Below are 72,089 nucleotides of genomic sequence, written 5' to 3' on the forward strand. Positions count from 1 at the left end.
AATTATCCCGGGAAAATGGACAGCAGTTATTGGGGACCCACTGACTGCCACACAGATCCAAGCTAATAATGGACAATACTGTCTGTGTGCACAATCTGTTAGTCTTACCATGTAGTGTTCTAACCTGCCCCTGCCTATTTATACATGACCTTACTTACATACCTTGCCCTTGCCTAATGTAGTTATCCATTTACCATTTGCTATAAAACTTACCCATCCTTCATTATGTTACATGCCTAAAATGTCCCGAACTCACCTGACTTGTCTTCCGTTACCTATCTCATCATCTCTTACCTACCTAACTTTACCTAACAAAACATAATATACTAAGCATCCTAATGAGCCTAATTAAACCTACCTACCTCTCTCTGGCAGAGGTTTGTCAGGCTTATCACGGAGGCTGCCTTACTCGTCCTGGCCACTTCTGCCTACCGATCTTAACTACCTTGATTACATAATTACAACTGGATATTACTTCTCCTTTGATGGAAATTCTAGCATTCAGAGTGTCTAATCCGCAAGGAAAAACGAGAACCTTAAGGAAAGAAAGAGATTAACTTAGACGAAGGTTTGTGGGCGGATAAATTTCTTAAAACTCTTGAGAAGTTCAAGGAATTTAAGTATGAAAGCATAATGCAGAATTATTTAGCTGATTAATTTCAAGCAGGTGATTATGATAAAAAATTGTGAGAAGTACAATTATTTAGCTTATTCAGAAACCGTCGCATTAGAAAGTGTTTACGTCCAAGATGTGAATTATGTGGTATGGGGTGAGAAATTCTGGTGTAGTATAAACTTATCTGCACTGCACATTTATCTCAAGGTCGAAAGAAAAAACATTTTCCACAATAGACGAATCCTGCAAGTGTCTGGACGGGTAAAGTGTTTCAGCTCCTGCGAGGAGCTGGAAATCATAAAACGTTCTTGTGTGTAAACTAATAAACTTTTCGAAACGCGGAAGGTCTAGGTCGGAGCCAAACTGTTCTGTTCTCACTTTATTTACAATTTCCATATCATACTATAATTCATCCACTCAGTCCGATGTGTTTTTTTTTTTTTCTTACTGCCTTCAGACGGCATTCTTAACTTAGGACAGATTATTTCAACCTCTTCAGGAGTGTATGTCACTCCAAGGTTGAAAATAATTGTATAGGTGTTCCATAAATTCAGTAAAACCGTCAACTGGTATCAAACACAAAAATGAAAAACTACGCCACCACACACACACACACACACACACACACACACACACACACACACACACACACACACACACACATAGGTAGGCAAAAAACATTATCTCTCAGTTTAGGGAAAGGTGGCCGATAAATATGTTAAGAAACTTTTCCTCCCCGTCAAAGCATTTTTGTCCCGTATGCTTGGGTAATCATAATTATTTCCTCCCTCTACTCTACTAAACAATTTTCAAGTTCTCCATCTGTAACAGAGTGAATTAAAATATCATTTAAGTTTCAGAAATTTATACTCTGAAAAAGCGATTCTCCAGCAGAACACCAGACGACGTTCCAACTTGACAGCAGGAAAGATATTGCGCTCAGAAATTCCACATGAATGCACAGAATATTCCCCATTCTTTATTGCGTATCCACTGCCAGTTCTCAGGCGTTACCTATATATATATATATATATATATATATATATATATATATATATTGAAGTTAAAAGTTCCAATAGTCTGCGATGTACTTCCTATACACTCGAACAAAACACGAGCCAATCTCAAATATAGCATACAACTCAATTATGCAAACATTAGTTTGTGCTTCTATGATATATTTGTATATATCTGTCTGTCTGTCTGACTATCGTTCTATATGATACAACGTTATTCTAAAAGTTTAGAATAATATCATAGTCTGAGTGAGAGGAAGCTTCAAAACTACTTTCTTGACAAGGGAAATATCAAATCAGTTAGTAGGTGTAAATTATTATGCTATCGATATTTCCTACCTAAGGTTAAAAGAGATTAAAGAGAGTGCTCTGAGCTAAAGTGAGGACAAGGAAGGTAAAAACAAGACGAGGAAGAAAAGAAAAAATATACAATATTGAGAAGAAGATATTGTCACATGGAAAATAAAAAAAAATGAAAAGCAAGGAGGGACACAATGGAAAAGAGGGGAAAGTGATGAAATGTGAGAAGAATGCAAAAGTTTAAGAAGTGGTTAGTAGAGAGAGGAGAGGAATGTGTACGTGAGACAAAGAGAGCGGGAGAGCGTTGGCAGTTGTAAGGAAGACGTAAAATGACAAAAAAATGCATGGAGGGGAGAGGAAAGACAATGAGAAAACAAGGAAGCTTAACTGACGGACTAATAGAGAGGAGGGAGAGGGAGATGGGTATAAGGGAGTGTGAGGGTGAATGAGGGTAGTGATCTAGTGGTAAGGAAGGTGTAAAAGGAAGAAAGGAATGGCAAGACGGGGAAACAATGCTGGAATGTGAGAATATGGAAGTATAAGTCAATGGAGTGATAACAGGCGGGAGAGTTTGAGGAAAGACGGGAAACGAGAGGGAGGGATAAAGTTCTGTATTAGCCTTGTTGGAAGTATGACAGGATGGGTGTAGGGGCAGGGGAGAATACATGAAAGGGATGGGAGAGGGTGTGGTATGGTTAGTGGTAATGGCGGTGAGACAACAGCTGAGGCATGAAGTGTAGGGAAGGAAAGAATGGATTGGGTGAAGCAATGGAGGTACGCGAATGGTGAGAAACGAGAGTGGGGGAGTATGAAAGAGTGACGAAGAATTGGTAGGAGGAATAATAGACAGGTTGAGGGCAGGTGAAAGGACAGGGTGATGAGAAGGATGAAGATGGAAGCGAATAGGAAAGTGGGAAACGAGGACAAAGTGAGACAAGGATGTGAAAGCACTTATCATGGAATAATGAACTTAAAGTACAGCACCATACATAGTTGTCCTTGCTAAAGTCAAACAAATAATGCCGAAATCAAGAGTAACGCATGACAAATTGCGATGTAAGACGTTTCTTAGATAGGAGGAATCACAAAAGGAAAAAGGAATTACTGGAAAAAATAAAAAAACAGAATGAGGAATACTACGTCAGAATTTACTAGGTGTGTATCCATATCTGAATCATTCCGTATGAGGGTCACTGTAATACGGGATCACCTAGGAAAAAGGGTGATGTCCAGACGTTACCCCTCTTCATGCAAACCAAGTAGGAATCAAGAAGAGATGTCTTAAGTATGAACAAAGCATATGCAACTCTAATAGTTGCCATGGCTATCTTTACCCGCGCCAACGAAGCTGGAGGGAGTTATGTATTTACATGCTTGTCTGTCTGTCTGTCTGCTTTTCCAGAGGAAATCTCCAAAATTTGTCAATGAATATTAATGAAATTTGGTGGAAGGGTGGGCCTTGGGCCAAGAAAGAATTGATTAAAATATGGGGCGGATCAGGATCCGAATCCGGATCCTATTTATATCTTCAGAAGTTCTCAATTAATTTCAAAATTTTCTGGAAGGGTTAGTCATGGGTCAAGGAACAACTGATTAAATTTTGTGGCGAATCAGCATCCCATGTATTCCACATAATATCTCCACAGATCCGGATCCGAATCCTTTTTAATGGCAATGGCATTGGCGGAGGTATATGCTCTCTGAGTACTTTCTAATTTTGTATTTAAATTTGTATATATTATCGGTAGAACTGACAGGCGCGAACAAACTGAAAGTAAAAGGGTAATACTACCAGCACCCACTATAAATGTTCCCCTCAGTTGTATCCAAGCCAAGGATCACGGCAACACAGATCGAAAGACTTTAAGTCCTAGAAACGCAACATATCAGGTCGTTTCGACATGAACGTGTCACAATTTCGATATTCATTTAGCCAAATTCGTCAAACAGGGATATCTTTCCTGGTTAAAACCCTTTACTTCACATATAACAACTTTCTTATCCTCATTAGTTCAGTAATTTTATTAACCCTCCGTTGGTGCAGCTCAAAATTTATCACCGTTAGTGCAGTGGGGTATGATATACCCCAGGCTCTTTTTGGTATTATTCTCACTTGTTTTTAACAACTTGTTGTTTGCACAATATATTTAAAAGAGATAACCATTTTATTATACGCACTGGACAAGAAAGAAAAATAATTTTCACAAGAAATTGTGAAATTTATTTCATAATTATACTTCTCATGTACTGAATACACAGACTAACATACTCTCATGTGTTTTATCACAATCTGACATATTTTCATTGGCACAGCAACACTTTCCAATGTGCTTTCTTCACAGGTCAACCTACTCAATGTAATTTGCAAAACGAAAATATAATGATTCATAAATAACCATGTAAAGGTACTTACAAGTATATACTGTATATATATATATATATATATATATATATATTTATATATACTCTCTCTCTCTCTCTCTCTACCTCTCTCTCTCTCTCTCTCTCTCTCTCTCTCTCTCTCTCTCTCTCTCTCTCTCTCTCTCTATATATATATATATATATATTTAGAGAGAGAGAGAGAGAGATGCAAAGGTAGATAGAAAGATTGATAGATACGCGCGCGCGCTTGCATTAAACAAAACATAATAGCCGTTGTCGACTTGCAGGCGCTGGTGAAATAAATTATTAATAATATTACTGAACTAATGAGGATAAGAAAGTTGTTTTATGTGAAGTAAAGGGTTTTAACCAGGAAAGATATCCCTGTTTGACGAATTTGGCTAAATGAATATCGAAATTGTGACACGTTCATGTCGAAACGACCTGATATGTTGCGTTTCTAGGACTTAAAGTCTTTCGATCTGTGTTGCCGTGATCCTTGGCTTGGAAACAACTGAGGGGAACATTTATAGTGGGTGCTGGTAGTATTACCCTTTTACTTTCAGTTTGTTCGCGCCTGTCAGTTCTACCGATAATATATCTTTCTATCTATCTATCTATCTATATACCTAGGCTGCTTCCCCCAAGGAAAGGGAGGTAGCCGAGACAGGACGACTCACTCTCCATTTACTCATCCATTCAAACACATTTATTCGCATCTTAGCCCCAAAGGGGAGAACGGACAGATCCTCACTGCATCACAACGCACAAGGGTCAACTGCCCTTAATAATATATACAATATATACAAATTTAAATACAAAATTAGAAAGTACTCAGAGAGCATATACCTCAGCCAATGCTATTGTCATTAAAAAGGATTCAGATCCGGATCTGTGGAGATATTATGTGGAATACATGGGATGCGGATCTGCGGCAAAAAATAATTAGTTGTCCCTTGACCCATGACTCATCCGTCCACAAAATTTTGAAATTTTCATTGAGAACTTTTGGAGATACAAAATAATATGATCCGAATTCGGATCCTGATCCCTCCCAAATTTCAATCAATTCTTTCTTGGCCCATGGCCCACCCATCCACCAAATTTCATTGAAATTCATTGACAAAATTTGGATATTTCCTCTGGACAAGCAGACAGACAGACAGACCAAAATGTATTTTTTTTTTTTTTTTTAAATGTTTCCGACTCGGGGCATAGGCTTCACAGCCTGCTACCAAGGCCCAGTAGTCCTACATGCCATTCACCTCTTCATGTCACCACTTCGGCGCTAACACCCACCGCCCATATTGAATACATGCTAGGGCTGTCTCATACAGATCTGGTGTGGTGGTATTAGCGGGGGTATTTTTACGACATGTCGGCGGGTCTTCTGGTAGATCAGCAAAGTCTGATTTAGTGAAATTCAAATCCTTAAACTGTTCCTTGCCCCAGTTGGGATTTGAACATGAGTCCGGTAGGCCTGCAGGCCACCTCTCTATCGATTGAGCCAACACCTCCCCCATGCATAATCTCCTCCAGCTTCGTTGGCGCAGGTAAAGATAGCCATGGCAACTATTAGAGTTGCATATGCTTTGTTCATATTTAAGACATCTCTTCTTGATTCGTACTTGGTTTGCATGAAGAGGGGTAACGTCTGGACATCACCCTTTTCCCTAGGTGATCCCGTATTACAGTGACCCTCATACGGAATGATTCAGATATGGATACACATCTAGTAAATTCTGACGTAGTCTTCCTCATTGTTTTTTTTTTTTTTTTTCAGTAATTCCTTTTTCCTTTTGTGATTCCTCCTATCTAAGAAATGTCTTACATCGCAATTTGTCATGCGTTACTCTTGATTTTGGCATTATTTGTTTGACTTTAGCAAGGACAACTATGTATGGTGCTGTACTTTAAGTTCATTATTCCATGATAAGTGCTTTCACATCCTTGTCTCACTTTGTCCTCGTTTCCCACTTTCCTATTCAACTTCCATCTTCATCCTTCTCATCACCCTGTCCTTTCACCTGCCCTCAACCCTGTCTATTATTCCTCCTACCAATTCTTCGTAATCCTCCTTTCATACTCCCCCACTCTCGTTTCTCACCATTCGCGTACCTTCATTGCTTCACCCAATCCATTCTTTCCTTCCCTACACTTCATGCCTCAGCTGTTGTCTCACCGCCATTACCACTAACCATACCACACCCTCTCCCATCCCTTTCATGTATTCTCCCCTGCTCCCTACACCCACCCTGTCATAACTTCCAACAAGAGGCCACAGAACTGCAAGAACTCCTCTCGTTTCCCGTCTTTTTCCTCAAACTCTCTGCCTGTTATCATTATCACTTATAGCTTCCAGTATTCTCACATTCCAACATTGTTTCCCGTCTTGCCATTCCTTTCTTCCTTTTATGCAGCTCACTTTGCCTTACTGCCGCTGAATCACTACCCTCATTCACCCTCACACTGCTCCTGCTCTCCCATCTCCCTCCCTCTCTATTAGTCCGTCAGTTAAGCTTCCTGTTTTCTCATTGTCTTTCCTCTCCCTCCATGCATTTTTTTTTTTGTCATTTTACGTCTTCCTTACAACTGCCAACGCTCTCCCGCTTTCTCTTTGTCTCACGTACACATTCCCTCTCCTCTCTCTGCTTACCACTTCTTAAACTTTTGCATTCTTCTCACAATTCAGCACTTTCCACTCATTTACATCGTGTCCCTCCATGCTTTTCATTTTTTTTATTTTCAAGGTGACAAAATCTTATTCTCAATATTGTATATTTTTTCTTTTCTTCATCGTCTTGTTTTTACCTTCCTTTGTCCTCACTTTAGCTGGAGAGCACTCTCTTTAATCTTCTTTTTAACCTTAGGTAAACACGATAGCATAACAATAATTTACACCTACTAACTGATTTGATATTTCCCTTGTCAAGAAAGTAGTTTTGAAGCTTTCTGTCACTCAGCCTTTAATATCCTTCAAAACTTTTAGAATAACATCGTATTATATAGAAAGGTAGACAGACAGACAGACAGATAGATACCCGGTACATATATATCATAGAATGACAAACAAATGTTTGCATTATTGGGTTGTATGCAATATTTGACATTCGCTCGTGTTTTGTTCGTGTGTATGGGAAGTACACCGCAGAGTATCTAAAGTTTTAACTTCATTATATATATATATATATATATATATATATATATATATATATATATATATATATATATATATAGGTAACGCCTGAGAACTGGCAATGGATACGCAATAAAGAATGGGGAATATTCTGTGCATTCATGTGGAATTTCTGAGCGCAATATCTTTCCTGTTGTCAAACTGAAACGCTGTTTGGTGTTCTGCTGGAGAATCACTTTTTCAGATCATAAATTTCTGAAATTTAAATGTTTTTTCAACTCACTGTTGCAAATGGAGAGCTTGAAAAGCGTTCAGTAGAATAGTGGGAGGATATAATTATAGTTACACATACATACGGTACAAAACTGCTTTGCCGGGGAGGAAAAGTTTTGTACCTAGACAATGGATGTCCCTAATTTCTTCATGTAACATATTTATTCGGCGCCTTTATCTAGGCGGAGAGATAATGTTTTTTGCCTACGTATGTGTGTGTGTGTGTGTGTGTGTGTGTGGTGGCGTAGTTTTACATTTTTGTGTTTGATACCAGTTGACGGTTTTACTGGATTTATGGAACACCTATACAATTATGTTCAACCTTGGAGTGACATGCACTCCTAAAGAGGTTGAAATAATCTGTCCTAAGTTAAGAATGCCGTCTGAAGGCAGTAAGGAAAAAAAATACGTCATCGGACTGAGTGGGTGAATTATAGTATGAAATGGATATTGTACCTAAAGTGAGTACAGAACAGTTTGGCTCCGACCTAGACCTTCCGTGTTTCGCAACGTTTATTAGTCTACACACGAGAACGTTTTAAGATTTCCAGCTCCTCGCAAGAGCTGAAACACTTTACCCGTCCAGACACTTACAGGAATCGTATATTGTGGAAAATGTTTTCTCTTTCGACCTTGAGATAAATGTGCAGTGCAGATAAGCTTATACTACACCAGAATTTGTTACCCCATACCACATAGTTCACTTCTTGGACTTAAACACTTTCTAATGCGAAGGTTTCTGAATAAGCTAAATACTAGTACTTCTCACAATTTTTTATCATAATCACCTGCTTGAAATCAATCAGCTAACGTAATTCTGCATTGTGTTTTCATGCTTCCATTCCTTGAACTTCTCAAGAGCTTTAAGAAATTTATCCGCCCACAAACCTTCGTCTAAGTTACACTCTTTCTTTCCTTAAGGTTCTCGTTTTTCCTTGCGGATTAGACACTCTGAATGCTAGAATTTCGATCAAAGGAGAAGTAATATCCAGTTGTAATTATGTAATCAAGGTAGTTAAGATCGGTAGGCAGAAGTGGCCGGGACGAGTAAGGCAGCCTCTGTGTTAAGCTTGACAAACCTCTGCCAGAGAGAGGCAGGTAGGTTTAATTAGGCTCATTAGGATGCTTAGTATATTATGTTTAGTTAGGTAAGGTTAGGTAGGTAAGAGATGATGAGATAGGTAACGGAAGACAAGTCAGGTGAGTTCGGGACATTTTAGGCATGTAACATAATGAAGGATGGGTAAGTTTTATAGCAAATGGTAAATGGGTAACTACTTTAGGCAAGGGCAAGGTATGTGAGAAGTAAGGTCGTATGTATAAATAGGCAGGGGCAGGTTAGAACACTACATGGTAAGACTAACAGATTGTGCACACAGACAGTATTGTCCATTATTAGCTTGGATCTGTGTGGCAGTCAGTGGGTCCCCAATAACTGCTGTCCATTTTCCCGGGATAATTATTCTTCTAATCCAGTTCACACCACTTTGCTGATGAAGTGTACTCCATGCGGAATACTTAGCGCGGCAGCAGGAATATAATGTAAAATGTGTGGTCGTTGTGATGAAGCTTAGATACAAGAATAACAACCATAAGTAAGAAACGATGCTATTCCTTACAGTCTGACGACGTGTTTTACACAGTAATTTGATATAGCCAGTCAATTTCATTCGGCATAGGAAAACCGCCATGTATAGAATTAATAAAAGAAAGATATTTCCGAACCCTCAAGTACGAAATGTCCACCCTGAAATGAAGAGAATCGTGTTAAGACTATCTATCTATCTATCTATTGCCAGACGCCTCAATCCCGTTTGGGGTGGCCACAAACAAATCGCCTCCAAGTCGCCCTGTCCCCCGCCATTTCACTGCCCTGCTCCCGACTCAAACCCTCCTCTCTCATATACCTCTCCACCCCATCCCTCCATCTCATCCTCGGCCTCCCCCTCCCTCTTCCCCCCTCCACCTCACTCCCAAACACACTCAGCGGCAGTCTTTCACCCTTCATCCTCTCCACATGGCCAAACCACCTCAGTGTGTTCCTCATAACGCTTCCTATCACATCCACATCCACACCACAACGCACCTTTATATCCTCATTCGTCAGCCTGTCTCTCCACGTGACCCCACAGGCTCCTCTTAAATAACTCATTTCCACTGCTCTCACTCTTGATTTGTGTCCTTCCAACAATGTCCAAGCTTCACTTCCGTACGTTAGAGTTGGTATCACAATACTGTCATGTAGTAACTTTTTCACTTCCATGCTCACTTCCCTGTTTTCTTATCACTGCTTTCAAGGAACCAGCAACCTTTTCTTCCCTGCCGTGCCCTTTCAAGCACCTTCACCCTCCAAACCTCCATCCCTTACTCATCACACTACCTGCAAATACTTAAACGTACTCACATTTTCCAATTCCTCACCATCCAACACTCGCTGTACATTCACTAACTTCACCTCTCTCCAAAGACCATCCACTTTTACCTCTTCCCTACATTCACCTTTAGATTCCGTTTTCTTACACTCTCTCAAACTCATCCACCAAGCCTTGCAGCTCCCCTTCGTCCTCACTCAACAACACAGTATCATCTGCAAACAACAGTACAGGGAGTTTCCAAACACTATCCTCTCTCACCAGGGCCACTCCAGACACGAAGAATAAAAAATAACATATACTGTACATTGACAGGCTGAAGGGGATATGACTGCTAGAAAATCTGTAACCATAAAGATACAACAACAACAACAACAAAATAGAAAACTATCCAAACAAGCTTAAATAAATTACAGTCGGCAACTTCAAAATTATTTCAGACGGCCATTACGCCAAGTTTTAAAGTACAGAAAGGGGAAATGATAGTCACTTACTTGCAGACAAAATTATACCATTGTCTAACCCATATAATAATACTCATATAAGCTGCATATTTCAACTTTTCCCATCATGCTTACAGACGATTTTATTTAGGTACAAAGGAAGAGAGAGAGAGAGAGAGAGAGAGAGAGAGAGAGAGAGAGAGAGAGAGAGAGAGAGAGAGAATAGCTGTCACAAGCCTATAATAATCGTCATCGTCATTATCACTCTAACCCCATTTCCATCCCACAAATGAGGATTCAGGAACAGATACAGAAAAGCACAACAGCTATTACTTACTTACACAAACACACTGAGAGATTTATACAAACACACGCACAGTCAAAACGCTCTCTCATAACTCCTCCCGAACACATTTACATAACACAAATACATGTGAAGAATGTACACACACACACACACACACACACACACACACACACACACACATATATATATATATATATATATATATATATATATATATATATATATATATATATATATATGCATGCAGGCACTGACCCACTCACGCATTCTCTCTCTCTCTCTCTCTCTCTCTCTCTCTCTCACACACACACACACACACACACACACACACTAAATACACAAAAAACAATTGATATAAGTTTTACAGAGAGAAAGCTCAACACATGCAAATTACCCGCATAAAACTAGCAAACCAATAGAACACATCAACAAAGTTCAGAAAATGTGCTGTACGTCAAAAATATAGGAAGGCTAACATTTTTTTTAATTGGTCAGATTCCCCCATTTATTGTCTGAACAGGTTCTGTAGGCATGAGCAGAGTAAATCTATAGAGAAATTGGATTTTTTTTTTTTTACCCCTTGTTACTTTCGCTAAGATAAAGCCTATTGTTCTTTCGTTCTTGCAAACTGCAAAGATTATATTTGCTTACATAGGATATCCTGTGTGGGGGTGAGGGACTGTTCACCATCCGTTCACTTTATACATTACTTACATTAGATAAATGGAGAGTAAATGACTAGACAAACGACTTATTATAGACCAGAACACCAATTACTCCGTTGGATGGTATCCATAAAGCCAAATGGATGCCGGATGGTCAGTGGGTTAAGGTGCTTTAACATGTTTTGGCCATAAGGGTTTACATCTAACTGGTGACTGGGGTTTAATAATCGCATATGCGAAGTCCTCGCGAGTTTCTCAGGTTGCGGCATTTTCTCACATATGAGTGGCCCAACCCGGCCGGCCCGACCCGGCCTGTCCGTAATGCATCATGAGAGGCTTATATCTCAGCAACCAGAGGGCCGATCACTGAGTGGATTGCCTCATATGATAGCCCAGTTTTTAAAGATTTGTTTCTGGTAGGTTTCATCATATCCACTTGGTGCACGTGGCACGTGACACGCGCCTAGTGCAGCATGTCGAGAATCGTCAAAAGAGGGCCACAGGCCAGACAGTTTGTCGTACAGGCCTGAAACTTGGTAGGTAGACATCCATCAATATACTCTAGGCATCCTTGGGGTGTAAGGCGACATTTCAGTGCTTTCGGATTTAAATGGCCTTGCTCGTACCTTGCCGACAAAGAAGTTTTCCTGCTATAAAGAAACTTAATTAAAATTTCTTTCCACTACCAAGAGGATGTATTTATTTTATTGATGATATCGCTAGTCAGTATAATTATGGCCATGAAAGACTTGCTGACTGAACTATTTAAAGGACACAATTTAAACACATGGCGCTACCACTAGACGAGTTACTTCCGTTCACTAGAGATTTTTCGAACAGGATTGGGTATCTACAGCCCCACGTTAACCCTCCACAGCAAGAAGTCCCTCTTAAGCTGAATAAAATGGACTGTTATTAGTGAAGACAAACTACAAGTAAGGGCTTCATCGTATCGAGAGGGTTAGGAGCGCAAAGGCATGCACACCTTAAAAAAACAATTAGTTTCTTCAGTTCGATGACCTATTTTTTACTTCATTCTTATTACTTCAGTTCACTTATACTTGGCTTTCCAGACTTCGAATATGAAGGATCATACATAATATTCAGTGACCCTTTCACTCAATAAAACAGGTCTTCCTATGCTGGATAAAATCGTTAGTCGACAGTCAGAATAAACGAATGACGTTCTCTCGTTGATAACAGTAGCAAAGATGGCATGTATATCTGGTCTTCCTTCTTTAATGGGCTTGTCAAGGATCCACTGTTAGGGCTTCTTCATGGCTGTCGAATACACATGTTTCTCCTGTTAAATCAATGGCTCTGATGTCTGCACACACCTGATCACTGGCAGTCAACTTAACTTCATTTTAGCTCTTGGTAAAAAAAATCTCTCTCTCTCTCTCTCTCTCTCTCTCTCTCTCTCTCTCTCTCTCTCTCTCTCTCTCTCTCTCTCTCTCTCTCTCTCTCTCACACACACATGTGAGAGATTGTCTCTTAGATATATCATCAGGATTTCAGGTTATTCCTATAGGCTCCGTATTGCTACTTGATGTTTTCTGGGAAGCAAGTTTTTTTTTTATACCCTCGGAGTGTAATTGATCTCTGTCTCTCATGCAATTTTTCAGTGTAAATGTAAGAGAGATTCCTTTGTGTGTGTTGCCCAGCGTCATGACTATGCTGTATACACATAAAGCAATCTCCTCAGCAGATTCGACAAGAGGCAGCCAGCCACTGAATTATTCATGACATTCTGGCAGCGACTGAGTCAAGACGACTAAGTAATAAACATCAATTAGCAAACATTTGTCTCCCCCGGATAAATGTCTCCCGACGTGTGAAATGTGTAGAGATTAATAGAAGACGATTTAAACGGTTAAATATTTCTGAAATTACAAGTGAGTGATACGAAAATTATGACAATATACTACTATTACTAGCATACCAGTTTACAGGGAGAATATTTAACTAAATAAATGTACATACATAAGAAGATGCTCATATATTTATAAAAGTTAGTGATGACTAATAAAATTATTACATTATAACAACTGATTATACAGGAATCACAATGGTATTGCGAGAGAATCAGGTCTCGTAACAATAATGTTCACATACGAGTAGTTAGTTAGGCGTCCACACGTCTTCGCACAAATCAACACTGTATGGTAGAGGTGAAGTGGGTAACGTGGCTTGTCCATTTCGTCAGTCCCACTCAAATTTCTCGAGGTTCAGAGTTAGGTTGCAGTTTCTTCTCGTCACTTTCATATTTAGCAAGCTTCACTGTTTTCCTTGTTTCATTCTGTAACCTAATCTCATGGAGTCTCTTACACACACACACACACACACACACACACACACACACACACACACACACACACACACACACACACACACACACACACACACACACACACACACACACACACACACACACACACACACTGGTAACGTTCTCGCTTGCCATCTGGTAGACGGGAATTCGAACCTCGCCCAGGTTGCGAAAAGTTTCACTGACGAAGTGGGTGGTTACTGTCCCCCTTGAGCAAGGGGACGGGTGTGTGCGTGTGTGAAGGTCACAGCCTTGCCCTTAGATCGGACTATATGAGCTCTCAGCTCCCTTCTGGGAGGATAAAAGCTGACGATAATGACCATCAGGTGATCCTGACCGACTCGGTGAATTAGAATTACACACACACACACACACACACACACACACACACACACACACACACAACAAATCGAGGAACATAAGCATAAGCGACTGTTGGTGTGGTGAACTATTATTCATACATTAATTTTCTCGTCAAGGAGAAACATTTTCAAAATTTTGTATCATTTGATTTTCATTTCACCTTAAAGATACTTAATGTGTTGCGCTGAGTCAGAAAAAAAAAAAAAAAAAGGCCTACTACAAGAAGCAGAAATCCGCTACCAAGATTGTTTTGCGCGTAGTAAGTAACAGGTGTTATGTTTTCCTTTTGAGTTCTTACCTAACTGTTCTTACATAATTGTATCATTATAGGAATGAGTCAAGCTCGTACTGTCCCGTGTCTTAAACCATATTTATCGTACATATCCTTAAATTTGTTAATTGTTTTGGCACACACTATTTCATTCGGTAGTGCATTCCACTGATCAATTGCTCTATTTGGGAAACTAAATTTTCTTACATATTTATCACCTCTCTTCTTATGCAGTTTTTTGCATGCAGTGTCCTCTTGCTGATGCTTCCCCATATGTTAAGTAATAATTTATGTCTATTTTCTCCTTCCCTGATATGCATTTATATAGCATAATCATGTCACCTCTTTTCCTTCTCTCGTATAGTGTTGGTAGATTCAGTTTATTTAGTCTTTCTTCGTAGCTTAGATCCCTTAAGCTTGGTACCCATCTTGTAGCGGCCCTTTGAACTTTTTCAATCTTGTCTGTGTTTTTTGAGATGAGGACCCCAGACTACTGATGCATATTCGGGGGTTGGGCTGATGAATGATGTTATTATCTTTCTTATCATGTCTTCATTTATGTATGTGAATGCTATTCTCATATTTGCAAGCAGTGTATACATGTTCCGTACCTTCTCACTGATGTGGTCAGTCGGAGATAGTCTGTTATTGATAATCACACCTAGGTCTTTCTCTCTTTCTGATGTGTGTAGGGTTTTATTTCCTAACTTATAATCCCAATCAGGTCTTTTTCCACTTTTACCAAACTTGATTACACGACACTTGTCCACATTGAATTCCGTTTGCCATGTATGACTCCATTCATGAAGTTTATTTAATTCTTCTTGTCGCTCTTTACAAGAGTCTGTGTTAGTAATTCTCCTTTTGTATTTTTGCATCATCTGCAAACATATTCAGATAGCTCTCATTTCCAGTGTTACTGTCTATATCATTTATATACACTAAAAACATGATTGGTGCCAGCACTGAGCCCTGTGGTACTCCACTAGTCACTTCTCTCCATGATGAATAATTTCCCCTTAGTACTGTTCTCATTTCTCATTTTATGAGAAAATCTTGCATCCAACAATACAGTTTGCCTCGAATTCCTCCTTGATGGTACAGTTTCCATAAAAGTCTTTGGTGGTGTGTGTGTGTGTGTGTGTGTGTGTGTGTGTGTGTGTGTGTGTGTGTGTGTGTGTGTGGACAAAATAACTGAAAAAAACATATCTTCGATTTTAACAAAACTATATGGACAGGTGCATAAACAGCCGGAACAGAAACCCGTCCTTTGTTTTTAGAACGTTCAGTCAAAGGTTAAGATTGCATGTTGAACTTTTAGCCAGCAAAACCAGTTTAAAATGTTCTCAACCAATTTTTGCCAGATTTGCAAGAATGGCTTAGGAAAAGACAAGAATGAAGTTATTTAATTATGAGTGCACTCAGTCAAGGTCGAAGGGCAAGGTTTAATTAGACCAGTAAGTGTGATTTTTACAAATAACGCTCACTTGGTGGAAATGTTAATGATAAGAGGTGGAGTAAACTCACTGATTCTGAGAATAGGTCAAAGGTCAAGATCACCCGGCAAGATCACCTCAAACAGTTTATATCCTAATAAAAGCTAAACTTTGAGGAGCAGTTAATACTGAGACCAGAATATAAGAAACCTATTGTTTAAACAATCAGTAAAAGGTCAAGGTCTTAGGAAAGGCTCACAAACACAAGGAAAGATCACAGGCCAAGGTTTTATGTTTTTAATCATGTACACTTATTTCAATAGCTTTATCTTAAAAAAGTAACTGGTACTTGAGTTTTAACCTCCTCAGTCCAATGACTTTTTTTTATTTTTTTTTAATCCTGCTATTTTCTGACATTTTTATTTAGCTTATAATAGATAATTATTTCGAAATAAAGGGTGGTAGATACACCATTTGTTTACATTTACACTATGATGAGGCCTTCTAAAGCTGAATATAATCAGCTGGTGGTAGATATACTATCAGAGTGAAAAATTCTCCAACACCTCCCTGTTGGCTGTGGCGATATAAGATTCTATGATGAATTTGTACAGCTGATTGACAAACACATTAACCCTTTGGGTTCTGTGACCTTTCTTAAGTATTTATGATGCTACTAAACGTCTTGATTCAGTTTAAGAGATTTCCCTTTTAGAAAAGAGCTCATGAAAGATGTATGGAATCCCTCCAGTTCGAAAAGTTCTCTATAAGCTGAATAAAATTCTTTGGAATCAACAGGAGGGAAACATGAATATACTTATCCGAGGTAAAGAGGCATTCCTAAAAACACAAATGGAAAGTATGAGAAGTGACACTCTCTACCTCTCGAGACGGACTTTCAAATAATATATATCTAGTGCTGGCAGACAACTGCCAGATTTAGGTTTCCATCTATATGCCTTTTGCACTGAATTAAATACCTACTTGACTATTTAAATAAACTGTCAAATAATCTCACAAATTATTTCATGGACAGCAGGAATATTAAAAAAATAAACAAATACGATCATCTAAAATCCTAAATTAACTACCTGTGTAAGAGTTTATTTTCATGCTATTTGGTAAACGATAATATGATTATAATGTATATACATATTTTATATTTCATTATCAAGTTGTCCATAGTAAATATAACATAAATTATTCAGTATGGCCCCATGGTTATAATGATGCCCCATATAATGGAATTATCTAATGCGCTGCATATATTTGCCCGTGATGCAATTACTCATTTAACTTCCACACTATAAATATGGGGTGAATGAATTATTCATCCACCAATTGAATTATAATCCTGGTGAGTTAACCCCTTTAGTTCTTTTAAATATATTCTGTTCCGATTTTGGTATCAACATACCATCACAAAACATATTGTTCCCTTCATCTCACCGACATTCCAGAACACCAGTGGTCACTGCCATACATACAATATATATTCGGTCTGGAAACTATTCTATGGCTTGCTTATCTTTGTACTTCTTTTTACTTCTCTTAAATGCGTTTCTTTCCCTTGTCATAAAAATTCTACAGACAGTTGCTGTCCACATAGCCTGTCCAGTTTACTAGTACGACGAGGACCTTAATAAATTCTGTCATCACAGTATATCATAGTAACAAGTCGATTTCTTTTTCAATTCAATGATATTCTATAAAAAGAAAGGAAAAGATCCTTGTAAAACGTCATTGCAACCCATGAAGCTGATTTGCCAGTTGTCCACAATTAAAATACTGTATATATGAGAAAGTTTATACTTTAGAAGACCAGAAATGTGCAATGAATAACGTTTAATCAGGAAGGTGTATATCTCTGGTTCAGATTTAACATGCCAGTTTTAGGATGGAAATTTTGGTTCTAATATTACCTGCACAGATAAGCTAATCACTCTTTCTCGTGCTATTCAGATTTTAAGTCATGATGATACTGGAAACTTCAATATATATATATATATATATATATATATATATATATATATATATATATATATATATATATATATATATATATATATATATATATATATATATATATATATATATATTGAAGTTTCCAGTATCATCCTGGTGACTTTTCCCTTCCCCAACAAAAATGTATCCTGAATACGTAGGGTGGGATTGCAGATCGAAAGAAGTTGTGGGGTAAACAAGGAACAAAACGATTTCACCACATTTTCTTGGTAGGTTAAGCTGCGTCTTCTAGGTGACACAGGCTAATTCGTTATAACTTTTCCTTGCCTCTTTATTTTGAGTGTTACACATTAACATTCTCCTGTATGTTTTTAAATCGATTTAATATAGATTTGAATGTAGACGAGTTCAAGTGAATTATGCACAACAAATCGCTAAGGAAAAGGTGTTATGAAACGTCAGAACGACTTCGAATACGATCCTTCGTGTATTTAATTATGATACTGCTATTTATTTAATCAAATATTGTCTGTCAAGAACGTTTATAAATATCCGTGTTCGACGGTCTCTCTCTCCATCTCTCTCTCTCTCTCTCTCTCTCTCTCTCTCTCTCTGACACAAATGAGAGTTACTGCATGTGAGAAGTTAACTGTTTTTTCTCTTCGGACATAAATGATATAAAAGTATATTGATAATAAAACTCAGCTTTATAATTCATTTAAACATTACAACTTGTTACTCTAGAATACCACTGTTAAGTTGCGATATATTTGATTTTCATTAGCCATACAATATATTTAAATATTTGTTTTTACTGATAATTTATAACTCCACTAAGATCTAGAGTGTAATAATTCTCGTATTCCTTACCGCCTAAAAACTGATAATTTCATTCAGTTGACAGTGAATCATAGAAGCCTAAGAACTGATATTATTACCATTAACAATCTTGTGGTTGGACATCTCTTCTGTGCTATTCCAGCTGGTGTCATAATGATTCCTTCGGCGAGAGCGAGTCAAGGATCCTTTCAATAGGTATTATTGTTATCATTATCCCTCTCATGGTGTAAATAACTACAGTATTCTATTCCAGCAAACGCTACGTTTTCTTTTCAGCTGAAGGTGAGTTGTATTAAGAAAGTTAAGCCTTCTACGATTATACTCGAACTTTATTAAGCATTCTTGATCTTCAAATGGCGTTGGTCGAATTATGTGGTGTTTTTGCTCCCGAATATGATGCTGAGGAACTCAGGGCACGTGATCCGGGGTAACAGTTGTCTGTCAGTACGTCCGTCGCTCAGACTGTATGAGCACTAGCGGCTGAAGATATTTTGCTGCCTGGAGTGTACCCTCGTTGGAGTGGTTAACACGCTCTATGGATCTCTGAGATCTCAAAGACCAAAAAAAAATTTATTTACAAGATTTTAAAGATTATTGTCATAACATTGATATCACTGGAAAGGGTTTTCAAAATGCAGTAATCGATACCCTTGTCACACTGTTGATACAATCCACAAGACACTGGCAAATTACAATAAGTTTAAAAATAAATAGGATAAAATAGTTCAATAGAATACCCACAAGTGTCGTTAATTCACCAAGCAGAGAGGAAAGGTACTGCACTGCATCACCAGCATCACATTAACACCATTAGTACTTCATCACACTTCCATCACCCATACCTTCCTTTTCTTAGCACTTTCTTCACCCCAGTAGCACAAACAATACTTAGGCTTACTTTCATGACCACACTAGCGCCACCAGTAATCACTCTTGAGCTACACTGGCAACAGCACCAAAAGGGTTCAGCATTTTACAGCGCTACTACTAATTTCATCCTTTTAGTCTAGAAAATAACAAGTTAGTCAATGCTTGACAAGTTCTAATTTGCCTCGAAATTAAGTTCATTATACTCTTTCCCTGCATCAGTGCACCTAACCTGAGAATATTTTCCAGCAATGGCTCTGATCAAAAGGATCAACTTATTAGCTAATTGTTCAAACTCTGTCATATATCGAGTAAAGAACTATAATAAATGTTTCTGCAAGTATCCCTGCAAAACTGATCGCTTGAGATCATGAAGATCTATGCTGAAAAATGTACAATACAGTACCCTACATCTGATTCTCCACTATATACAGGGTGTCCCGGGAGGTAAGGCGAAAGCTTTGGGAAATGCTAGATGAGAGAATTGTAAGCAAAAAAGGTTATATGAATATGTGTCCAAAACCCAACCGTTAAAGAGCTACAATTACTGATGACCTTATGGGCGAAAATGGTCTTCCTTATAATTCGCCTATAAGGTCATCAGTAATTGTAGCTCCGTAACGGTTGAGATTTGGACACATGTTCATTTAATATTTTTTGCTTAGAATTCACTCATCTATCATTTCCCAGAGTTTTCCCCTTAACTCCCGGGACACCCTGTATTTGCATTCTGAATAATTTTCCACATGCTATATAGACATCGATGACATCTGACGGAAAAGTCAAGGCCTCTATCCTCTTATGCTGATGAAATGATTAGTAATCTGTAAGGTATTAATTCAGGGTTCATAGGGTAAAGAATATTTCAAGTAAAAAATCGCATATAGAGCAATGTAAGCAGTATATATATATATATATATATATATATATATATATATATATATATATATATATATATTGTCACTGGCGTAGTTACCCCAGTATTGAATGGGTGAAATAGAAGATAACATGATAATGAAAGGAGAGAGAAGCGAGCCGTTAAGAACATAAATCTTTTTTCTTATCAGTTTTGCTGTCTGTAAGGGTAACCCTGGTCCCCAGCTGTATTTACCCAGTGGTCACTTTTGCCTTCTCTACTGATAACACACCAGATGTTTTTCTCACAAATTACACAGAAAGTTCCTCTTGTCCTTGAACTATGGGTGTGACATAATGTGGGGGGAGCAAAGTAGGGATGTTTGCCAATTAGAAGCCTAAATGGAGCTTTCGTCACGTTCTTGATGGCACGCAATTGGTTCTGTGTGGAGTGTATGAGGCCCTCATTGGTAGCAGGTGCCTCTGTTGTTTACGTATGGACAGAGATTATTTTTAAGACAGCCTAGTGGTTAATTAGCTGAGAAAGGCGGAGTAAGTCTCCTTTATAAGCTCCAGGAAAATGTGAAGTGACATATTTGTCTTATTTTTACACACATCCCTGTACACATTTTTGTCTCATTTTGTACACATTTGTACACATTTTCTGTCACTTTACACTTTTGTCACATTGTGTTGCACTTTTCCCCAACACTACTCAATACGTGACTTTGATTACAAAACACACTGTTTGTGTACAATTTCCCATTTTTGGTTCACTCCTCCATTTACACTAGTGTGTGATTTATATCTGGATTTAACCTTCGAAGTCTCCACGTTTCCTCGAGCTTTGTGAGTACTTAGCCTCCACTGAGTGTATTCTGGTTAGGTAAGAAATAACTTTTATATTTGTATACTGAGGCCTATATGAATCCTCCCTTTTGTAAAATGAATCCTGGTTTCTTCTTTGGTTGTGTATGTTATAGTGTACAGTAAAGTTAAGTTAGTTTTCTTGCAAACTTTATCTTATCCTTTTTGGTGCTTAATTAAGGGTTAAGAGTGTACCGTAATATACACCCCCTTAACAATTTGGCAACTTCTTGGCCAGGATAGCTCTGTGACAAATACTGGCAACCTTGGCCACATACACAGTGTTTACTCTTACCTACTCAACTGTAATCAGTAATCATGGCCCTAATGAGTGATAGTGATGTGAAAGCATTTTTGGATTCTAAGCCATCCCTAAACAGTGAAAACGCTCACAAAACACGAGCTCATATTGCTGGCTCAGGCTTTACAGTTGAGATTTCGTGCCTCAGTCACTAAGTTACTTGATTTAATATTGGACACCATGTTTGAGCAAAGTGAGTCCTCTATAGCTAGTTATGAGCCATTTGATACTGCACAAGGTGTTGACCCTGAGCCTTTGGCATCGGAGATACCTGTCCCTAGTGATTTTTCTGCTCATGATACTGGTGACAAAGTGCAACTTGAGTTAGCCAAAATTAAGTTGAGGGAACTTGAAGTTCAAGCAAAAATGAGAGAAGAAGAATGGAATGCCAAAATGAAGGAAACAGAATTACAGGCTCAAATAAGACAAAAGGAAATGGATCACGAATTCAGACTGAAGCACCCTGATAGCTTACCTAGAGCTAATAGTTCATCTGCCAAGGAATCTTTTGATGTTGCTAGGAACATTAAGCTAGTACCTCCCTTTAATGAGGAAGATGTCACCAAGTATTTTCATATGTTTGAAAAGGTAGCAGGTCGTCTCTCATGGCCAAAAAGACTCTTGGACAGTACTGCTGCAGAGTGTTTTGAAAGGAAAGGCTCAAGAGACTTATATTTCTTTATCTGTTGATCAAAGTGCTAGCTATGATTGTTTAAAAGATGCCATTCTCAAAGCATATGAACTCGTGCCAGAGGCATGTAGGCTTAAATTTAGATCCACCTTTAAACAGAGAGATCAGACTCATGTGGAATATGCTAGTGTACTCACAGACTTCTTTGATCAATGGTTGCATTCTAAGAAAGTTGATGATTTCTGTAAACTTAAAGCATTAATAATCTTGGAGAACTTCACTGGTAAGATAGATAGGGATGTGGCTACATACCTAGTGGAAAAAGATTTAGATACCCTAGCTGAGGCTGCTGTTGTAGCAGATAACTATAGTATAATTCATAAGCATGAACGTAAGCCTCAGGTATTTGTTAAGGGTAGGAGAGTGAACCAACCAGTTTTTGTGAACCCTTCTTCTGGTAAAGGCAAGTTAACGTAAAGTGACACTAGTGGGAACACTGCAACCCCAAAGCATGTTAGTTCTACGAAAGTAAGTGAGGACAGTGTTGCCAAAGGGTCAAGAAAAAGTGTCAGGTTTTGCCAGTATTGCCAGAAAATGGGGCACTTGGAGGATTGGTGCTGGAAGAAACGAGGGAAAAATCCCTCTATAAAACCTAGTACCGGGTATGTTGGTAAACTCTTGGGGATCTTTTGACACTAAGAGAGAGCAGCCACCCACAGATACTGTTAGCGGTAGTCAGACAACCCCAGCAGTTGTATATTGTTGATAAGGCCAGAGTGGAACTGTCAGTGGTGGATAGACAGACTCCTGTACAGCCAGTGTTAGACACTAGTAAGACTGGGGCAGTGCAGCCGTCAGGTTCAGGTGAGAGTGGTAATAAGACTCCATCAGAGTGTCCTTCCCCAAGCAGTACTCAAAGTGACTCCTCCTCAGGTCATTTATTTGCTAACTTTATTTCTAAGGGGTTAGTTTCAGTTGATGGAAAAGGTGGTAAGGAAGTCACTATACTTAGAGACACAGGAGCTTCACAGTCACTAATGTTGAAGGGGGTTGTTGATGTAGCTGACCCTAATGAATGTGTCTTGCTACAGGGTATAGCTGAGTTTGTATCTGTTCCCCTAGTTGAAGTGAAGCTCCAGTCAGAGTTAGTTACTGGTTCAGTGCGTGTGAGTGTTGTTGACCAGCTTCCTGTACAAGGGGTCACTTTCCTTTTGGGTAATGACATGGCGGGAGGACAGGTGAGTGCTGTTCCCTGTGTGTCAAAAACTCCCCTGAGTGAGGATAGGACTAAAGAGTTGGAAGATATGTCCTAAATTGTTTCCCGTATGTGCTGTAACTAGAGCTATGAGGGCAAAAGCCAGCCATGAGAATGTTGACAGTAATGGCACTGGCAATGCTGATGATATTGGACTTGGTGATACCTTTTTTGCCCAGTTAAATGTCTCAGAGGTTGATGATTCTCCCCAGACTGATGGAAGTGGAAAGTTAGCTGATATGCAAAGATCTGATCCAGAGATTTCCACTTTAACCCCTAATACGCGGCCAATGGACAGCCGACCCCCCCCAGGTGGCAGCTTTGTATCGCGGTCTGAGTACCTGTAGGAAAATATTAGCCAAAAATCAGAGATTAACCCTAGAACATTATACTTGGTATGGCTGATAGTACTTACATTCAGCTTTCTCCAGAGACAAGTGTTGAGCCTTCATGGACTATCCAAGGACTTGTGGAGACTTGCAAAGTTGGGTAACAAAATCTTCACTTTCACACCTCCAGCAACCCGGTTTCCCCTCTACCACAGCCTCATTCTGTCACAGTAAACTTTATACTACAACGTACAGGTAGTTTGGAATCCGTATTTGTACAATAAGCACTGAAAATAAGGCTAAAATCAACGAAGCGTACGGCCGACATGCAGCACGGCGGCGGTCTTCCCGTCACTCAACAAACATTTCCATTTTCACAGCTAAAAACACGTATACTACATTATTTTCAATCATATTACTTCCCAAAAGATCACCGCAGCACGCTTTTTATTCTGCCTTACGCCCGTCACTTTATTCTCGTTCCTGTCGGCCACTCGCACTGACTCGGAAGAGCTAGAACTCGCCATAATGTCACTTTGAAAGCCTGCGGTAAACTGATGCTAAACAGGGGCAAATCGTGCGAAAAAAAGCTAGTGTTACAACTGGGGAAACAAGCGTTTCCTATTAGCATAAACTGCTTGTGAGAGGAGAGCGCAGACTTACAGTTCTGAGCAGTCAGAGTGCTGCCAAGTATCACAGCCAGGCTCGCCGGGCCGTGGTGGGGGGGGGGAAGGGGGAAAAACGCGATACTTGGCAACAACGGAGGTCAGTAGTACAAAGGTAAAGTATGCTAATTGTAGCTAAAGGGTGGTGGTACTGATAGACAATACCAGCTGGAACATCCTTGCCCGCGTTTATTCAAAATTAACTCAAATTGCAAATGTGACGCTCTGCCGTTATGTCCTTTTCGGCGAGCGCGACGCCCCGCGTTTTAGGGGTTAATTGACTCAGCAGTTAGGAAAGATGAATGTGAGTCTGAACACACTGAGTGTTATTATTTAAGACTAAATAACGTGTTAATGAGAAGATGGAGACCTCCTAGTGTTGCTCATGATAACGAGTGGGAGACTGTATGTCAGGTGGTGGTTCCAAGACCCTATAGGCAAAAAAATTATGTCCATTGCTCATGACTCTTCTTTAGCAGGTCACATGGGGGTGAGGAAGACTCTCTCCCGCATCTGGCGCATTTTTACTGGCCTGGAATCCGCCGAGATGTCTCCCGGTTCTGTAGGTCATGTCACACCTTTCAGCTAGTCAGTAAGAGCAATAAGCCCATCGACGCAGCTCCTTTGATTCCTCTACCTGTGCTTGAGGCCCCATTCACTAGAGTCCTTGTGGACATTGTTGGCCCTTTGCCTAAGACCTCTTCAGGCCACCAGTACATCCTCACAATGTTAGACATGGCCACTAGATATCCTGAAGCCATTCCCTTGAGAAATATTTCAGCTAAATTGGTTGTAAAGGAGATGCTAACCTTCTTTACCCGTTTTGGTCTCCCTAATGAAGTGCAGTCGGATCAAGGCAGTAATCTTAATTCCAAACTGTCCAAACAAACTCTTAAGGAGTTAGGAATCTCACAGATCACTTCCTCAGCATATAATCCTCAGAGTCAAGGTGCATTAGAGAGGTATCACCAGACTTTGAAGAGTCTGCTCAGAAAACTATGTGTTGATGAAAAGGAATGGGACAAGTGTTTACCTTTCCTACTTTTTGCAACCCGAGAGGCACCGAGCGAGTCCTTGGGCTACTCCCCATTTCAGTTAATCTTTGGCCATGAAGTAAGAGGTCCTCTTAAACTCCTCAAAGAACAATGGGTCAAGATGATGACCAAATTAACTTGCTAGACTATGTGTCAAAATTTAAAGAAAGACTGGCCTGTAGTATGGAAGTAGCAAACTTGGAGTCCTCTCAGGAAAAGAAGAGGTGGTATGACCACTCTAAGAAAGTTAGGCACAGAGTGTTTCATCCAAGCGATCATGTTCTTGTCTTGATTCCCATTCATGGTCAGCCTCTGCAGGCAAGTTTTGCAGGCCCTTATGTAGTGGAAGAAAGGGAAGGTGAAGTAAATTATGTCATTTTAACCCCAGACCAGAGGAAGGAACGAAGATTGTGCCATATAAATATGTTGAAGGAGTACCACAGGCGAGACGTGGACCCCCCTAGTGCTGCTTGCGTTGTGTCGGCTGTCGAGTTTGCAGACCCCCCTAGTGCTGCATGCGTGGTGTCGGCTGTCGAGTTTGCAGACCCCCCTAGTGCTGCATGCGTGATGTCAGCTGTTGAGTTGGCGGAGGACGAGGGCTGCCCTTTGACTTTGGACCAGATGACCAGTTGGAGAGAAAACCAGGAAGCTTGGAGTACACTGACTGATAAACTCTCCCACTTGACTGCAGAGCGGTGTGCTGAGCTTGTTGCCCTTCTCAGGAAGTTCCCTGATGTCTTCCGGGACACCCCAGGACGGACGGAAGTGGTACAGCACGATGTGGACGTTGGAGATGCCAGCCCTGTAAAGCAGTCCCCCTACCGGGCTAGTCCTCAGAAGCAGACCATCATTCGAGAGGAACTGAGCTACATGTTGCAGCAGGGGTTAATCGAGTCCTGTCAAAGTGAGTGGTGCTCCCCGGTCATAGTGGTTCCAAAACCCGATGGGTCACATCGCTTTTGTATTGATTATCGTAAAGTCAACTCCCTTACCAAGACTGATACTTACCCACTTCCTAGAGTAGATGATTGTGTGGATGTGATAGGCAGTGCTAAGTTTATCACAAAATTAGATTTAATGAAGGGATATTGGCAAGTCCCACTCACAGAAAGGGTCCAAGAAATTTCCTGTTTTGTGGTCGGTGGCAGGACTTATAAATGTAAGGTCATGCCCTATGGTATGAAAAATGCTCCTGCCACCTTCCAAAGGTTCATGAATGATCTCACCAAGGATGTTGAGAACTGTATTACTTATATAGACAATGTTGTTATTTTTAGCAACACCTGGGAACAACACTTGAGCCAACTAGATGCCTTGCTTCAGAGACTGTCCTCTGCTAATTTAGTGCTTAATTTAGCTAAATGTGAATTTGTGAGGGCCCGAGTGCAGTACCTAGGTTATGTGGTTGGTTTAGGCCAAGTGAGTCCACCTGATGTTAAAGTTCAAGCCATAGTCAATTCCCCCTAACCCAAAAATAAGAGAGAGTTGCAACGATTTTTGGGTATGGTAGGGTACTACTGATGTTTTGTCCTGAGTTTCTCTGATCTTGTAGCTCCCCTCACTGATTTGTTAAGAAAAGAAGTCAAGTATCAGTAGAAGCCAGAATGTGAGCAAGCCTATTCTAAAGTCAAAGCCATCCTGTCAAGTCATCCAATTTTGATAAACCCTTTAAATTAGCTGTTGATGCCAGTGGCCTAGGGCCCGGTGCAGTTTTGCTTCAGGATAATGATGAAGACTTTGAGATGCCTGTGTGCTATTTTAGCAAAAAGTTCAATAAGGCCCAGAGAAATTATTCAACTATTGAGAACGAACTCCTTGTACTCATACTTGCCCTTCAACACTTCTCTGTGTATATTGGTCCAGGGTCAGGTGATGTTGTAGTGTGCACTGATCACCACCCTCTGAAATTTTTGTCCCGATTTAAGGACAAAAATCTTAGATTGACCAGCTGGGCTCTATTTTTGCAAGCATACTCCCTTGATGTAAGACATGTAAAAGGTGTTAGTAATGTTTTAGCAGATTACCTGTCCAGAACTTGATTGTACAATATCCAGAAATTTCCCCTTGGGAAATTTCTTCTCTCAGGAAGGGAGGTGTCACTGGCGTAGTTACCCCAGTATTGAATGGGTGAAATAGAAGATAACATGATAATGAAAGGAGAGAGAAGCGAGCCATTAAGAACATAAATCTTTTTTCTTATCAGTTTTGCTGTCTGTAAGGGTAACCCTGGTCCCCAGCTGTATTTACCCAGTGGTCACTTTTGCCTTCTCAACTGAAAACACACCAGATGTTTTTCTCACAAATTACACAGAAAGTTCCTCTTGTCCTTGAACTATGGGTGTGACATAATGTGGGGGGAGCAGTGTAGGGATGTTTGCCAATTAGAAGCCTAAATGGCGCTTTCGTCATGTTCTTGATGGCACGCAATTGGTTGTGTGTGGAGTGTATGAGGCCCTCATTGGTAGCAGGTGCCTCTGTTGTTTATGTATGGACAGAGATTATTTTTAAGACAGCCTAGTGGTTAATTAGCTGAGAAAGGCGGAGTAAGTCTCCTTTATAAGCTCCAGGAAAATGAGAAGAGACACATTTGTCTTATTTTTACACACATCCCTGTACACATTTTTGTCTCATTTTGTACACATTTGTACACATTTACTGTCACTTTACACTTTTGTCACATTGTGTTGCACTTTTCCCCAACACTACTCAATACGTGACTTTGATTACAAAACACACTGTTTGTGTACAATTTCCCATTTTTGGTTCACTCCTCCATTTACACTAGTGTGTGATTTATATCTGGATTTAACCTTCGAAGTCTCCACGTTTCCTCGAGCTTTGTGAGTACTTAGCCTCCACTGAGTGTATTCTGGTTAGGTAAGATATAACTTTTATATTTGTATACTGAGGCCTATATGAATCCTCCCTTTTGTAAAATGAACGTTGGTTTCTTCTTTGGTTGTGTATGTTATAGTGTACAGTAAAGTTAAGTTAGTTTTCTTGCAAACTTTATCTTATCCCTTTTGGTGCTTAATTAAGGGTTAAGAGTGCACCGTAATATACACCCCCATAACAATATATATATATATATATATATATATATATATATATATATATATATATATATATATATATATATATATATATATATATATATATATATATATTGTTACGAGATGGGAATAGGCAACACGACAACTAAATCTGGCTGCGTAAAAACTGAGAAAAACAAAGTGAAAAGGGAAATGAGCAAATACTTACGTGATGAAAAACAATAAAAAAAAACAATAACTCCAATCTCGCAACACAGGTCCGAAAGTAAATAAAATTAGCTGACATTAGCAAGGGCAAAATATATAGGATGAAAAAAAAAAAAAACTAATATAATACAAGCTAATGAAATTTACAATGTTTACATTGAGATAATGAAACACAAAAGATGAGAAAAACAAGCAACCTGATAATACCCTGAATAATCATGCTAAAGTCTAGGAACAAACTTGCCAGACAAAAGAAATAAAATCATACAACAAGAGATAACTAAACTGCACTCGACTCCCACAAATAATAATAATACAGTAACAATAATACTTGCGATTGGATGCTGATAAGAAGTGAAAAGATGTTCAGAAATATATACAACACACAAAATACTGCTTCTCCTCCCTCTCTGATCTCCAATCCAAACACTCCCTCTCTCGACGCCAGTCCCAAAAAAACTCTCTCCTCTCGAATCAAAATTCTCCCCCTCTATATCCTCTGGAAGTGTGCACGCATCAGCACGCAACTAGAGGCAGACGAGAAGTACACAGAATAACCAATTAATTTCTCCCCAATACTCCAAACGTTATAAATATCGCTAGTCAATACATATCTTTATGTTGCCAGTTTAAGTTCCACCAGAAGTCACTGATATTACAAATAAATTTAGTCACACCCACGTTGCGAGAGCAAACAGAATTAACTAAGATTTTATAAATGTGTTCCTATCGACAAGCAACATGACACCCAGTGCATGTGCATGGATGCTAGTGTACACCCTCTAAAAAAAATTCGGCACCTCCTGCTCTGATATCTTTCGCAACGATCACTGTTACAGACGGCGAGAATACGTGGTGTAGTTGATACCCCTGTACCTCTCTCACTCTCCCACTGGATTTCATCATTAGCGGACGAAGTAACACACACCAGCAACACAGGGCCATGGATACTAAGCACACACCGAAATTCAGGAGATGATTCAGAATGCTTCGTGTGGTGTATCATAATGTATCGTGTCGTAAGGGTGCCGAAACTTTTTTTATAGCCTGTACATAGCATCAATGCACACACCTCGCCTGGCAACACACATACATTATACATACACGTACAGTATACAGAAAATATATAGACATTCTTACACACGTAACAATATATAATACACATTTTCTCTGTGTACAGTTGCGGACTTCTCAAACAGAAACACCCCATCCACCAGCGAGGTGCTGTACTGCTCTCCGCATCTGGTAACACTGACAGGTATGGAACTTCACCAGGTTTCGTTCGGTCGCTAGGACGAACCGAACGCGGTGATCACTGCCTCAGTCCATAGTTATGGGTGGTAATATAATATATAAGCAACATTTTGCCAGAAAATATACTGATAATAGCATGTTATGATTATGATAAGTTTCTTAAAATTATGTCACACAATACACCCTCTACATAATAGCAGTTATAATGAATGACATGGCTTTCATGAGTGGTTTGTTTCGAGTCATGAACCATGCAACTGTTAACAATTCATCATATGATGAACAGAGAATTATCGTGACTCCTATACTCCCTACCGTGAACCTGACATTGGTAGACCTCTGAAATCGAAGCAAGTTCACCACACAGAGGAGGTTGCGCCACAGGAGGCAACAGAGTGGGAGTGGGAAACCTGAGAGACAGGAGGAGGGAGGTGGGTGAAGTTGGGGGCAATAGTGGTCGAACTGGGGGCTAGAGGAGAGGGATGATGGGGTAGGAGATGATGGACTTTAGTAGACGACAGGAGCTACAGTGGGAGAGACTGATTTCAAGGTGATGACCAGGCCAAATCGTTGTTTCATGGAGAATATGGAACTTTACAGTCAGACCATGAAACGTTATGTTGACATTGCCATGTGTTGTAGTTGACCGTCATGGTTTGTAACAATTCACGACACACTTTCCACTGGGTGATGACTGTTTGTTAAATCGCATATATATGATCGTCCCTACAGTATGTCAGATGTTACAGCTGTTGTCATAATGACTGAGAATTACTCTTGTAGCCTGTAGCGTAGTATCATCATGGATGACGACTGATATAAAAAAAATAGTAGGGATAGGCCTCTGTAGATTTTACCTTTATCACCAATAAATATGAACAGTCTGACAGTAATGATGGTCCCTACGGTTTTCATTAATATATGTATGGCACTGGTGTAAAAAAAAGTTGGATTTACTTAACCCAGGTCTATGTTACCGTTTTCGGTATGCCGAGTTTGACTGTTGATTTTGCACATTACCAGTGGTTGTTAGTTATATTTTGGTTCATATTGAGCAGCTGTCGTATTCCCCAAGCATTCCTTCAGAAATCCTCGGGCCAATAATGGTGGAACAAGGTTGTAATATCTGCAGTTACCCAGCCTGAACACGTGCATATTACATCAACAGTGCCATTAGTTACAGAAATCGCTAATATTAAATAGAAACACTGTATCTGCAGTGTGTTTTGTTATGCTAAACAACAGAGTAGCGTTCACACCGTATGAAATTGATAGGTTACAGATAAACATGAGGACAAGTGTCCAATACCCTGTTCACAGAGAGCAACTACTGAGATGCACATCTCAGCTGTGTCCGAACATGGTGCTGTTGCCCTTGCTGAGTAACGATATGGAATCCATTAAAGAAGACATGTGACCCACTTTCGTTGATACCGCAATTCGATCTGGCTTGTGTGCCACTGGAGCCACAATTCGGGGGTGTTTCTTCAGCTCTCACCAAGGGGAAAACCATTATGTTCTGGCTAAAGAGGAAGAATTTACACACCTGACAGTGCAATCGGCACCCCCCTAGGCCTAATGGTTACCGCACAATCGAGGGTCAAAGTAAAAAAAAAAAATAATCACCCCCGAAAATTTTCGAAAGCCCCCATAGTTTCGATAACTAACTATTTCTATTACTGAAATAGGTCATTGCAATATCATATGTCACACCAAGCCCGAGAATAGGTGTCTTGGGATGTGGGGAGATTACTTGCACTTGGGGAGATAAAAGTACCCTGTGGGGAGACAGTTTGTAGGTATGGAGGTTGGATAAAACCATCTTTTCTCATCAAAGTAGAGTACTTTACTTTGTTCTTGACCAACTACTATGAAAACAGACGTGTATGTACGTGTGGGGAGATAAAATTCGATCGGGTAGAAGGCCCACAACGAGTACATTGAACCTTGGGAGATCATTTACGGTAACAACCAATTTGGCTAGTTGAAACAAAAATCTATGTGATTTAGCATATCAACTATGCAAGCGGGTGTGGGGAGATAATTTATGAATGGGGAGTAATAGATGTACTGAGGTGGAGGGGTGATGGTGGGGGGGCTGGGACTCAGATGCCTGTGATTGCACGTGTTTGCATGTATAGAATAGGATACGGAGAAGCATTTATTATGTTCAGGTACGAAGAGGCACAGGAAAAAAAAAAAATTGAGGCAATACATATAAAGCACGTGTACATGTGTTGGGGGTGGGGGGAGTGGGGGAGGGGAGGAGTGGGGGGGAGAGCAAGCCAAGCTGTGTGCTTGCTATCACACCATGGTTTACTGGGGGTAGGAGGGTAGTGTGGGGCTGAAAGGGAGAGAGGAGGTAGGGTGTGTAGGGGTATACAAGGTACGGGGGGAAGCTGGGGGGGGCTGGAGGGGGATGGAATGGGCCTCGTGGTTGGGGAGAGGTAAACTTCGACTAACAACATCCTACTGGGGCGTACAGAGGGGTGGGAGGGTCTTCAGGGAGGGTTATTACATGACAGATGATGAAACATTCAAGCAATGGATGGGCCGAGAGGGGGGTGACCCCCCCTGCCCTCAGAGTGGCCGGATCACCCAACCCGAGGCCGGATGGGTTAGTTCTCATTGACATGAAGGGATATATGTCACAATCGGGGAGGAGCAATGCGCAGGCAGTTTTTTTACAAGATGTGCTATAATGATGTCATTCGGCTGAGAGGGCTAAAGTGGTCAACACGTACATTGACATGCTTCGGTATTTAGGGGATAAACATGTGATCCGCTGTTCATGGTCTAGCAGTCATTATGGCCTTCTTCCATCCCCATCATACCCATATCTGAGTGCACGCAGTTGTCGGAAAGAGGGAGGGGCGGACAGTGAAGTGGATACTGAGCTAATGAATCGGATTGCTTATGTTACACGTCCTTCATACCACGATTTACTTTATCAGTGTAAGGTTTACAGTAATCCAACATAAAGATCATGCAATGCAGCTGATAAGGCAACTCTCTACCCACCTATTAGCCCTTTCCAATATCGCCACCTATGTTCTGGGGCCCAGCCCATCCCCCTCTATCAGTCACGTTTTCGTTTACATCAGTGCCATACAGATATTAACGAGAACCATAGGCATGAAACACTACTGCTAACTATTATTTATTGTTGCAAGAGAAAATTCCTCCCTCTCCTTCTTCTGCTTTCGATATCACAGTCGTCATCCATGATGTTACTACATATACGCAACAAGAATAGCTCCCAATTGCTATGACAACAGGTGTGACATCAGACAATCATTCTAGGGACGTTTCATTTATCACAGTCTGATGAGATAGTCATCACCATACAGAAATAATGCAGGGTTTGTGTAATGTGCCACCTCGTGGGGAATTGGTCATCCTATAGATGATATAACAAAACATGCTGGTAGACTGGTAATGCGCCAAAGTCTGCATAACATTTAACGACCTGACCATCAATTTCCATAATCGACGTTAAATTACCGCTGATTTGGCACCATGTCTCCAACGTATCATTTATCCATTCCATCCTAGCTTCCAGCCACAGTACACTCTCCCCTACTCCATCAATCGTCTCCTGTAGAGCCCCCTCCCACCAGCCAGACCCCAATTGTCCCCTCTTCACCCACCTCCCTCCTCCTGTCTCCTAGGCTCCACACACTGCCTCCTACTGTGGCGCCAGCTCTTAAGAAATTCATAACTTGCGTCGATTAAAGAGGTCTACCAGTTTCAGGTTCACGGTCAGGTAGGAGGAGGGTCATGGTAATTTTCAGATTATTGTGATAGGTGCGGCGGGAATGCAAATAGTGTTACAAAGGACTCTATGCTGGCCGTAGGTAAATGTTGTGTGGTTCGTGATGTTTGCCGAAAGTCACACATACGAAACCTGTGTGTTTCATGCAAATAGATATGTCTATCTATCTATCTATCTATTGCCAGACGCCTCAGTCCCGTTTGGGGTGGCCACAAACAAATCGCCTCCAAGTCGCCCTGTCCCCCGCTATTTCACTCCCCTGCTCCCAACTCACACACCCCTCTCTCATATACCTCTCCACCCCATCCCTCCATCTCATCCTCGGCCTCCCCCTCCCTCTTTCCCCCTCCACCTCACTCACATACACTCTCTTCGTCAGTCTTTCACCCTCCATCCTCTCCACATGGCCAAACCACCTCAGTATGTTCCTCATAACGCTTCCTATCACATCCATATCAACACCACAACGCTCCTTTATATCCTCATTCGTCAGCCTGTCTCTCCATGTGACTCCACAGGCTCCTCTTAAATAACTCATTTCCACTGCTCTCACTCTTGACTTGTGTCCTTCCAACAACATCCAAGCTTCACTTCCGTACGTTAGAGTTGGTATCACAATACTGTCATGTAGTAACTTTTTCACTTCCATGCTCACTTCCCTGTTTCTTATCACTGCTTTCAAAATACGAATATGTATGGTGTGATATTATTTTATTACCATATTCAAAAGACGTCATTTTCAGTATACTTTCAGTTGGGACATTGTTTATATACCATCAATAACAGTGCACAGCAGCAATGATCACCGTATTTGGTTCGTCCTAGCGACCGAACAAAACATGGTGACGTTCTATACCTGTCATTGTTGCCAGATCCAAAAAGCATTACACCACCTCGCTGGTGGACGGGGTGTTTCTGTTCAATATGTCTGCAACTGTACATCCACCAGTTGAGCAGGCCGTTATATTGGACAGGATGCAGGGGCTATAACACGGTTGTACAGTACAGCAAAGAATGAAGAGTGATGCAACATGAGAGTGCTAGGCAGACGCGGCCTTGGTAGTTGCTTCAGTCCTTCCAAGTGAGATAACCCAGGCCTGCTTGCTGCCATACACCACCTGCCTCGAGGTATCATCACTCCCCACGAGCCTCATTAGCCCCTTAACCGCGGGGCGTCACTTTCGTCACAATCGGGTGCATTGGATCATATTGCGGGGAGTCACTTTTGCGATTCTGTGTTATTTTTAATTCTCCCGGGCTTTCAAGTGGTGGCTTGTATCATCTATCAGTACTGCCAGTGTCCAACAATAGTCAGCACTGCTAATGTCATCTGTACTCCCGTCCATTGTTGACATCCCTGTTCTTGACTCCCCTCCCTACCTTCCCTCCATTACCCTCTCCTCTCACCTGCCCGGCCGCGCTGTGCTAAGCAAATCTTCCCCATAATTTTCCACTGATTTCATCCAATGAAATAAGCCCTATGCCCTATTCTTCTAAAAAACAATATATACCAAAAAAAATAAGGTAACTGATAGTGCCATACACCTGGAGTTGGCTAATTATCACCTGGCAACACCCCAAGTGCACTTTTTCGCTAATTTTCCCTGGTAATTTCCCCTTGAAATATGCCGGATAATCTATTTTCATAATAAAAATATATATAAGAATGGAAGGGAAAAACCTAAGTGATATTTACATTCACCTGGAACTACCTAACTTCCTGCCAATCATATCACAGCATATAAATTAGCAGCTGTCACCTCGCTGACATTGTCAACCCTTGGCTGTCCCATATCCGCCTCGTCATTTAGTTCAGTGTTGTTTCTTGAGATGAAAGCGCGTAGCACTCGCGCCCCTCCATTTCCGCCACTTCTAGAGGGCCCTGTGACCTCTACTCCTACTAAACCTCGTGTGGGAAGGGGTAAAGGACTAAATGACGCTGCTGTGGAGCATGAACTAGCTAATTTATCCATGATAATGATGGACAGTAATATAAAGTGAGTGTGTTTATGAATAATAAATGACAGAATACCAGTGGGGAACGAGAGCAAGTGGGAAGCTCGTACGACGCTCGTAATTTTCATTGCTTTCACAGTGTTTTTTTTGCGGGGGTTGTGGATTCCAAACTACTTGAAAATCATAGAATAGTGTTTCTAGTGATAAAATCAGGCTGTGGTAATCATATTACGAGGTATCGGGAAGTGTAAAGTGGACAATTCGTTACCCAACTTCAGAAGTCTCCACAAGTCCTACGGTACCCGACGAAGGCTCAACAAACATCCCAGGAGAAAGCTGAAGGTATGTGCCATAAGCACATTTAATTATAATATTCTAGGACTAATAACTGATTTTTGGCAAATATTTTTAAAAAGTCAGTCGGAGCGCGAATATCCTCACGGGACGCGCAAGGAGCGCAAAAACATCACCGCGGTGTAGGGGTTAGGGTTGACCTAGAAAACCTCATTTGAAGATATACAATCTCGGACATCGTCAGTCTTTTTAAGTCGGTCCCAGTGAAACCTGGTAAGTGGGATAATATCATGAGGCTGGTGGCGTGTGGTGATATTATCAATTCCTAAATAAACAGCTATTTCTCTGAACCAGGACCTTTCTAAAATTAATCAATGGGGACAAACAAATCTGGTCTCATTTAATGCTCAGAAAACTAAATACATTAATTTCTCCAACAGAAAGAATCCCTCAGACTCTCACATAATTTTAAATGATGTCAATATTCCCACATCCACTACAATTGATATCCTAGGTGTTACTCTAAACCTCAACCTAAGCTGGACAGCTTATTTTAAATCCCTTGCTAAAAATGCCTCCAAAAAATTGGGACTTATGTACAGAGTTCGTGAGTTCTTCAATGACGAGCAGATGGCCACAATATACAAAAGTCATGTGCGTTCTCAGATCGAATACTGTTCACCACTGTGGAATGGATGTGGAGCGGTTGCATTGAGGCAGTTGGACAAAATTCAAAATAAAGCCATTAGATTAATCAATAATCCTGCCATGACGCAAGACCTTCCCCTATTATCAGTACGTAGAGATGTTGCTCCTTTAGCATTATTTTATCGATATTTTTACCGTAAGTGTTCAAAGGAACTGGTTTCAATTGTTCCTCTCCTTCACATTTTCTCCTGAAATACTCGGGCAGCTGGGAGCGCCCATGAATTCACACTCCCTCCCCCGCAATGCAGAAACTCTGCTTATCAAAATTCATTTATCCCCAGAACTACTACTCTCTGGAATTCGCTTCCTGCTAGTTGTTTCCCACAAACATTTGATCCACTTCAGTTCAAGTCCAGTTGTTATAAATATTTTATGAATTGAGGATGCCTTTAGGCACATGGACTTTTTTTTTTCCCCTTTGTTTTTCCTTCCTCCATTATAATTAAAAAAATAAAAAACGATGGTTCAATTGGAGTGGCTTGTATGACAACAAATTTCCATTATCTGGGCATTTTCCCCTCTGAGATCAGGAATGCAAGTCTTTTCCTTCCTCAGAGATATAGTACCGCCCAGGTCCATGATGCAGGGCATGCAGGGCACAATGAAGAATATAGCGGCACAAAATGACAGTTCCTTAAACTTGAAAGCACAAAAGGCAAACAGACACAGCGAGATGTAAATGGCACCTTACGAGCAACTCTTAGCATGAGCAAGTTATATCAGCGTTTCCGTTGAAAATTTTTATTTCATCCTAAATTATTCATCCTAAAATACCATAAAAAATAACCAACTTTCCGTAGGAAATATCGTATAGCAAACTTAGTTCTTGTTCTTATGTGATTTATTTAGGTTTACCAATAACAGTTTGTTAAAACTAAGCCTGAATGGAATCTCGGCTTTGCTAAGGATTCAGATATTTCCATTATATCTAAAATAAAATGATTTACTTTTGATAAATAATTTCCTTACCTTATCCAGCGGACTCACAAATCAAATTTACTGTCGTTGCTAGTATTGCCAAAATTTTCCCCTGGGATACTGACAAGTGATGTTTTTTCTGTATGAAGAGAATTTAATATAGTACGTAATAAAAACATAACCTACATTTCACAATAACAATACGATTGTTTTATAGAAGAGGTAAATGACACAAGAAAGTATTACTGTTATTATTATTATTATTATTATTATTATTATTATTATTATTATTTAGCATCTAAGATTAATGAGAATGGACTCTGCATAACGCATGGCATTGGTTCACGAGAAAAAAAATGCTTATAATATTATACATAATGTTATGTCTGACATTAGCACAACAGACGATGCAAAACGTCTTTAGTCAAGTGAGTTGAACCTTGTCTAACCCAGTGAGGTTTTTTGTTTTATGTCACAGGATGGACTGCATACTTCTATAGTAAGCATACCATGCATTAACTACCAGTATTGCCACCTCTGGAACACTGGACTTCACACTAACATTGTGTTGCACTGTAGGTTTCGTAGATACGTTGAGAACAACCCGTCAGATTGTTAATCAAAGGCCGCTGAACGCTTGTGTTTTATTCCTTGCTGGGATAAAGGTACACTTGCAAAAAAATGTGGCTTCTCGCTCTCTCTCTCACGCTACCTTCGTTCTCACTCACTGCTTCTCACTCACTGTCCGTTCACTGGCTGACTGACTGTCACTCACTGACTCTCTAACTGAGAACTCTGTCCTTTGCTGACTGACTTCTCCCACTGTCTGACTCTCGCTTCCTAACTCTGTCACTGACTCTCTCTGTCGCTATCGATCTGCCACTAACTACACTAACTAAATGACATACTGACTGTTCACTGACTCTCTGACACTCAGTGTGTGACTGGCTCACTATCACTGGGTCACTGGTTGGCTGCCATGACTAATTCACTCTGTCCCTGGCTGAATAAAATGTTCGGGAAGTGGGACGCCCTGTTTACCCTCCCTCCCAGTACCACTAGCACAGCCCAGAATATTCTAGAGTGTAGGACAGAACTCATGTTCTCACATGCAGTAATTCACAGTCTAGAACCTAGGGGTGAACTTTCATTTAAACACTCATTAAATCACGTAAAATAACAATACACAGTAACAAAAATGACAAGAACTAATTCATAAAGTAAGAAAGAAAGAAAATCAGACATTCTAGAATGTTCCTCACATCTCCAGATATAGAAAATTAAACTTTTCTTATAGTATAACATTTAATTTCTATAATATTCCTCAAATCTCCAGATATAAACCACTATCTAAATCCTACCTGCATAACAATTTTAACACAGGCAACATCAACTCAATCACAAATTCCAAGTTGAGGGATGTAACTGTCTTGAGTTGGGGATCAAGGACGAACCACGTCACACACTACTACATACCCGTTTGGCATCTTCACTACAAGCTACCTGTAATTTTACTTTGTTAACTGCTTGAATAAGGTTTTGTTAATCGCATAAGTACCTGATGTGTTATTTTGTTATTTAGGTAACAGAGTAATGCATTAAGCCACACACTGTTTATTCTTTAAATGTGACCATTAGCAACTCTTGCCAAAGGATCTTTCCACAGACACATTACAGATAGGCAAAGTTAACAGTTTTTAACAGTTTTAAATTTAGGTGACACAGGAGGTTAGCATCACTATTTTAATTACACTGTGTCATAAGACTTTGCAACCCATACACGACTTCTAAATGCACTGAGCAGGTAATGAATATTGCATCCTTAATTTATCAGTATGTTATCTGCAGATTTTGATGACATAGGCATGGCATCAAGCAAGGATGGTAAAGAGTGTGGGTGAAAGTCTGCAGCATTTCTCGGAAAGCCAAAATCATACACAATAAGACATACTTATCAAATGTGGACAAATTTTTCTAGTAAGTTAATTCTCGCCTGAATTAAAACAAGCACTTATAGCTTAAGGTTATGAAGATATTTTTGAATTAAAATAATTTAATTAAGTACACTGATAAGCCAAATCTGTGTGGATGCTAAATCATATTTGATAGACTTAGTGTCTTAACACCATCAAAATCTTGCTGTAAAATTATAACTAATTACTTACATGGAATTAAACAGATTAAAAGTTATAACTGGCATGATTCCTTTGTGCGATATCAAAACTTGCTGAATATGCTAGAACAAAGGCCAAGGTCATAAAAAGTTTGCCAAATAGTTCTTAGTGTCATCAGAAAAGGATATTTTATCCTAACACAGAGCTAATGTAACATACTGCAGGCAGCACTTACAGCACCTTGTTATGGTCCACACCCAGGTGGATGTGGAACTGTCTCCCTCTGTCTGTAATTCCTACTTCCTATGATTTCCCGTCTTTAAAACGCAATGTGCCCAGGCATCTCGAAATGAACGGATCTTGAATTTGGCTCCCTTTTGTATTGTTTTTGCTTTTTATTTGGAAGGAACGGTTTGCAGGCTCTTGGCCTTTGGTTCCTTCCTTCTTGCATTAAAAAAAAAAAAAATCCGAAATGCAAATAGGAAGAAAAATTTGTTAGGATACAAAGGGCAAAGGAGGGTGGATGATGATTTATTACTGAACACTCTCTCTCTCTCTCTCTCTCTCTCTCTCTCTCTCTCTCTCTCGGTGTGTGTGTGTGTGTGTGTGTGTGTGTGTGTGTGTGTAACATTATCATGGGCTTGCAGGGGCTCACAAACTTCTTCCACCTTCCCGAACTTTTATGGGAGCTCATATTTATATTTCTGCCACTATGGTCGTTGCTCTGTAAGGAAATAAAGAAAAGTAAGGATAACGGGGTCAGGGGGGAAAGAAAGTAAAAGGTGAGAAAGGAGATAAATTATGTAAGAACGTAATTATAAAGAAGGGTATAAAAACACACACATAAGAAAGAAAATATAAGCAATAGAGAATGGAAAAAGAAGCAAGAGGGAAGGAACTCAGAAAACATCAGTAATAAGAACGAAAATATTAACCCTTATCCGCCAGGGGTTTCCGGCCATCACCAACTCCTCCTTATGGGGAATTTCCGAGATTTTTGGAAAAATACCCTTACATCAAACCCTAATATCTGCCAAACTATAACAGCTAGAGAAAAAAATAAAAATAAAAATACATAAGACTCACCAACTCTTCCTCTTTCCAGTGAAGGTATCCAGAGGTCTCCAGGTTTCTTTCACCAGGTATTGCATTATTGCAGTCGTGAATATCGCCCTGAATATACTGCTAATAGTCCAGGGCCTGGGGGGAAGCACATCCTCCTGAACACCTGCTCCTTCCATCATCGAACATTGGCACGTATGGCTCAAATACTGCTCCATCCTCCCAGACAAAGGTATCCACTCTACCCACAGCTGGTAAAGCGGCCCGTCTGCCATGTGCAGGATGTTTTTTCTGTGTGCGTGCATGACTGTGTACACACCCACGTGCACGCAAACTGGTAGGGGATGAGGGGGAAGGAGAGGGAGAGCTGTGGGAGGTAGGAGAGTAAGCAGGTGATGACACCTGATGTGGACCTTCCCTGGGGAGACGCTTGGTGCTGAGTAACACCACGTGGGGCCCGTGTGGAAAATTCCACTCCTGAAGGGCCTGGTTGTGGTGATTCTGTCCTTGAGGTGCTCGGCTGAAGTGCAGGTGAACTTTCGAGGGCGAGAAGTCAGCGAACAGGTGGTGAGCGTGATGGTGAAACTGCTCGTTGTTGTTTATTACGCAGATGACCGCCAACTCCACGCTCACCTGCCCCGTGTGCTGGGTCATCTACCTCCTCCTCAGTGAACTCGTCACTGTTGAAGGCCCTGCCCTCCTCCTGCAGGAGTTTGAGAGCCTTCTTTGGCGTCTGAGAGCAGGTAAGGGTCAAAGGGTGCAAGAGGTCGCTCTCAACATGATAGTTCCTTCTCTCCTCCGAGGATGTGCTTTCACTAAGTGTCCGTGAGGACACGGTGTCGTCCAAGAAACGAATTATCGCACTATCACTGAGCCCTTTCTCCGGCACTGAGGGCAGAACTTTCGTGGGGGTCAATGAGGCGATCAGCCCTGCGTGCGGTGGTATGAAATCAGGCAATAATGAAGAAGACATGGCTCCTTATGCTTCCAGTGCCATGTACAGATTGAACTGCGCATCCGTGGGGTACCTGGGGTCCAACCCTCCCAATGGGTGTCATAGAAAATGGTTGCAAGTTCAAAGCGTGGCGGGAATATGCTTCCGGTATATCCCGGCAGCCGACGGTGCTCAGCACCCTGAATCATGACGGCTATACACATCAGCCAGCTCTTAGGGGTTAAGAAAGAAACAGTGAAATGTACAAGGAAAAGACATGAATGATAACATAAAAGGGAAAATGAAGACCGGAATCAATAGAAGCAATAAACGTGACAAATGTTGAAGAAAATCTTAGAAGCAATACATAAGAAAGAAAAGGCAACAATATGGGAGTATTTTACATAACATTCCTTCGGCTCATTATTCATTAAGCTAGAACCTTCAGGAAACGTGATATCATAAATACACAACTGAACCTTGGACAGGTTCGAACCAGTGTCTCACTCTCTTTGAAACACAGTCTCATCCAGCCCATTGATATCATGAAATATATTTTTTACACGTTTATATCCCAAACTAATGAAGAAAAATTCTAGGCTTTGCAGTCAGTTTGAATATTACTGGTTGGTTTAGTTAGATTACAGTATGTTCTAACACAGTTACAAGCCTGCATATACGGTATATACATTGGGTCAGTGGGTAAGAATGTGGGCTGGTGGTTTGGTGGGTGGCTGGGGGAAAATAGGTGCAGTGGGTAATAGGACCATCGGGTAAATTGGATGGAATAGATCCATGTGGGAAAATAGGTCCATGGAAGAACACGTTCTTGGGGGCAATCGGTCCAAGAGGAAACGTAGATACAATGAGTAAATATGTTTATCGGAACTGTAGGTCCATGGATCATAATCATCCTATAGGGCAGGGGTGTGGAACCTTTCTCCTAATAAGGACCATTAGGGTATTTTTAACATCATTTGCGGGCCATTCAAAATTATCAACTAAAAATCAACTGTAGCCCAGTACATTATATATATATATATATATATATATATATATATAGACAGAGAGAGAGACAGACAGATAAATATAGATAGATAGATAGATAGACAGATAAATATAGATAGATAGATAGATAGAGAGATAGAAATATATATATATATATATATATATATATATATATAAATCTATATATACATATATATATAGATAGATATATGCGTTCATGAGTCTATGAAATTACATTTATGAATTGCCTCGCGGGCCTGATGAAATGGTCTTACTGACCTTATACGACCCGGAGGCCGGACGTTCCCCACCACTGCTATAGGGAATCAGATTTGTTGGAGGAGTAGGTCCACTGGAGGAACCAAGTTCAAAGGGGAAAATAGTTCCATGGAGATAAATAGGTCCATAAAGGAAACAGATCCATAGGGTAAAATAAGTTCACGAACACAAATGGGTCTATGGGTTGAAAATAAATCCATGGGAAAGAAATAGGTGTGTGAAGGAATGACTCCCATAGCGTGTAAATGGAGAGGGGCTTATGTGCAAGTTACATTTAACTCTAGTGTGATGACTAATAACATTTTACTTTTGCTACCTTTATCCCCTCACTCCAGTGACATTTCTTTACATTTTGTTCTTCCTGCCTCCAAGTGATGTTAGTTATGCTGTGGAAGTTTTTTTTTTTTTTTTTTTTCAGTGAAGAGGTTAATGAAGCCGATGTCAGATTTCTCCAGTTTGGCAAATCTATCCCAAATTCACTAGTATCGTTTGGAGACAGCAGGATTAAAATATGATTGACTAATTTGTGTTGAATGGGCTAAGGACTTATTATGGTGAATGAATTTGAAACAATCCTCATTAACCTTATGTATCTCTGTTTTAGTTCACTGTTACAACTGTCAGACGGTTTTAATCAGCCTCGAACGAACAACACGCATATAAGGTGTTGATCCCTCTCAGCAAATAGTCTCCTACGCTGTTAAAAATCGTCTAACAGAAACAACAATAAACCAAAGAGTGCCTTATCTAACGAATGGTACTTAATGTTCTGGCCAATAATTACGTAGCCTCGGGTCCCTACGCCCGGCAGACATAATGTAATACCTTGCAACACTGCCTTTTACTTTCCTTTACTTGTTACTTGTGCTGACAATTGATTCATCTTTAATCTCTTTAGTATTATTAAATCTGTTTTGTCTTACTGTTGCTACTTCCAATTAATTCATCTGATGAAGAATTTCATGTGGTAAAGGGGTTAGAAACAATCTTCCATAACTTTTCTAGAACAGGGACATTTTTTCATATTTAAAACTTGATAAAATCATCTCATCTCAACCATCTTAAGTATGGAGTCGTAGTGAAGTTGTTATTATGTTCTGTCCTGTTTTAGCTTAGATTCGGGCCTCTAAACTATGAACAGTGTAAAGTACTGTAGCACTGGCTTTCACCATTAACCTATATATACTGTAGTGCCACTTCACTTTCTTCGCTACATCACTGTGATTAAAAGCACTGCCAAATTTGCCATTTTACGGTGCTACAGCATAGTGAAATAACCCTCTAGCTAATAAAGGACGAATTTAGTCACCAGTGAGTGGGTTATAGAAGCTTTGGAGTTAAAAGTCTCTTAACCTGCTGCGTCCCGATAACGTATGGACTATGGATACGTTGCAACGTTTAGTCACGCTCAGGCTCAATAACGTATCCATATGTTTTGCAATTGCAAGGTCCGTCATTTGCACAGTTTTCAAATTTCGCGTGTGATTTTTGGTAGTATACGCGGAACACCTTCCTTTACTCGTTGCCAGGCGGGGACACTGCCTTACCCTGCGTGACCCCCCCCCCCTCCCGCACGCCATTGTCTTAGCAACTCACCTGTTAGCAGTGACCTTTCCGGTACAGACATGTCGTGCTACGGTACGAAATTCAAGACGAGAGTGATTCCCCAATCGATGACGATGTGGAGAACAAAGATTACGTGGCTCCAGAAGAAGAAACGAGCAGAAGTGATGAGGAGGTAACGTCGCCAAGGAAGGTGCTGTATGTTGATGTGTTCAGTGAGTGAAACAATCCTTTAATTGCCTGTATTATTGTAAGAGAACCAATATATTCTTGTACTACATATAGATTCGTACCAAATGAACAAATAGCTACCTATTCTGACTGGTTTGCAATAGTTACTGCCGCCATAGAAAACGCGACACCCGCAGTGTGGCTCCAGAGAACACTGTACCAGATGTGTAGAGGGTCATCTGTTTAGACCACTTCTAAGCTCAGGTGAGCACTTTTTCTCTGAACTACCATTGTTTCTCACAAAAAGCTTAGGTTTGAGCCCCCCCAAAATATATATATATCAAAATTGGTCAGGGTTGGGAGAAGGGTCAGTGGTGAAAAATCGGTCGGGATGTGGTGGGTTAACTTAACGCTTCAAACGTCAGAGGAAAAAGATGATTTAGTAAAAGATGCCTGGTGAGTCATGGGTAGTATTTTTCGATGTGTGTATCCAGTTTTCAGAATTCCTCTTTCCCAGCTAATGATGTGGATCGGTAGGATCCAGGAACAAAGAAAAAGGTAGTAGGATGCCTAATTATCAGTGGATTTTAAGTAATCATCTGTATTCTGAGTTAAGGCAGCCTGGCCTTGGGCTTCTACAGCAGGCAGAGGATAATATACTGCACTAGCTTTTACTCATTATCAGTTGAAAGGAGTGGTTCACCTTTAACATAACTTTGATGATTCTTTCTACCACCAGACGATTTTATCCACCATAGGATCCAACTCTCATAGTGAAGATGCTAAAAAAAAGTCCTCCACAACCCTTCTTAACGATGATTTCTATCATATTACGGTCTTACTACCACCACACATGTTTAAGCAACATCATGGAAACTGCGTAGAGAAGATTTTAAACCCTAAAGTCATACCTGGGGTCCCTACTTCAAGCGCAGGGTAAAATACTGAAGCACTAGATCACACCTGTTATCTGTACACAGGGTTCGTTCATCTTGAAGCTTTATTAACTACCCTGACTCACCCACCACCAATAAAAAGTGTTCCCTCATTATGGCACTTGAAGCTGCCAGAGAATAGGTGTTCCAGTAAAAATTTTGTATATTAATTTACTCTTTCACTAAAATTTCTTTTCAGAAGAAAGTTATATGGTGTGAGCCTTAAGAAATTTCTAAGTTGTACATACAGAAGAGGAAAAGTCACTCGAGAAAAGTGATTAGGGCCTGTGTTGGTTGAAATTTCCCTAATACATCAGCCACAGCGAAAGGACTCGTACCACTCATTCACAACTTGGTTAAATCTGGCGTCAGCTTGAATGGAGTGAAAGTGTCCCCATATATACAAAGGTTAACAAACGCCTATAGCATTTTTGTTGCGGAGAAAAATTACACACATGCTGAAGTTCTGTTAACTGGCTAAGTACATTTCCGGTCCCACATTATACTTAGGTTTGTTGTGACCTAATGAAGATCCTAAACCCTTTCAGAACTGTTAATGCCTAAGTGTAAGCATGCCGAAGCATAGACTGTGCAGTAGTCATGGCGGACGAGTCTGAAGGTGTCATTATCGTACCCTGGCAACCTATCAGTCAACTGTGCATCCAATTTCATATCATATTATACACGAATCATATTATTATGCATGAATATATTATACACGAATATTACTATACACGAACATATTATACACAAATCACTAAGAATATCATATTATATACGAAATCGGACGCACTGTTGACAGGTAGGTTGGTAGGGCATGATAATGACACCCTCAGACCCGTGCCCCGCGACTATAGTAACCAAGGAACCTCATTCCTGCTTTAGAACTAAAGCTCATTGGCCCCCTTCCACTTTTCACCTCATGTCACTCTTGTCCTCCCCCCTCTCTTTCCGATGAGTTCATGAATACGTGAATCCGTCTAGCACTCCTCCCACCCCACACTCAGACATTTCAGCTAGAAATGACCCAACGCAACTGTAAAGGCGCTGCCTGGGTATCTCTGTTACAATCGTCTGGAGTTGTACATCATCGACAAACTATGAAGCTTGGAGGTGGAGCCATCAAAACACTACTTAAGTTTGGGTAACAGTGTTCATTGGTGTGGTGTATATTCAGTCTGATTACATGATGACTCTTGCTGAAGAGTACTTGAATGTAATGACAAGAAGGACCACTGCCGAGGGAAGTGAGCTGTTACAAATGTTTGCTTATTTTTAACTAGGCAGGAGAAAGACAAGAAAATAGCTCAGTTCATTACTTGCAGCCAAAACTGACACCATTGTACCATCAGACTGATGGTCGTGTAAAAATATATGCTTCATTCTTCGGATGAAAATTTTATGATGTGATATTTTCATCAACTTCAGATTCCCTATTTTATAAGTAACCGTGTATTCAGTGTAATGACTGTGTTTTTTGACCAACTGTAAGTTTAATTTTGCTTTTTTTTCTGGATCCTTTCGATTTTATGAGGGGTTATTACACAGGATATTCCTCTCGGACCCAGTTGTATGGGGCATTCACTCCCTCCCTCACTCTCAGGACCTACTCTTTTGCTGTGGAAACACAGCGACGCTGCACTCCAGCACTGCCCTTGATCCGTGATCGATCTTCTCCAGAACTGAATCACTTATTTTTAGACACACACACACACACACACACACACACACACACACACACACACACACACACACACACACACACACACACACACACACACACACACACACACACACACACACACACACACACACACACACACACACACACACACACACACACACACACACACACACACACACACACACACACACACACACACACACACACACACACACACACACACACACACACACACACACACACACACACACACACACACACACACACACACACACACACACACACACACACACACACACACACACACACACACACACACACACACACACACACACACACACACACACACACACACACACACACACACACACACACACACACACACACACACACACACACACACACACACACACACACACACACACACACACACACACACACACACACACACACACACACACACACACACACACACACACACACACACACACACACACACACACACACACACACACACACACACACACACACACACACACACACACACACACACACACACACACACACACACACACACACACACACACACACACACACACACACACACAATGAATGTGCTGCCTTTGACCCAGATCGAATCAATATTCAAATTTTGTTAAATTGAATCAGGTACTCAAGTTTTGTTAACATAGATACATACATACACAGAAACGGAAGAGCTCACACTAGCTACCGATACGTCCTGGGCATCGCTAATCATAGCATCTCACCATCCCTTAAGAGATACAAATATGCCGTCATTATACTGAAAGGATTATATGTGCAGTCATTTCGTTAAGTTAATTAATGAATTTCTTGCACCTAGAAGTTATTAGGACCCCGTACATGTGGAGAGAACCTCACAAAGACCTCAAAAAAAGACCTTTCATAAACTGTTCACTGGTCGGCTACGTCTGGGAATCACGAGCTTTTTGAATCATCAAGGATTTGTGCAAAAGAACCTTGGTACGAGTCTAGAGAAGTTAGGTAGATTAACTGCAATGAGGATGTGAGAGTCAAAGATAGACTTTTGTGTAAAGGAGAATAATATTGTATTGTTATACTGTCATCGCCATTCTCATCATTATTATTATCATCCTTTCAGATGGCTGGTGAGAACAGATGATAGTATACTCAGAAATGGCTGTGAAGGACAAATAGAAAAATAGGTGCAAAGAAAAGACCTGTTTTATTCTATGTTTCGCCAAGCAGGCTTCTTCAGGAATGGCAAACAGGGATAGCAACAAACAGCTTTGATAGTCCAGGACACCAGTGATAAACAATGACAACAATGCTTATGAAACAATGTAGTTAACCTAGTCTGTCTTTCCCCTAGGTAACAATAATATCAATGGTTTTGTTAACAAAGAGAAAATCGTCCGTTTTTGTTGAACTGATTAATTTTACCAGCGCAAGCAGGTTTTAGGAACCTTCTTTTATATATATTATTTTCAAATCCAATGTATCAAGCATCTTTGCCGTTTATTCTGTGGTCAGAATCCCACTTATTATTACGTACTACTTTATTCAGACTGACTTTCTTAGCATCACATCCATGCTCACGTATTCTTTTCTGTCTTCCGCAAAATGTTGTTTCAATATATGACCGTTCACAGTCGCTGCAGGGTACAAGAAAAACCTTCTTGTGCTGGCCTTGTTTGACCCTCCGACGATTTATCACTCCCGTCAACGGTGGTGCAGGCAGCTCTAACTAATTCTTTTCCTGTTTCTTCAATTATGCGATAAGAAGAGTGTAAGATAAACTAAATGGAGAAAAGAAGAGTGAGAGGTGCTTTGCAAAATAGCTAAATGGAGAGAGAGAGAGAGAGAGAGAGAGAGAGAGAGAGAGAGAGAGAGAGAGAGAGAGAGAGAGGTGGAAGGAGGAAAAACCTAATATGACGTGAGGTAGAAGGCCAAGAGATAAGTCCTCTCTCTCTCTCTCTCTCTCAAATTTAAAGTTTGTTACGTATCACGCCTTTACTGGGATGTGTCGGGTACGACACCCCTCCTTCCCCGCACGCCTTTGAACAATGATTAGACGATTTTAAAAAACAAATATATATATATATATATATATATATATATATATATATATATATAGATATATATATATATATATATATATATATACATATATATATATATATATATATATATATATAGAGAGAGAGAGAGAGAGAGAGAGAGAGAGAGAGAGAGAGAGAGAGAGAGACAGGCAGACAGACAGAATCTCTAAGCAGGACTAGAGATGAGCTAAAGTTAACCAAAGAACGTCATCAGAATAAGCGAAGAAACTCTTGAAGAAGTCGAGGAGTACAATTGCTTGACACAAATACTAAAATTGCGAAAGAAAATGGTAATGAACTAAAAGGACGCATTACAATTGGATGGAAAGCTTTCGGTAAACATAGAGACATTATGAAAAGTAGCTTGCCAATATGTATGAAACGAAAAGTATATACCGAATGTGTAATTCCAGCCATGACATACGTTTGTGAGACCTGCAAACTGACAAAATCGATGGAAAATCAACTAATCCGTTCTCAAAGAGCAATGGTAAGGTCAGTGTCGGGAATATCTTTAAGAGACAAGAAAAGATCAACTTGAGTGAGAGAGCAGACTAAAATCAAAGACATTATAGAAATTATAAAAGAACAGAAATGGAGGTGGGCAGGTAATGTAGCAAAAATATGGGATAGTCGATAGAGCAAGAGGCTGACTGACTAGCCTCCAAGAGTTTGTACACGTCGCAGGAAAAGGCCAGACAGGAGGTGGTCAGGTTAAACAGAGAAGTTTGCACGCAAAACATGGCAGAGATTGGCTCAGCCAGGAAATTTGTGGAAAAAAATATGGAAAGGCCTTTGTTCAGCAATAACAATTGTTGATTTTATCTATATCTATATCTATATCTCTGTCTATCTATCTATCTATCTATCTATCTATCTATATATATATATATATATATATATATATATATATATATATATATATATATATATATGCATCCAACCATCATCCAATCCTGCGTTGGCCCATGAGGAGCGTAGGAGCCCGGGGCTAGGCAGGTGGTCCCGACATTTAAGGTGAGTGAACAGCCTCACTGATCCCTGAGTGGCATTACATGAGCAATCAACCCCAACCACCCCGTGGATATAAACCTTCACCGCCACAACCCGATTGGATAGCAATAATTACCCAGTAATCCACCATGCGCCAATATTTGGTTATATGGTTACCACCCAGCGTAGTAAATCGTTTCCTGGTGTACAGGAAACCATTTGGCTTGTCACTCAGTGTACAGTCACCCACAGGCAGAAGGAAGAGGAAAGAATAATGGAAAGAAAGACAGAAGAGGGAGTGCAAAGTCACCCGGAGGCTGAAGGACAAGGAAAGAATGAAGGAAAGAAAGACAGAAGAGGATGGATGGAAAGAAGGATGGATGAGAGGAAAGGGCAGACACCCGACAGCAGCACTACATCGGTGAGTGGACATATATATATATATATATATATATGAAGATGATCACCAGGCAGAATACAATCATCGTGGCGAAGTTAGGGTCTTTATTTGCTGAGGTTTCGGCAATTGCTTGTTCCATCTTCAGAGCAAAACCTACAATCGAGAAAATATACACAGTTAAGATTTTTATATCATTGGTCTTACTAATCATATAATCCTTATATACTCAAACAAACACTTTCCAAGGATGAATTTAATGCTTTAAAAACGTTCTCTCAGAACAACACTATTATTATTACAAATCCGGACAAACGCATTGGTGTGGTACTATTAAACAAAGCTTCGTAGGTGGGGAAGATGTTAGATATTTTAAGTGATCATACAAAATTTTGCTCGTACTGGAAGACTTGTCCACAGTAATACTCAGATATGAAGATAAGATAAACAAATTTTTGTGCACATTAAGGGTAAGAGCATTAGCAGTGGTTATGTTTTCCTCAATTGTTTGCAAATGGTTCAAAACCTGGCATACTTTATGGCCTTCCAAAGATATATAAAGAGGGTGTCCCTATACGTCCCATCCTCTCTGCCATTGGTACGGGTAATTACGGCTTATCCAAACTCCTAATTCCACTGCCATCACCCTTTACCATCAATGAGTATACTGTGAAGGATTCTTTTAATTTTACTGAATAGCTGATGAATAAATCCTCCGGTGACTATGTTATAGCCAGTTTCGATATCGTCTCAATTTACGAACATTTATTTGTAGCTGAAACTATCAATATTTGTTTAGATCGTTTATTCTCTAGTACTTATAGCATTAATGGATTTGATTCTTCTCAGTTTAAGAAGCTTCTGGAACTGGCAACTAAGGACAACATATTTTTATTTGACAATAAAGCATATAAAATGTGATGGTGTTGCCATGGGATCACCTTTAGGACCGACACTAACCAATGTTCTCCTGTGCTACCACGAAGATCGTTGGCTGGCTGAATGTCCTATTCATTTTTAACCTTTGTTTTATCGTCTTTATGTTGATGACATCTTTTTGGTATTTAGGTCTACTGATTATGTCTCACTGTTTCTCAGTTACTTGTTTTCTCAACATGGCAACATCAAGTTCATCTGTGATCTAGAAAGTGATAATAGTTTAGCATTTTTAGATACAAATATTCTCCTTAGGAACAATAGTTTTGAAACTACTTTTAGAGGAAGCCAACCTTCACTGGATTGTGCATGAAATTTTCTTCATTCCTCCCATTGAGCTATCAGCGTAATCTAGTCAGCACTCTCACTTATAGAGCATATGAGTTATGCTTGAATTATTTTCATCTTGATGAGGAGCTTTATCTTAAAGATTTGTTGTTCAAAAATGATCCCCCAAAAGATTCACAGAAATGTACAGTACGTTGGTAAGACTTAATAATTTTTTTACGGCTTGAAAGGTCCAAGTTATTACTGTTCCGAAAAACACTATATACTTTCCCATAACATGCACTGGACCCCTTAGCTTCACACTGAGGAACAAACTTCAAAATCTTCTAGCTCAGCACTTCCAACAACTGCCACTAAGGTTGTATTTAAAACCCAAATAACTACCCAGAGCTTTTTAAAGGTAAAGGACATCATTTCCTCACACTTACAAGCATCCATTGTTTACCTCTTCACGTGTGCCAGCTGTAGGGCGGCATATATAACTAAACCAAAAATACACCTAAAGACACGAATCCATGAACACTTAGGCCATTCGGTTGGAACAGGCCAGCTAATCACCAATCCAACCACACTCAGCAATACGAGATCACTCACAACACGACCATCCATTCTCTCATTCCCACTTCACAGGTCGTGGCGGTAGCAGCAATGACACGAACCTACCTAATACGGAAGCTTTGTACCAATATCATTTTAACCCTTCAGTCAGTGACATGGCTTCCTGTGATCTGTTTTCTTTCCCACACTAGGTAAGTTTTTTTTTCACAGTATTGCACTTATTATTTTACAGATGCGTTACTTTCTTACCCGTACCCCCATCATTTTAAATTTAATTATTTATTGGCCTAGACCGCAGTATTTTTAGTGGACTTCGTTTATGTAATTTCATGTTCTTAATCTTGTTTTGACTGTGTTGAGATATGAAAATCTTAACTGTGTATATTTCTCGATTGTTTATTTTGCACTGAAGATGGAATTAACAATTTCCAAAACGTCAGCAAATAAAGGCCCTCACTTCGCCAAAATGTTTGTATTCTGCCTGGTGATCCTCTTCCTATTATGTCTGCGATTTCCACGCCCCAAGTCTATAGCTAAAGTCCTTCCTCATCGTTATGATTAACCAGTGCTTTCACTCTACAGAAGAGTTGAACAACTGTATTATTAGCCGAGAATATTACTCAGTGATCCGCAGTTTCTAGAGTCATAATTATCTGTGTGTGTGTGTGTGTGTGTGTGTAGCTCCGAGATGACTGATTGGTTAGCATCACTGACTGCGGAGCTGTCGGCCCATTGACACTAGGGTTTGAATCCTGGTGCGGGCAGCTGGGGTCACGTGACTCAGGTGTCCATCCACTCCTAGTGGGTTGGCAGGTAATATGAGTACCTAAGGTAACACCTAGGGAAGGTTACTGTGGTGACATGGCTGATGCAGTTGCCTTGTATCACAAGTTATTGCGTGAATAACCCGCTACAGTCTCAAAGGGCTATGTTACAGAGATGAGCACGGTGGCTAAGCGCCTACAGTGGCTAAGCGCCTCATGGCATATGCTCCCACCTTTACCTTATATATATATATATATATATATATATATATATATATATATATATATATATATATATATATATATATATATATATATATATATATCTTATATCTTCATCTTCATCAGCCGTTTGAGTATCCACTGCAGGACTGGCCTATCCCAACCAAAGCTGGGAGGATATAGCCAGTGTATCTCTACCAAGTGGCTTAGGCTGTCTGGTACAGATTGTATGTGGGGTGAGAAGTGCTTGTAAGTGTAATTGTAGTGTTGGAGTGGCTTTGGATGTGTGTGTAGTCTGTGAACCAAGTGTAATCGGCCCGCGCAAGCCGACTGGGTGCAAGCATATTTTATAGTAAGCGACACTGGTTCAACCACAGCACCTCTTGTGTCCACCAATGCAGTATGTGGCCGGGAGAACACTCCCAGAGTTCATTACCCTGGCGGGGAGCAAACCCTGGCTGACCCGTGTACGAAACGCACACTCTACCACTGTACCACAGAGGCCACATATATATATATATATATATATATATATATAAAATGAAGCTCGATTTGTATAACAGACCCTTGTCCGCTGTGTCGACTTTTGTTATATTTCAGGTTTCTTCAAACTGATTTTTTTTTTTTACATAAAAATGTGGGATATTATATTTTAGAGTGAAGAAGACGTAGACTTCTAGGTTTTGCTGGACTCATGTGTGCCTGCTGTAGGCATTTTCAAAGGTTAAGGAGGGAACCCCATAGTTGCGGCCGATGAGCTTCGCAATTATGAGCCGAAAGGCAGAGAGCCGTACGCTTAGTAGTCTACCCTTCCTGCACGATCCCTCACACAGGAGCCCAGGACACAAATGGAATAATCTATGGGAAGACCTAAATGTGTTCCTGTCAATGGATCTACATACATAGACTTCGGAATGTAAATAGTTTTCATGTGTTGTAACTTATGAAATAGCAAACTATGCAAATTTTGAAGATCAGCGTTGGAAATAACCTTTATTTCGTCATTTTCCTGCGGTCACATGCATACAATAAACAAAAAATTCTTTAGGTTCTGTTCATGGGACTTTTCCTTGGATTAACATGATGATATACTATATTAATGGAATATCTGTGCAATGTCTGGGTGCGGTATACATAAGCTTTATCAACTCTAGTATTGGTATTTTCTTAAATAATTTAAAAGAATATATAAGTAAGAGGGTTTCTCTATTATCAGTTATAGTGGGCAAATTAGTTAACTGCAGTGGTGGGGATGCATTTAAACACATTCTATTTGCTGTACATTGATCACAGTTCTGTTGGGAAAAATATACATACGACTATGGTTATATCGCTCTGGATAGCATTCAAGGCTGTTGTAAACTGGGTCTTTATGTGTCAGCACAGATAAACTAAAGTTATTGTATTTCCTATGAGTAAAGAAAAACGATAATTGCTTCAAGTTTTGTTTAATAATATCGAGGTGGTGGATTTTGTATACCTTGGCAGTAGTTTGAACTGTCAGACTAAATTTGCCTTCTGATATATCCATTAACCAATATGAGAAACTTATATAATTATTATACTGGATGAATGTGTAATTAAAGAATTAGCAATTATACAGCATATGAATACCACAAGACAAAATTGTGTGAAATAAACGATATTTTGTCAACTTGCATAGTTTGTGATGAGACTGACTTCAGGTTCATCAATGAGCATACAGCGAACAAAATGATAAATATCTGAATTAAAACTGCTAGTGAGGACAATGTAAAATTCCAGTCCTGTACACCTTTATTAGAAATCTACATGGTTAGATAACTTTAAATGTACCATCGTGGACAAAAGTATCCCTTCACCCACCTCACAGAGGATCGTGAATGGTGTTGTTGCCTCACCCTTCCTCCCTCTTTCAAGTCACGTCCCCTCCTCCCTCTCCTTCCATCTCTCTTTCTCGTCTCGCCAGTTTAGCCTTCACCACCACAACCACGAGGCCACACATCACACGATAACCACCTCTGTCCGTCTGTCTGTCTGTTTCATGAAATGTAGTATATCGTTTATGTGTTTTTGCCAAAACCTCTTCGTAAAATGAAATTCCAGATTGTTAACCCCTTAACCGCGGGGCGTCACTTTCTGCCGCTTCTGCGCCCATTGCAAAGGGCCCCGTGACCTCTACACCCAGAAAAAGTCGTGAGGGAAGCAGGAAAGGACTAAGTGACTCTGCAGTGGAACGTGAACTAGCGGAATTGTCAAGTGATTTTGACCCTACGGGGGAATCGTGTGATGAGCCGGGTGAGGAAATCGTGCCAGAAAGTACTAGTACGAGTGCTTCAGTGTCCAAAGTTATCCCTAGCTCCAAAAGAAAGGAGCCATTAGTGCAGCAAGGGAAGGAATTTGGGAAGGGAGTGAAAAGGCGGCGTGTTAGCCCCAGAACAATGGCCCTGCATGACCCAGCCCGCCATGAGTGCCGAGTTGATTCACCTCCCCGTTCCTCAAGCCCCACTTCACTCATTTCTTCCTCTTCTTCTGCTGAATTATCTCCGGAGTCTTCGTCGTCGGAGTCACCACCAGCATTAACAGTGAAGGTGGGCCATAGAGGAAGAGGTAAATCCCTGACCCGTAAAAGTAGAGTTGCTACTAGAGTAAGGGCTGCTAGTGCTGTACGGCAACTCAGGGTCAATGCGAGCGACCTTGAACGTGGTAAATCTCTCTCATAGCCACCCACCACCCTCATCCATCCTACATCGCCACGACAGGGAATCCTGGACGCCTTCGCGTGGACGGAAGGGTCCGATTTTGTGCCAGAACATTTAGATTTTGATGAGAGTTCCTCAGGAGTACAGCCTGCCTTCACTCTTGACGATGATGCTGAGTGTGTGGACTTCCTTTTGGCCTTCCTAGATGACGAAGTCATGCAGCACATATGTGATGAGACGAACAGGTATGAATCACAACGTGCTGCAAGTGGTACAGGTGCAGCCAAGATGCAACAGTGGTCCATGCTGGGAGTGCAGGAGCTGTATGTGTTCTTCGCTCTCATGCTTCTCATGCCACACTCAAAGAAGCATGAGTTGGAAGAATACTGGTCCATGGACCCCTTACTACCCTCACCCACCTTCAATAAGTACATGCCCAGAGATCGCTTCTGGAACATCATGGGAAACCTGCACTTTGCCGACAATGATGTAGCTTCCCAAACCGACCCACTCTGGAAGATCCGGGAGATTCTGAGCAGAATGAAAGATAAGTTTATGTCATTCTTCCACCCCTTTCAGAAGGTTGTCATTGACGAATCCTTGGTTTTGTTCAGAGGACGTCTTCTGTTTGTACAGTACATTCCAAGCAAACCCCATTGCTTTGGAATCAAGTTCTTTGTACTGTGCGGCTGTAAGACGGGGTACATCCTTGACTTCGTCATTTATTCAGCCAGCACTGTCGATCTGGATAAAACACACAAGGGCCCCTTGGCTTCTCAGGCTGTGTAGTGAAAGTGCTCCTTGAAAAGTATTTTGGTGGGAATCATGTGCTGTATACAGACAACTATTATACAGCACCGAAACTTGCCAAATACCTTTCAGAGCACGGCATTGGCTCCTGTGGCACTGTCAAAAGTAATCGTGCCCACTTCCCTAAATTCCCAGAGGCAGGAACCTCGCAGCGAGGAGACGTGCACCTATGCAAGTCTGAGAAGATGCTGGCAATACGGTGGCATGACAAGAGGGTCGTGCACATGCTCACCACCGTACATAAGGGGGAAATGACGACCGTAGGACAGGCAAACCTGTGATGAAACCTGATGCTGTGTTAGACTACAATATCAACATGCGGCTGGTGAACAAGTCCGACATGATGATTGGTGAGATCGACTGCCTCAGGAAGAATACTAGGTGGTACAGGAAAGTTTTTCTGCATCTCATAGACATGACGATGCTGAACGCCTTCATCCTGTACAAGATGAAGGTCATGCCACCCAAGTCCTTCTCCCTGAGGTTGTTCACCAGGACATGTGTTCAGCAGTTGCTGGAAAGATATGGTAGGGTGACAGCAGCAACTCCAAGGCTCCATCCAGTAACACTTCCCGACAGACTTGAGCAGAGGGCGTACATGGATCGGCACAGACTGGTGCTAATGCCTGCCACAGGCAAGAGGAAGGCTGCGATCCGCAGGTGACAGGTGTGTGCACATACCACCCGACGCACACCTGAGCACAAACGCACCTCTTGGCAGTGCGCTGAGTGCCCCTCTGTGTTGCCTGTTTCTTTGATTACCACAGCCAGAAGCAGTTCTAAAAGTACAAGTGGGAAAGGAAAATAATGTGTAAAGAATGTGTAAATAATGTGTAAATAGCAAGTGAAAGCAATGGATGTTCAGTACATATGATTGAACAGTGTATTACAGTTTTATCTTACTGAAAGTGACAGTGAATAACATAGTGTAAGTAAAATAGAAGGGTAAATATTGAAAATGCAATAGAAAATGTAAATAGTAATGTAAGTAATTAGTAATATAAGAATATGAGTACAAATACTTGATGTTATAACAGTGAAAGTGAATCTGTGGCTCTCTACGTATTTTACTGAATGAAAAATTGAATGACTTCAGTGACAATAAACTAATACTACTGAAGGAAACTTATGGATAAAAACTCCAGATATATATAAGTGTTATATAGTAATAGAAATATAAAGTGTGAGGGGTTTTATGAATAATAAATGACAGTACCAAGAGCGAACTAGCGCAAGTGAGAAGGTCATACATGCTCTTAATTTTCATTGCTTTCACAGTGTTTTTTTTTTTTTTTTGGAGTATAGATCCCAAACTACTTGATAATCATACAGTAGTGTTTATAGTGTTAATATCTGGCTGTGGTTTTCATATTACGGGTTGTTGGGAAGTGTAAAGTGGAGACTTCGTTACCCAACTTCAGAGGTCTCCACAAGTCCTACGGTAACGACGAAGGCTCAACAAATATTCCAGGAGAAAGCTGAAGGTATGTGCCATAAGTCTATGTAATTTTAATATTCTAGGACTAATTACTGATTTTTGGCAAATATTTTTTGAGAGTCTGTCGGAGCCCGAATAACCCCGCGGGACACTCAAAACGTTGGTAAACATGCCCGCGGTGTAAGGGTTAAATAAGCATTATGTTATATATTTCTCGTTCACATTTGTTATTTTATTAAAACCTGAAAGAATATAAAGTTTCGTGATCCGTTCGAAGATGAATGTTTATTTACCAAATATTATTTTACGTAAGTCAGATTAAGTTGAGACTTTAATATTCTTATATATATATATATATATATATATATATATATATATATATATATATATATATATATATATATATATATATATATATATATAGTAGGCAGTAATAATGATCTGAGCCAGCATATTCTAACACCTGTAGTAAACCTGCATTTCACTGTGAAAGCTTATATAAGGTCTAAAAGCCTAGTTATATATATATATATATATATATATATATATATATATATATATATATATATATATATATATATATATATATATATATATATGCACACACACACTTCTCACGCTTTGCCGGATATTGTTTTAATACAGCCAAGGAAAAAGCACCGGACATTGCGTTGGGCTGGATATTGCGACGATGGATAATTGAAAGGTAACTGTACTACTACTACTACTACTACTACTACTGCTACTACTACTACTACTACTGCTACTACTACTACTACTACTAATTATTATTTTTATAATTATGATGATTATTATTATTGTTATTATTTTAATATTATTTGTATTATTATTATAATTATCAAAGAAACAAAACACTGCCATCAGAATAACAAAGAAGAATCAACACACGTTTTTTGAGCATGTGAATAATTTCCATATTAACAGAAAGAAATATTAAAGCTTTCAAAGAAATTAGTTGGAGAAGAACAAGGAGTTTTTAGGAAGGGAAGAGGTTGTGTAGATCAGATATTCATTCTTAGATCTTTAGTGGAAAAGTTTCTAGAGAAGGGAAAGACGTTGTATACGGCCTTCATGGATTTGGAGAAAGCATATTGCAGGGTGGATAGACGATGATTGTGCAAAGTATTAAGAATATATGGAGTAAATGGGAACTTGCCGAATGTTGTGAAGAGTACAGTATGTATGAGGGTGCTATGGCAGCAGTGCGTATCGATAGTGAACTAAGTGAATTTTTCTACCTGAAGGTTGGATTGAAACAGGGATGTGTCATGTCTCCATAGTTGTTCAATCTGTATATGGATGGGGTTATAAAAGATATACAAGGTAGGGCAGTGGATGTTGGAGTGGCCCTAATGGGAGAGGATAGTGTTTGGAAACTCCTTGTGCTGTTGTTTGTAGATGATACTGTGTTACTAGGTGAAGACGAAGGGGAGCCACAAGGCTTGGTGGATGAGTTTGGGAAAGTGTGTAAGAAACGGAATCTAAAGATGAAAGTAGGGAAGAGTAAAGTTATGGCCTTCGAGAAAAGTGAAGTCAGTGAATGTACAGTGGGGTTGGATGAGGAGGAAATGGAAAATGCGATTACATTTACGTATTTGAGTAGTGTGATGAGTAAGGATAGAAGTTTGGAGTGTGAAGTGCTTGAAAGAGTACAACAATGACGAAAGGTTGCTGGTTCCTTGAAAGCAGTTATAAGAAACAGGGAAGTGAGCATGAAAGTGAAAAAGTTTCTAGGTGACAGTATTGTGATACCAACCCTAACGTATGGAAGTGAAGCTTGGACCTTGCTGGAGGAGCACAAGTCAAGAGTGAGAGCATTGGAAATGAGTTATTTGAGAGGTGTATGTGGAGTCACATAGAGAGACAGACTGACAAATGAGGAAGTGAAGGAACATTGTGGTGTGGATGTTGATGTGATAGGAAGTGTAAGGAGAAACACACTGAGGTGGTTTGGCCATGTGGAGAGGATGGAGTGTGAGAGATTGACGAGCAGAGTGTATGTGAGTGAGGTGGAGGGGGAGGAGAGGGAGGGGGAGGCCAAGGGAGTGATGGAGGGATGGAGGGGAGAGGTATATGAGAGAGGAGGGTGTGAGCTGGGAGCAGGGCAGTGAAATGGCGGGGGACAGAGCGACATGGAAATGATTTGTTTGTGGCCACCCCTTACGGGATTATGGCATCTGGCAATAGATAGATAGATAGTTCGATGCCATCCCTACAACCCCGTTCTTTTTTATTCTTGCTGTCTCCGACGATTTTTTTTCTTGTTTAGGAAAAATTTTCCGAAATGATGTGCTGAAGTATAGTTTTTAATGCCCCCATTTATGACATCCCTTTAATGATAAAGATGATTATCACTAAGTAGCCACAATATAACAAAGATAAGACGTAATAGTAGTGAGAGGATTAACCCGCGCCATCCCGGCGACGTGAATTAACGTCCGCACATGATGTGCACTCATGTCCCGGCGACGTGAATTAATGCGGCAACATTGCAAGGTCCCTAATTTGCACAATTTTCAATTTTCGCGAGTGATTTCGTAAGTGATTTTTGGCACGTATACATGGGACACCTTCCTCTATTCCTTTTTCAAGATGCCAAGCAGGGAGAATGCCTTACACTGCATAACCTCTCCCCCTCCCCTGCACGCCATTGTCTCTGTAATTCACCTGTTACCAGTGACCTGGCCAATAAAGACATTCAGGGCCAGAGTGATTCCCCAATCGATGACAATATGGAGGACAAAGTTTACATAGCATTAGAGGAAGAAACAGTCAGAAATGATGATCAGGTAATGTGGGACAAAAAAGGTCATGAATGGTGATGAGTTAGTGAGTGAAACAATGCTTATAATGCCTATATTACTGTTTGAAAACCAATATACTCTTGTACTACATATAAATTCGTACCAAGTAAATAAATAAATACTGTTTATGAGTGGATAAAATAGTTATCCTCCCATAGAACTCGTTTTCTTTGGTGCCAGCCTGTTAGAAATCCCAGTCAGGTAAGGAAGTACTCGTACCTAAATCGAGTATTTTAAACCTCAGGTGAGCGATTTCTCTATGAATTTTCGATGTTTCTCACCAAAAGCGGATGTCTGAGCCAAAAAAACAAAAGGTCCAAAAATGTCGGGACTGGGGCGTACCACTGCCCAGAAAACGTCGGGATGGGACGTGTTAACCACTTTAGCACCATCACACATTTCATGTTCTTTTTTTCCTTGATACCAGCATGTAATTTTATAGTTATTCGTGGAGACGTTTCGTAGTGGTGGGTTACACTGTCTTAAACACCATTATTACAATATGTCGTGCATAACATGAATGAACTCATCCCGAGGTAACCACAAGGACAGAGAGAGAGAGAGAGTAGTAACCTCGAAGTAAGGGGGTTCATAACTATATTCCCGTGGTTACTGGAGTCACCCCACATTATACGCCTTGTACCAAAACTAAAAATTTCCGTGGGATGATAAAGAAGAGTATACATATGCTCTTCTGGTCCTGGTGTTAGTGTTGCCCTTAAAGCAAAATATCAACCCGCCCCATCCCAACCACTTTTCCACCACTGACTCCCCCAATCTTGACTATTTTTGGAAAATTTTTTGTTTGGCTCAAACCTCCGCTTTTGGTGAGAAACATCGAAAATTCATAGAGAAATCGCTCACCTGAGGTTTAAAATACTCGATACAGGTAAGAGTACCTCCTTATCTTACTGGGTTTTCTAACAGGTTGGCACCAAAGAAAACGAGTATGGGAGGATAACTATTTCACACCACTCATAAACGGTATTTATTTATTTACTTTGAACGTGAGTTGTGGGTGTTTGTGAGTTCATATGGGCCTGGTAGTGAAAGGGATGAACAAGAGAGGGAGTCTTTCTGGAATGATGTTGATGAGTGTCTGCAGAGTTTTGGAGCGAATGTGAATGTGGTAATGATGGGAGATCTGAATGCTAGAGTGGGAAATGTAGCAGTTGAAGGCGTAGTTGGTATGCACGGTGTGCCTGGAAGATATGAAAATGGGGAACGAATGATAGCGATGTGTGTTGAGCGAGAGATGGTGATTGGGAATACGCTGTTTGAGAAGAAAGATATTTATAAGTATACATGGGTGAGACAGGAGGGTGGAAGGGTTGTTCATAGAGCCTTGATGGACTATGTGGTTGTGTCTAGGAATGTAATAGGAAGATTGTTGGATGTGAGAGTTCTGAGAGGGGAGGGTGGAGGTATGTCTGACCACTACCTGGTGGAGGGAAAGTTAAGAGTAGGTAAGAGATGGGTGAGAGCTAGGAGGGTTAGGTGTGGCAGGGAGGTTTTGAAAGTGAGTGACCTGGATAAAAGAGAGAAAAAGATAGAGTATCAGGAGAAATTGAAAGATGAGTGGAACGCAGTGAAAGATCGGGAAAATGGCAGCGTGGAGGAAGAATGGCAGTTGTTTAAGAGTGCTGTGGTGGGGCATGCAGAAGAGGTGTGTGGTGTGAGACGTGTGGGTGGTGGTGTAAGAAAAGGAAGTGAATGGTGGTGCGAGGAAGTAAGTATGGCTGTGGCTTAGAAGAGACGTGCATCTGAAGTGTGGCTGCAAAGGAAGGATGAGATGTCATATGAAAGGTATAAGGAAAAGAGGAATAGAGCGAGAAGGGCTGTGCGTGATGCTAAAGTGGCAGCAGATGAGAGGTGGGGTATGTGGCTGACAGAGAATTTTCAACAGAATAAGAAAATGTTTTGGAAGGAGGTGAAAAGCGTGCGAAAGGGAGAGTCTGGGAAGGAAGAACGAGTAAAAGCAGAGGATGGAAGGATGTTAATTGAGATGGATGCAGTAAGGAAGAGATGGGCAGAGTATTTTGAAAGATTGTTAAATGTAGAGGAGGAAAGGGTGGCTGAGATTGTGGCGGATGGAAGGGTGCAAGGAATAAATGTGTTGGGAGAGTTGAATGATTCTTTGATCACGAAGGAGGAAGTGGAGAAGGCAATAAAGGAGATGAAAACAAGGAAAGCTGCAGGTATGGATGGGTGTGCTGAGGAATGCCTGAAGGGTGGTGGAGTGACTATTGTTGACTGGTTAGTAAGATTGTTGAATGTGTGCTTTGAGAAAGGTATGGTGCCAATTGATTGGGCAAGTGCTTGTGTGGTCCCGTTGTATAAAGGCAAGGGTGATAAGTATGAATGTACTAGCTTTAGGGGTATAAGTCTGTTGAGTGTTGTAGGTAAGGTGTATGGTAGAGTGTTAATTATGAGAGTTAGAGAGGGTACAGAGGGAGTGATTAGTGATGAGCAGTGTGGCTTTAGGAGAGGGAGGGGATACGTTGATCAGGTGTTTGCTGTGAGACAAGTGTGTGAAAAGTATTTGGCGAAAGGCAAGGATGTATTTTGGGCATTTATGGATTTAGAGAAAGCGTATGATAGAATTGATAGGGAGGCTTTGTGGACTGTTTTAAGATTGTATGGACTTGATGGTAGGTTTCTAAAAGGGGTGAAAAGTTTTTATGTAAATAGTAGAGCGTGTGTAAGAGTGGGAAATGCTGTGAGTGATTGGTTTCCCGTGAGAGTGGGGCTGCGACAGGGATGTGTGATGTCGCCTTGGTTGTTTAATATTTACATGGATGGTGTTGTAAGGGAGGTGAATGCAAGAGTTTTAGGTGGTCTGAATCTGGCAAATGTTGATGGAGGAGAGTGGAATCTGAAGCAGCTGCTGTTTGCAGATGATACTGCACTGGTGACTGATTCAGAGGAGAGATTGAGACAGTTGGTAGAGGAGTTTGGAAGGGTGTGTGAAAGGAGGAAATTGAAAGTAAATGAGATTAAGAGTAAAGTGATGAAGTGTACGAGGTTGATAGATGGTAGGGGGATGAATATAGTTTTGAATGGTGAGTTGCTTGAGGAGGTAGAGTGTTTTAAATATCTTGGGTCACATGTTGCTGTGGATGGAAGAATAGATGCAGAAGTGAAGTTTAGAATAAATGAAGTAGGAAAGGTGCTGGGAGGAATGAAAAAAGTGTTTAAATGTCGTTCGCTTAGAATGGATGTAAAGAGAAGGCTGTATGAGGGTGTTGTGGTACCGACTGCATTATATGGGGCTGAAACATGGAATATGGGTGTAGCAGAGAGGAAAAGTTTGAATGTAATGGAGATGAGATGTCTGAGGAGTATGTGTGGAGTGACGCGTATGGATCGAGTGCGAAATGATGAAGTGCGAAGAAGAACTGGAGTTGTTCGGGAGATGGCTGGTAGAGTTGAGCAGAGGGTGTTGCAATGGTTTGGGCATATGGAGAGAATGGATAATGAGCGACTGGTGAAAAAGATAACTAGATCTGATGTGAGAGGTGTAAGGCTGAGAGGAAGACCACGAATACGATGGATGGACAGTGTGAAGAGAGCGCTGGATGCGAGAGGGATGTCTGTTGAGCAAGGAAGAGTGGCTGTGCGTGACAGAAATAAATGGAGAGAAACTGTGAATGAATAAGTGATGACGCAACCCTGAGGGGATATTCTCCCGCATTTGGTCTGATCAGCTAGTCAGGTCAGGTGCGAGTAAGGGGATGGGTCTATTATGATGTGGCAGGGATAAACCAGTTCTGCTGTCGGGCCCTGCTGTGGATGTCACTGATTGCATTGCGCAGGTGACCCTTGTGCAGTGTGGTGCAGTGAGGATCTGTCTGTTCTCCCATTTGGGGCTAAGATGCGAATGAATGTGTTTGAATGGATGAGTAAATGGAGAGTGAGTCGTCCTGTCTCGGCTACCTCCCTTTCCTTGGGAGAAGCAGCCTAGGTATATAGATAGATAGACTTGGTACGAATTTATATGTAGTATGAGAGTATATTGGTTTTCAAGCAGTAATATAGGCATTAAAAGCATTGTTTCACTCACTAACTCATCACCATACCTGACATTTTTTTGCCACATTACCTGATCATCATTTCTGACTGTTTCCTCCTCTAATGCTACGTAAAGTTTGTCCTTCACATTGTCATTGATTGGGGAATCACTCTGGTCCTGAATTTCGTACCGTGGCATGACATGGTTTTACTGGCCAGGTCACTGATAACAGGTGAATTGCTGAGACAATGGCATGCAGGGGGGGGGAGGAGGTCATGCTGGGTAAGGCATTGTCCCTGCCTGACATCTTGTAGAGGAAGGTGTCACGTGCATATGTACCAAAAATCACTCGCGAAAATTGAAAATTGTGCAAATTAGCTACCTTGCAATTGATTTGCATTTATGTACGTCGACGGGATTGGCAGTGACAAAAAGTGTGGACGTTAAAGGACGTATACGGGACGCCGCGGGTTAAAGGACAGCTAAAGCATTCACCCACGAATGTGTATCGCCCGCCGTCACTAACTAACCAAGTAAGTAATGCTCTGGAAGTTAGAGGTATATCAGCATAGCTTAACCAGAATTATTAACAGGGAGATCATATCTCGGCATACTACCACCAAAATTTGGATACAATATGCCCCCCTTGGTTTTTGAGACATTTTCTTAACACACACACACACACACACACACACACACACACACACAGATGCAGAGGTTACATTATTGCCTCGACAGACAGGCAATAATAATTTCATAATTCGTGATTTTTTTCCTTTTACTGAATTTATCACTGCTGCTCACTTCTTGTCAAATTATGAAGGTTTCCAGCAACTCTAGAATGGATATTCATTATGGATGCTGCAGTTGGTAATTCTGTTGTACGGTATTGTCTTTCCAATATCAACAAAGTGATCATCAATAACATTTAACATAGTATAAATGCAAGGAAAGGATGAATTAACTGGTAAGAACAAGTGTCAGGGAGCCTGCTTGACCTCCGTGAACAGGGCCGAGTGGCTGCTAGGATATTTCTGAGCTGCACAAAATGTGACGATAATTTATGCAGTTCAGTGAGTCAAGATTTTGAGTCGGTATTCTCGTAGTTTTAAGAGGCTCCCTTCCACCCATTTTTGACAAGTTCAGTTCTCTACATGGCTTTTTAATCTCTTGCATTTCTTAATATATTGTGTTTTCTAGTGGAAACTATGGATACACACATGAAAAATATATTTAGGTATCGTACAAGAGAATATTGCCATTTCAGCACAATGACTAAATTTTTATATATCCCTCAGACCACCATCAGGCAATATTTTGAACATAAGAAAGCCATTAAGTAGTATTTGGATACCTGAAGGTTTGATTGAATCCTTCAGTCAGAAAAGTCCCTCCTAACTGGAATACAACCATCTATACACATCCCTAATGTAATATATTCAAAGTCCGTCGTCCTGAAGAGGTTAAAGTTAAAATATATATCAGAGAAGATTGTCAGGCATCCTCCTAAGCCCACAAAATTAAGCTCATAGTCGAGACGTCTGAAATGTAAGCAAGGAAAAAAAAAAAAAAAGGCTTCTCTGGTAAAATCATATTTCAGTAAATAGACCACTATTTCCCTTCGATATTTCCTTACCCCTCTCAGCAAGATTACACCAATCTTATTACTACCTATCGAATTTATCCAACAAAGGAATGATCTCTTGTGATGAAGTAGTAGTAGTGGTAGTAGTACCAGCAACAACAGCAGTAATCATCATTATCAACATATATCTATCTATCTATCTATCTATTGCCAGACGCCTCAATCCCGTTTAGGGTGGCCACAAACAAATCGCCTCCAAGTCGCTCTGTCCCCCCCCCTATTTCACTGCCCTGCTTCCAACTCACACCCGCTTCTCTCATATACCTCTCCACCCCATCCCTCCGTATCATCCTCGGCCTCCCCCTCCCTCTTCCCCCCTCCACCTCACTCACATACACTCTCTTCGTCAGTCTTTCACTCTCCATCCTCTCCACATGGCCAAACTACCTCAGTGTGTTCCTCATAACGCTTCCTATCACATCCACATCCACACCACAACACTCCTTTATATCCTCATTCGTCAGCCTGTCTCTCTATGTGACTCCACAGGCTCCTCTTAAATAACTCATTTCCACTGCTCTCACTCTTGACTTGTGTCCTTCCAACAACGTCCAAGCTTCACTTCCATACGTTAGAGTTGGTATCACAATACTGTCATGTAGTAACATTTTCACTTCCATGCTCACTTCCCTGTTTCTTATCACTGCTTTCAAAGAACCAGCAACCTTTCTTCCCTGCTGTACCGTTTCAAGCACTTCACCCTCCAAACCTCCATCCTTACTCATCACACTACCCAAGTACTTAAACGTACTCACATTTCCCAATTCCTCACCATCCAACATCGTCGTACATTCACTGACTTCACCTCTCTCAAAGACCATCACTTTACTCTTCCCTACATTAACCTTTAGATTCCGTTTCTTACACACTCTCCCAAACTCATCCACCAAGCCTTGCAGCTCTCCTTCGTCTTCACTCAACAACACAGTATCATCTGCAAACAACAGTACAGGGAGTTTCCAAACACTATCCTCTCTCAACAGGGCCACTCCAACATCCACTACCCTACCTTGTACCTCTTTTATTACCCCATCCATGTACAGATTGAACAACCATGGAGACATGACACATCCCTGTTTCAACCCAACTTTCAAAGAGAAAAATTCACTTAGTTCACCATCCACATGCACTGTAGCCTTCGCACCATCGTACATACTCTTCACATCATTCAACAACTTCCCATCCACTCCATATATTCTTAACACTTTCCACAATCCTTGTCTATCCACCCTGTCATATGCTTTCTCCAAATCCATGAAAGCTGCATACAACTTCTTTCCCTTCTCTAGAAACTTTTCCACTAAAGATCTAAGGATGAATATCTGATCTACACAACCTCTTCCCCTCCTAAAGCCTCCCTGTTCTTCTCCAACTAATTTCTCTGTTCTTTCTCTAACTCTGTCAATAAGTATCCTACCATACACTTTTCCTATTATACTAAGAAGACAAAAATGCCGTATGATTACCACACACTTCTTTTTCCCCTTTTCCTTTGTACAAGGGAATAATTATACCTGACTTCCAATCCTCTGGGACTCTACCTTCCTCCCAGGCCAATATGCGCATCTTCCACATCCATTCTACTACTATCTCTCCCCCATGCTTCAGCATTTCACCACACACTCCATCAATTCCTGGGGCTTTCCCCTATTTAACTTTCTTCATTGCTTCCACAACTTCTATCCTACTGATTTCTTCCTGTCTTCTCACCTCCCTCCTTCTCCCAGCCATTCCCCAGCCACTTATACTCGCATTACTTCCATCCTCTATGTTCAACAATTCCTTAAAGTGTTCTCTCCATCTGCTCACTTTTTCTCCCTTCTCCACTAGTAATCTACCATTTTTATCTTTCACTCCCATGCTAACTTCAGTTCCACCCTGTCTTACTCTTTTCACCTCTTTCCAGAACATTTTCTTACAGTCCCTCCACTTTACACTCAAATTCCTTCCAAATTCCTCATCCACTCTCTTCTTACTCTCTTACTAATCTTTTCACCTCGCTCTTTCTTTCTACATATAACTCTCTCTTCCGCCTCTCAACTTCTTCCACGCCCCTATTTCTCATCCATTCATTGTATGCTTTCTTCTTTTGTGCCACAGCCTGTCTCACCTCTTCAGTCCACCACGCTGTTCCTTGCACCCCCCTCCGTCTTCTCTTCCTTCCACACACCACATCACATGCTCCACATATTTCTTTTATTTTGTAATACAGTACAATTATACAGATTATATATTGTTATGTAACCCAGAGTTTCTATGTGCAAGAATTTAAAAAAAAAAAAAATAAGGCCAGTGTTCAGTAAAGAATATACTTGACGATAGCATATCCTTCAGAAAGATGGTGTCTGATAAAGAATATACTTGACAATAGCATATCCTTCTGAAAAATGGTTACTGGTAGTCAATTAAAAGATTTATACATTCTGTACCCACATATATACATATACATACTGTACATTTACATATAAACACATGCACATATATAAAACATCAAATTTTTGTTGCTCTCTTAGAGCATTGAAAACTATAATTATTAGTATAAAAAGGTAAGAAAATCATCTACTCACTCAATGTAGAGGTGCCATATGATCCATACTGAGTGACAAGCCAAATGGTTTCCTGTACCCAGGAAACCATTTAGTACGCTGGGTGGTAACCATATAACCGAGGTTTCTGGCAGGGTTAAGTGTACCCCAGATTCCCTATCCAAAATCACTTAATCATTGCAGTCGTTTCAGAGAGTCTCGGAGGGCCACAACCAAATGGGCAGAGTTGCGTGGCCATGTGGAATGTGAGAGATGTGAATGAGGAGAGCAAGAAGGTGGAAGTGGTGAATGTGTTCAAGAGTGCGAGATATGCCGTGATGGCATTGTGTGAAAGGAAGATGAAAGGGTGTGAAATGGAGGAGTGAGAGGGCGTGAAATGTGTAAGATCAGGAACGAATGGATGAGGAAGATGCAAGGAAGGAGTTGCTTTGTTGATGGATGAGGTGTGGCAGAGAGGAATGAGAGACTTCATATGTGTCAGCTCGAGGTGTATGTATGTCAGGTTCAAGTTTGAGAAGGTGATAGTGGCAGTGATTGTAGCATATGCACCATGTGAGGACAGGAGTGAGAGAGAGAAAGACAGGTTTTGGGAAGAGCTGGATGAAATAGTGGGAGAGATGCCCAGGAGCTGTAAAGTGATCTTATTGGGGGATATAAATGGAAGAGTAGGCACTGGTCCTGAGGATGACATAACGGGGTGTTATGGAGTACCAGGAGAAAATGATAATGGGAAGAGCCTAAAGGATATGTGTCAGAAGAGGAGGTTGTGCATTTGTAACTAGTATTTCAAACACAGAGATGCACATAAATATACATGGTATAGAGGGAACGGGGATCGTATTGAAAGAAGCCTGATTGATTATGTGCTCGTAAAGAGGTCGATGATGCGAATGGTTGCTGATATGAGGGCCGTGAGAGGACGATGTGGAGGTCTGTCAGATCTTGAATTTGGTTCTCTCTTGTATTTTGTTTTTCTCTTAGAAGGAACAATAATTGCGGGCTCGCAGCTTTTGGTTCCTTCTTCCTCGCATAAAAAAACAACAAAAAATATGATTGTGGTATGCAAGATCAAGCTGAGAGAATTGAGGTGGATCAGGAGAGAAAGGAGCAGTCAGGGAGAAAGACTGAAACTTGAGAAGCTGAGGATCAAAGAAATGGCAGATGATTACAGGACCAAAGAAAGGGGGAGTTAGAATTAGTAAATCTGAATGAAATGGAACTGGACAACCTGTGGAATGCATATAGGGATTGCTTAGCTGGGAATGCTAAAGCGATGTGTGGTGTGGCAAGAGTAACAACAAAGAAGAAAGGTACGGCATGGTGGGATGAGGAGGTAAAGAAAGCGGTGGAAGAAAAGAGGGAGAAGTGGCTAAAGTGGTTACAAGACAGGAGTTCAGTTGAAATAAGAACTGAATATGTTGAGAGCAAGAAGCACGTAAAAAGACTAGTGAAGAGGAAAAAGAAGGAGGTAAATGAGGATCTAGGAAGAAAAATGAATGTAAACTACTCTGAAAACAAAAAGTTATTCTGGAAAGAGGTGCAGAAATGTAGTAGTGAAAAGCGGAAAGAAATGTGATGGTGTGAAGGATGTAAGTGGTAGATTATTAACCCATGGGGATGAAATAAGGAACAGATGGAAGGAATATTTTGAAAGACTGATGAACGGGAATAGGGAGAGCAGAGCAGCTGTAAACATGATTGTTTGGGGGGGGGGTGCAGAGAAGAAATGTAGTACCAGGAGACGTGACACTCGCACAGGTGAAGAGTGCTGTGAAGTGGCTGAGAAATGGGAGAGCAGCTGGGGTTGATAAGGTGTATGCATAGATGATTAAGTGTAGTGGAGAGAGTGGAATGAAGTGATTGTTGAAGATATCTAAAAAGACATGGATGAGTGAAACTGTGCCTACAGAGTGGAAAAAGGCTATGATTGTACCTCTGTACAAAAATAATGGCGAGAGAAATGAGTGCAAGGATTATCGTGGCATAAGTTTATTGAGTGTGGTAGGAAGGTATATGGAAGAATTATAAAGTAAAAGAGATATCAGAAGTCCTAGTGAGTGATGAACAGGGTGGCTTTAGGAGTGGCACAGGATGTGTGGACCGAATATTTGCAGTGAGACAGATAGTAGAGAATGCTCTTTTGTACTCACTGTACTTTACCACACTGTCATCCTCGTCCACAGTCCCCATCTCTCTCACAGTTAACCTCACCTTACCTCTCACCATTTCCCCACCCTACCCTTACTACTATTATCAACCTCCCCTCCAGCTCCCCCTCACTCTTATATATATCCCTGTGTACTTTCATCCATCATCCAGTGCTAAACTATTCCATCACAAGCTTTCGTGTATGAGGCTGAACTGTTCAGTCCATACACTGAAAGTGAGGGTGGCACTCACTTATTTCTGAAAGGTGTTTATGCGCAACTAATTCTA

The sequence above is a fragment of the Coenobita brevimanus genome, chromosome 53 (assembly GCF_032717465.1).
Source record: "Coenobita brevimanus isolate Jiangsu-jjx chromosome 53, ASM3271746v2, whole genome shotgun sequence".
In the NCBI taxonomy this organism is placed as follows: domain Eukaryota; kingdom Metazoa; phylum Arthropoda; class Malacostraca; order Decapoda; family Coenobitidae; genus Coenobita; species Coenobita brevimanus.